This window comes from Mirounga leonina, unplaced genomic scaffold (genome assembly GCF_011800145.1).
Source record: "Mirounga leonina isolate KUSES-001 unplaced genomic scaffold, KU_Mleo_1.0 Mir_82, whole genome shotgun sequence".
In the NCBI taxonomy this organism is placed as follows: Eukaryota; Metazoa; Chordata; class Mammalia; order Carnivora; family Phocidae; genus Mirounga; species Mirounga leonina.
This window is the reverse complement of record NW_023270825.1, coordinates 51092707-51154462: the sequence shown is the minus strand read 5'-3', so window position 1 is coordinate 51154462 and position 61756 is coordinate 51092707. Positions and strand designations below refer to the sequence as shown.

General features: G+C 35.2%; 1 protein-coding gene across 1 annotated transcript; it reads right to left on the bottom strand.

The window, feature by feature from the left end:
* Positions 1-19000: 19000 nt before the first annotated feature.
* Positions 19001-19300, bottom strand: LOC118002370 (10 kDa heat shock protein, mitochondrial-like). The gene has a single exon (XM_034992778.1). The coding sequence runs from the start codon at positions 19295-19297 to the stop codon at positions 19001-19003; it is 297 nt and encodes a 98-aa protein (XP_034848669.1). The 5' UTR covers positions 19298-19300.
* Positions 19301-61756: the final 42456 nt, after the last annotated feature.

Sequence of the window (61756 nt, the reverse complement as noted above, 5' to 3'; positions counted from 1 at the left end):
GATAGATAGATAGATAGATAGATAGATAGATAGATAGATAGATAGATGATAGATAGATAGATGATAGATAGATTAGATTAGGTTTGCTAAGATTTCATTTATAATTTTGATCCGTGTTCATGAGATCCATGTCCATGTTCAATTCACCACTCACACCACCTATCATAAGTTTCTTGGTAGGAAGGATTTAAATGTTTTCAGTTACTTTACTTTATTAGCAACTTTATTATGCCACCCCAAAATATGGACAACTCAATTGTCATAAATCCCCTCCCTGGGAATTTCATAAACCAGGGAAGATTAACTCCTATCACAAGAAGGAGAACAGAAATTGGCACCACCCCCAGACAAAGTAGGTGACAAACCATCGTATCTGCTATCTATTCTGCTAAGGGTCCATTCATCTTTCCCCAAAATTATTTACTCTCCCCTAAGAGGTCTACACCCACCCTTCCCTTTCCTTAAAATATTTAAGCCTGAATTCTAAGCCACCTGGGGGCATTACTCATTTTTCCCAGTTATCTCCTATGTATACATGAAGTATACATGTTAACAAACTGTTTTTCTTTTGCTAATCTGTCTTTTATTACAGGAATCTCAGCTAAGAACTCAGAAGTGTAGAGGGAAAATTATTTTATAATTAAATATTTAAATTTATATAAGGTAGATTTTATATGAAATTTTAAATTTATGAAGTTTTGGAATCATTTGTTTCATCAACTAGGAAATATTTTTTTCCAAAAATTAAAATGTTCTTTCATCTCCCAACATCAATACTCATAATAATGATATTTCCATTTATTACATTTTTACAGTGTACTTAGTATGCTGGTAAGTTTCTTTCATATCTTCTTCAGAAGGATTCTCTTGCCTCTCTCATGGATTTTAAAACTTCCATGTATCATTTTGCTATCCTGCTTTATAGTCAGAGAAAGTCCCAGAATTTTAAATCCTTTTTAATTGTTTATTTATATAAGAAAGCTACATAAATATCTGTCTAAAAATCAGTATATCTGCTGATAATGAATATTGCTTTGTTGCATACACTTAAAAAGTTTTAATTTCCAAAGGACTCTGGCTAGAGAGCTCTTTTGGCAGTTAAAAGACTTGCTTTTTTTTAATGGGAATTTTATCATATTTCATATGCAAGAAGATTGCCAAAGTGTAAATTATTGAATCTATAGTGTCGTGTTGCAGAATAAGCTGCTAAATTAGAAGCATGATTAGCTGAGTCTAATGACTCTGAAAACATAACACCTCCTCCAAACAGGAAGTATTAGGAAAGGATCCTTTTTTTTTCTTTTTTTTTGGCCACTTCTGCCTTACTTGGTAATGAGGGCTGACTGTTTTCCCTAAAACTTATTCTTTATTTGCTTAACAAGCTGATACCTGCTGATAAAATGGCTTGACTTCAAGTGATAAATTATCTTAATTAAATTTAATTGTTTGCAGACAATTTTATGCAAATGGAGACATTTAAGAAATAGAAGCATAAAGATTTAATAGGCAAGAGCCTGAGGAGAAATAAAATTTTCCATTCTTTTTGAAATTTAAAATTGATGATAATGTTGAATGTAACAATTAAAGATGGAGTGAGAAAAAGAAAGAAACTGGTTATTTGCATGACTAGGGATCCAAACTTTGGATATTGAAGAAAATCAAAGAAAACATACATAGCTTGCTGTTTGGTATGTGTCTGCTTTCTGAAATAGTTTTCATTCTGATAAATCAACACTTCTGTCTAGGTATGGTTTTTTGAACATTTTGTTTCCTGGAATTGTGGCTAAACTTAGTTTACACTAGAAATTGAAAGTCCATTAGAAGTGGGGTGCCTGGGGTGGCTCAGTTTTTTGAGCATCCGACTCTTGATTTCAGCTCAGGTCATGATCTCAGGGTTGTGGGTTGGAGCCCCACATCGGGCTGTTCACTGGGTGTGGAGCCTGCTTGGCATTTTCTTTCTCTCTCTCCCTCTGCCCCTCCCCTCCTTTGTCTCCGCCACCCCCCCAAAAAAAAGAAAGAAAGAAAGAAAGAAAGAAAGAAAGAAAGAAAGAAAGAAAGAAAGAAAGAAAGAAAGAAAGAAACCCATTAGAAGTGAGTCCATGACACCCTGCTGCCAGGTTGCATTCTTTAGAGAGTTTAGTTATAGTCATTTCCTTAGGTCAATGTATTTCTTTTCCATAAATTTAAAATTATGATTGACAGTGTCCTTGAAAATACCAACATGTTTAGACAAACTGCTTTTTATTGTATTTTATATGAAAATTATTATCTCTTTAACTTTGAAAACTTATTTATCTCATTCATAACTAGAAGTTTATGGTTGATTTTAAGAGGTTTTAAGACAAAATATAATATTTGGTGTTTTTTAAAAAATCATTGAGAAAAAATAATTTATTGTATAAGGCACTATATATTGTATAAGACATTCTTCAAAATATAAACATGGATAAGAGTATTTATAAAGAATCCTGAAAGATCTACATAAAAGGAATCTCTTTTTGGTCCTTCCTGGATTTATTTCTTGAATTATCAAAATGCATTTTTAAACTTAATGATATTAACCATAATGTGTATTAGACCTTAATTGTTTTGTCTGCCTTTCTTCTTGAGAGGAGCCACTTTTGTCTTTTAGTATGATGTTTTGTTTCAAATGGGAATCACACTCTTCTAAGTCCCTGCCTCCTTTATCAGAGTGATTGGCGTATGGGTGAGCATCTGACCAATGAGGGCCAGAGTTTTTTTCTCATCAGTTCTGGGACAGATCCATTACACTTGTTAAAAAGTTGCGAGAGTAATAGTTTAGAGGCCACTAGTACTTATGCACGTGTGAAGAAAGCCAGTCTGCAATAGGTGATAATGAACCTGTGATAAAGAAGCAGCAATGAGTTGAAAAAAAGAGGAAATATATTGACAATAAACATGTTACTAGTTTTAGCTTTTGAAGGCCAGAACCATACTCCTTCTTTCAGTTCGTTTATTTGAGTCAAAATTCATTTTTTTGTGTCATCTAGTTCAATGTGAGTTTCTGTAACCAAGCGTTTTGAACAATGTAATATCTCCTTATCTGATTCTTTATTACCTTTTCTTCATTTAGCAGCTTTTCCTCTCGGTGTAGATACACCCAAATATTCCTTCTCTTCCCTTATATTAGGGAAACTTTCTTACCTCTCTGTTCATGCTAGGACTCTCTTTTCTTCCCTTAATTGATAGAAATCTTCTTGACTGGGTTATCTGGCTACATATGCTCATTGCTTTCTCACACATTATCCTTCTGCATTTTTGTTTGTATTTACACCATTCTCCTAAAAATTATTTCTCAAAGTTCCTAGAGAACAAGTTCAACATGAGTTGAAAAGTATTTATTTAATGACCTCTATGTACCAGACTCTTTCTGGTACTGAGTGAACAAGACTAGTGGTGAAGGAGACAAAGTCCCTCCCATAACGGAGCTCACATTCAGTGGGGAAATAAGTAATAAATAAACACATTTTTGAAAGAAAAAAAGATAACTTTTGAGCACCAAATGGAATTTTTACTGGTAATAATAAAGCATAATACAATCAGAACAACTTGGTTCCCCCAGATTAAAACAATAAGATGATATTAATAGTTCAATTTTGTACAAAGCAGTCAACAGTTCTAAGTGGATCCTGTTAGATTTGCTGAAAAAATAATTTATTTTCTTTGATAGGAAGTGAAATAATTCCTTTTTCCTGGTTTAGCTCACTATATAAGACTTTCAGTATGGATCTCTCCTCCTATGATTATTACTTAATGTAAGACTTTAAATATCAGGTTTTTAGAAATAAAATTTCCAGGGACGCCTGTGTGGCTCAGTCAGTCAAGCGTCCAACTCTTGATTTCTGCTGAGGTCATGATCTCAGAATAATGAAATTGAGCCCTGCGTCAGGCTTCTCACTCAGCACAGAGTCTGCTTGAGATTCTCTCTCTCCCTCTGCCCCTCCCCCCACTGCTTATACTCTAAATAAATAAATGAGTGAATGAATAAATATTAAAAATAAATAAATAAAATTTCCAGGCCATAGTATGTGACATATTCCATATTGAATTGAGGATTAAGTTTAGCTGAGGGAAAAGATTCACCTTTTTTATGTATAATATAAAATCATTATTTTATTTTATTTTATTTTTTTATTTTATTTTATTTTTTTTAAAGATTTTATTTATTTATTTGAGACAGAGAGAATGAGAGACAGAGAGCATGAGAGGGAGGAGGGTCAGAGGGAGAAGCAGACTCCCTGCCGAGCAGGGAGCCCGATGCGGGACTCTATCCCGGGACTCCAGGATCATGACCTGAGCCGAAGGCAGTCGCTCAACCAACTGAGCCACTTAGGCGCCCCTAAAATCATTATTTTAGATATTTATATTATATAACTATATGACTCAAAGTCAGGAAATAATAACTGTTATGAGGGAAACAGTGGCGAGGAAAAGAGAGTGGCCAGGATGGGTCTATTTTAGTCTGGTGAGGAATGGACTTTCTGAGGGGGTGACGTGTATGAAGTGAAGTTAGTGTGAAGATTAAGGAGGTGGAAGGAACAGCATGTGGGGGTGCCTGGCTGGCTCATTCGGCAGAACATATCACTTGATCTCAGGGTCGTGAGTTCAAGCCCCATGTTGAGCATGGAGCCTACTTAAAAAAAAAAAAGGAAGAGTGTGTGGAAAGGCCATGAGGTAGGAATTCACCTAATATGCTAAAGAAGTAGCCTGAAGGTTAGAACGGGGATCAGCAGGAGAGTGGGAGGAGTGGTAAAGTCAGAGACACCAGGATCAGTCTGAGCCGTGTGTTTAGAAACCTTTGGAGAGCTTTGAGAGACAGATGAAATGATCTAAATTTTGTATGTTAAAGTCCACCATAGCTGCTCCATGGAAAACCGTCAGTAGTCAGACAATTGCTCGCTTGCTAGGGCACCCACATTTAGTGACTGATGAACATTGGAGCATAAAGGGCCATCTGTCTCACCCCATCTTTGTCATCCATCTTCAGAACTCCTTGCAGGGTCAGCCAAGGTTTCCCCCGAGACTGGGTCACAGCCGCAGCAACTTTTTCCCCTGCCCAGTTCCATTTCCTGCTCCTCCCTCCACAGGTTTGGATCCCAAGAGGTCATCCTAAAACACCTGAGTGTAGGCTTGGACATAGGGACACTTCTGCATAATGGTCATCATCTTCCTCAACTTTCCCACCTAATTGGATATTGGTAAAACCTGCCTTCTTGGAATTGTTTTCTCTTTTGGCCACTATGCCACTCTACTCTTGATGTTCCTTGTCTCCTATCATTGAAAAACTTCTTCTGTTAAGCCCCTAAATGTGGTCATTCCATGATGTGTGTCCACTAACATCATACTGCTGTTTTTCACTCATCTTCTCAGTAGCCTCACACATTACCATTATCTTACCATGTGCTTCAGACTGAACCCTATGTGCTGTAGGTTGAATCCCCTGGGAGGAAGACTCTGAGGCAAGGATTAGTATGCAGGAGGATTTGTGGGAGTGAGAATAAACCAGAACTGAGAATAACTAATACGCCATAACTAAGAATAAGCCATGGCAGGATTGAGTTTTCTTTTTGCCAAAAGGCTATTTATTGGTAGAGCAGAGAAATGTGCTACAGATAGTATATTTGTATGTTGCTAAATCTTTTTAAAGGTCATTAATGGCATTCCTGTGAACAAAATGGGAAAATGAACCAGAGGCAAGCATAATTATATAAATTTGTATTTGGATGCCTGTGTTTAAGGATATCAAGTCAACATGCTTGAAGGCTGTTTCTTGTTCACTGACTTTCTTTAAGATTTAGATGAAAATATTAAATGAATCCTTATGACATTTTTAGATGACATGAAACCATGAGGTTTAAAAAATATGCTGGGTGACAGAATTAGGTTCCTTAAAGGTCTTGACAGGCTAAATCCAATAAGATAAATTGTGACACATGTTAGGTCCTGTATTTGTATCCTTAACCGACTATTGAGGTATAATATAAGGAAGATTGGATTTAACAACAGAATATGTAAAAAGGACCAGAGGCAGTAGATCTTGACTCTGACTATACATTGCAATCACCTGCATGGAATTTTAAATATTCCAGTGTGAAGGATCCACCCTCAGAAATTCATGTTAATTGGCCTGGGGTAAGGACCAAACATGAGACGTTTATAAAAGCTTTTGAGGTGATTCCTTTGTGCAGCCAAGTTTTATAACCATGAATTTTCACCTACTATGATTAGCTGGGTGATATCACTGCCTCTCCGGGTGGGGGTGGGGGGGAAGAAAGAAGAGCTGAAGTAATCTAAAGAGAAGGGACACAGGACATCATCCGTAGTAGCACGGGCTTTGGAGTAAAGTGAAAGGGTTCTAGTCCCAGCTCTGCTCCTTTCAAAGATGTGTGACCTTAATGTCTCTTGACCTGAATTTTCTCTTCAAGGTGACAATAATAGTGCCTAATTCTTAGAGGTGTTGTGAGCACTGCATAAGATTTTGCATGTAGAATGCCTGGTATGAGGCTTGGCATATAGTTAACACTCAGAAATGTTAGCAGATGCCATTGTTGAACTGTAGTAATAGAATTATCAAATTTGGAATGTTTAAGCCAGTTTGCTCTCCTCTGGCCTAGGTGGAACATAAGAGGGTTTAATTTCTAAGTATTAATCTTCAAGAAACATAGGCAGTCTGATTTCAGCTCTGGTCGTGGATGAACAAACTAAATATATATAGAACATTCAAAACCACTGATAGTCTGGTGACCAAAAAAAAAAAAAAAAAACCAACACACACACACACACAACTGTTTGTTCTTTTTAAATCAAAGTCCTATTGTGAGGATCAAAGGTTAGATTATTCTGTACAAATCAGAAAAATGGAATTAGGACAAATGGGCAGAAACTAATGTGGAGGGACATTCCAACAGTCAGAGCCTCTTCCTCAAAATGTACTAAAGGCCTCATCACAGACTGGACTGCATGTGCTGGAGGGCTTCCAGTGACCTTTGAGTTCACTGATGATCTCTCATTAAACATCTTTTCTGTCAGTCTTTCCCTTCTCCGTCTATTCCAACTCATCCTTTACTCTGCGGAAAGGTGAATCTTTTTTACTAAGGAAGCATGGATCATAGATCCCTTTAGTACATCAAAATCCTTCTGTGCCTATTACACACTGAATTAATACAAAGTTCTCTGCCTGGTATTTGAAGTCTTCTAGCACATGTTTCCACACTATTATTCTAGTCTCTTCTAGTCTCAGCTATTGCCACTCCCCATTTCATCCACTGGAAAGACATAGTTGTACCTCCTCCAATATATTTGGGCTTCATGACTTTGTGCCATCAGCCACATTCATTCCAAGCCTAAACTGGAATGCTGTATCAATTAACAGCTCTTAGGTGTTGTCACTTGAATAAAAACTGCAAAGTATTTTTTCTTCCCTGATGAACATTTTTTGGTTTTACAAACCTAAAAATATAGGTTTTAGTACCTAGGTTAGATTTCTTACCTGGTAAATTATGTATTTGAATTCTAACCTTGCAATCTTTAGTCAGCAGCCTAGAACCAAAACAGTAGATACAGAATTGCTTATGAACCACTGCAACTTTATTGCTGAGCCCAGGTTCAGCCTCACATCTTCCTCAATACAGTGCTTCAGGTTTGCTCTCTGTCAATGTCTTATGATTGGCACAGATGTTGGAATCATTTTCCTATTCATGCAGGTGATCTTTAACATTTTTAAAGGACACTTAGATCTTCATGAATCCACAAATTTGAAAAGGGCATCAAAACATATTTTCAAAATTTATATATGGACCTGGTATTGCCTATCTCACAACATAATTATTGAGAGGGAGTGAATGCTTCCTCCCTGTTCTTGATTCCTTCAATGTAAATGGGTCCTTATTAATTTAAGAGTCCTAGGTCCTCTGTGCCCTGTACAGAAGCACTGAAATCATTATAAGGTTGGTTAACTCAGGAATATTAAATTGAGATTGTTCTGTTCAGGTTCTTTTGCAATTAGGAATGGGCTGCCCACAGGATACATTGATCTATACCAACCCTCCCTTGTAATGGATGGTGACCTGCTAGACTCAATGCTGCTCTCTCAGTGGCTAAATTGGCCTCATCTGGGATTAGGAAGCCCATTGGCATTTTACCTAAGCTATATACTTGAACTCTCTATTTTATTAGGAAGAAAGATTGTATTTTGAGAATCTTCTACCTTTGTCTTCTCAATTTCTTTAGAACTGAGGTGGGGAGCAATGAGTTTCTTATGTATTGGTTCCTCCTCAGAGACCCCCAACAATTGTGAAGTCAGATCAGATGATGGGTTAAAAAAGAATAATGGAGAAAGCTTTGAGATGTGAAGGTTGGGTTGTCAGCACATCTGTTTTTTGTCCTCTAAAGAAGTCTCTGCTAAAGTCCAGAGACCTTTTCTAGTCTCTGCCTCATAATTGTTAGCATTTTACCAATCTCTTCCACTCCAAATTTTATATATTTACAGAACCTAATCCCAGCTACTTATTAACCAAAATAATAAGATGTTAAAAGAATAATACTTTCATGCATCAAGTGAGTATAGCATCCCAGGTACAGATTCTTTTTTTTTTATTAATACACCTAATTGGGGGGGAGGCACTCTTAGGTTTTATTGAAAAACAGAACATAAAATACGGAGAGTTCCCATATACCCCATCATAAGCCCCCCTCCCCAGTCCCTTCTGTTATTATTATTTTGCATTAGTATGGTATATTTGTTATACTTGATGAACCAATATTAATACATTATTTTAAACTAAAGTCCATGGTTTATATTAGGGTTCATTCTTGTATACTTTATGGGTTTTGACAAATGCATAATGACCTGTATCCACCATTATAGTATTGTACAGAGTAGTTTTACTGCCCTAAAATCCTTCCTTCCCTCCAACCACTGTCTCTATAATTTTACCTCTTCCAGAATGTATTATTCAAAGAATTGAAATAATACAGTATGCAGCCCTTTCCAATAGGCTCCTTTCACTTAGCGATATGTGTGTAAGGTTCTTCCATGTCTTTTCATGACTTGATATCTTAACTTCTTTTTAGTGCTGAAAAATATTCCATTCTATGGATGTACCATAGTTTGTTTATCCATTTACACATTGAAGGACATCTTGGTTGCTTCCGAGTTTGGCAATTATGAATAAAGCTGCTAAAAACATTCATGTGCAGGTTTTTGTTTATATATAAGTTTCCAACTCATTTGGATAAGTGTCAAGGAACATGTGACAACAGTATGTTTAGCTTTATAAGAAATGGCCAAACTGGGGCACCTGGGTGGCTCAGTCAGTTAAGTGGCTGCCTTCAGCTCAGGTCATGATCCTGGAGTCCTAGGATGGAGCCTGCATTGGGCTCCCCACTGAGCAGAGAGTCTGCTTCTCCCTCTCCCTCTGCCCCTCCCCACCGCTTGTGCTCACTTTCTCTTGCTCTCTCTCTCAAATAAATAAATACAATCTTTCTTAAAAAATGGCCAAACTATCTTCTAAAGTGGTTATATGTTTTGCATTCCCACCAGCAGTGAATGAAAGTTCCTATGGCTCCATATCCTTGCTAGCATTGATGTTGTCAGTGTTGTAGATTTTAGCCATTCTAAGAGGTATGTGCTGGTATCTCATTACTGTTTTAATTTGCATTTCCATAATGATATATGATGTTTGGCATCTTTTTTATATCCTGTTAGCCATTTTTATGTCTTCTTTGGTGAGATGTCTGTTCATATCTTTTGACCATTTTTAAATTGTTTTCTAATTGTTGAGTTTTAAGGGTTCTTTATATATTTTGGATACTAGTCCTTTATCAGATATGTGTTTTGTGAATATTTTCCCTAAGGATTGTCTCCTCATTCTCTAACAGTGTCTTTCACAGAAAAGTTTTTAATTTTAGTCAAGTCCAATATAAAGATTTTTAGTTTTATGGATTATCCTTTTGGTATCATATCTAAAACATTACCAAACTCAAGGTTACCTAGATTTCTTCTGTGTTATCTTTTAGAAATTTTGTAGTTTTGCATTTTACATTTAGACCTATGATCTCTCTTGAGTTAATTTTTGTGAAAGGTGTAAGGTCTGTCTCTAGATTCTTTTTTTTTTTTTTTTTTTGGTATGTGGATGTTTCATTGTTCTGACACCATTTGTTGAAAAGACAGGCATAGCTTTTTACACCTATCATTTCTTTCAGAGGAAATTCTCTTTCCTTTCACCGCTGCACACTTGACAGGTTCCACTGTCCAATACCCAGACTGGAACCGAGAAAATGACCAACAGTTGATGCTTTATTAGTGATATGACAGGTCGCTATATGACACCAGTGATTTAAACTAGGTTATTTATTTGGATCAGTTTTATAGGTTATATAAAACTTGATGTCTGACACTCACATTGGCTCTGGCTACTTATTCACTGTTTAGTCAAATCTTGTAATACAATTTCTATGTAGAATTCCTGTCAAAAGATCAAATCAACAGCAAAAGCATTGACTTTCTGCTGCTATTACGACATTGATTGGCATTCAAATTAAGGAATATACCAAGGAATTGAGGTTATAGGTCTCATTTTGAGAACAGAAGGGTCCTAGCGAATGTTTTTCAGTGGGCATTCAGTGGAGTAGCTGTGTGATAATCAGCTAAGATAGCTGTTAAAAAAATGCAGATTCATGGACTACACAAAGACCTAGTGAAATCTAGTCTGTGGGAGGTGCTTCCCTCTCTTAACTTTGCTTAGACATTTTCCAAATATCTTTTGAACTGAGAACCAGGGAAGTAACCCTGGTTGAAGGCCTAATTTTCCCAGGGTGCCAGGTAAAATGGGACTACCTATTGTGGTATTCAAGTGGCAGAATTCCAAGCTTGTTTGTCCCGTCAAAGAAGTATGTTTGAGTATTTGCCTTGTTTGTGTGCTGAAAGGAGGCCATCTTTGTCTAAATGTCTCATATGCATTTCACATTTAACTTTTCTGAAGATGGGCATATTATCTTTGTGCCAAATATATGCCTACTGCAGTTTCTGTCTTAATGATTAACATAAACATTCAGGTGCTCAAACCAAAAAACCGAGAGTGATTTTACAGTTTTCTGCAGTTGCTTGTATCACCCTTAATCATCGCTTAAGTATGACCATTCTCTTCCACTCACATTCCCAGTGCTTTAGGTTAGGCCCTCATCATTTTATGGCCTGTTTTACCACAATCGCTCCCTCATCCCTTCATTCTCAATCCACTTTTCACACTGATTGTTGTTATAATATACTTTATACCATGCACATCTGCTGGTGTCATTAACCTGATTGAAATATTACAATTTAGACTCATTAGCATAGCAGAAATCTCTTCATGATCTTAGCTTTACCTATCCTCTTCAGCTTTACCTTCAATTACTCTTCCAGATGTACACTGTGTTTCAGCCACCATTAATTACTCATATTTCTTTGAATATTTTCATTCATCTTGGTCTGAAGTATCCATCCTCTTTCTTTTCCTGGTTGAAGATTTAACTCCCCCATAAAGCCTTCACTCATAGACATTGCCCTCTCTATATTTAACAGTGCTCCTTTGTTCTATCAGAGCACTCTCCTAGCACTTGCCACATTTAATTGCAGTTGTTTATTTAGCTGTTTCACCCCTTCATCAAATGGAACTCCTAGGGACACCTGGGTGGCTCAGTCGGTTAAGCGTCTGCTTTCGGCTTAGGTCATGATCCCAGGATCTTGAGGTCCTGGGATCAAACCCCAGGTAGGGCTCCCTGCTCAGTGGGGAGCCTGCTTCTCCCTCTCCCTCTGCCTGCTGCTCCCCCCTGCTTGTGCTCTCTCTCTCTGGCAAATAAATAAAGTCTTTTTAAAAAAATGGAACTCCTAGTGAAGCAGGACAGCTAGGTTCTTGTCTCACGGAGTCGAAAAATGAATCTCACAGACAAAGGAGAGTGAGTTAAGCGATAGAAATTTATTAAGTGAAAATATAGAAAAAGCTCTCAAGAGTGAGAGGGGTCCCAACAGGATTGCCACTGAAGGCCTTTAGGGTTTGTCTTTTATAGAAAGCTAACCAGGAAACTTAAATCATTTTAACCTCTCTATATCACCATTGAGCAAGGACTACTGATAACACCTTCAATGACTTAACTTCCTTTTCAGGGTCTGGTTATTCCTTGTTGGTCACAGGTGATTATCATAAAAAAAGATACCCACCCCACATGCCTAGGGCAGGGTGGTCCGGTTTATTCCCTTAACTCTGGTTTCTCCACACCTCCACATTTTTGGGATTTCTGTGAGCCTGATCAATAGCCCCCTATCTATCTCTCCCTACCTAGCCCCACCTGTGCCTTATTCATTAGAAGACTGAATTTTTTTGTACAAGTTTTCATATATATGATTGTATGAAAACTTTATTCCTTGCTGAAACACACATTCAGGACTTCAATTTCCAACAGTGTGGAAATGGTCATGAACTTGGAGGGAAAGCCTATCCAAATACAGAAGAAATAAATAAAATATTGGAAAAATGCAACATTTTAAATAAATAGATGAGCCCACAGGACACACACAGTCCAAAATGGAAATAGGCCTATGAAAGAGATCAGGAATATCAAGCTGATTTTGCACCTCCACTGGAGGGAAAGTGTGTTGGAGTTAGGGTTCTTAATCTAAAACACTGAAGCCTAGATTTCAATGCCTAGAGAGACAAAATGAGGCTGTGGCCTTGGGAGGTGGTGAGAATGAGATCTTAGTCACAATCTATGAGTGGCTATAAACTTAGCAAAAAGTTAGACTACAAATTGTGTTTGCTGGCATAGAAAGACAAAAAGAACACTTGTCTCTTTCCTAAATCACAGGTAAAAAATATTTAGTCATCCCTAATTATTTAAAACCATAGACCTAACTTGTTGCAGTTTGGGGTGAAATCTACATTATATATATTGTTCGGCAACCCCCAAGCTGAGAAATTATACAAAATTGGTCCCAGGACAGTAAAACACTCCAAAATCTAACAGAAGCAAACTTGAGGCATCTGGAAAGGATATGCTCGGAACCAGGCTGAATGGGCTTCCCACAGATTGAAGACAAATCCACAATTCAAATTTAAGGAGCAATCCAAAATTATTCTTGTCAGAATAGAATGTTGTATCTGGTTAAAATATTGTTCCGGAAAAAGTGCAAAAGTAGAGATGGAGAGTGTTTACTTTTAATTGACCCTCACTGCATGCCTTTCTTAAGCAGAACATATCTTAAGGTCAGGGAACATAATGAATGGCTATTCTATGCCAGGCACAGTTATAGGCATTTGGGACATATCAGTAAACAAAGCAAACATCCCTTCCATCCTATAGTTCTCATCCTAGTAGTGGGAGACAGACCAAAAAAAAAAAAAAAAAGCCATAGTTTAATACTAGGTATGTTAGAAGATAGTAAATGCTATGGAGAAAAAGAGAGTGAATAAAGTTGATGGGAGCTGTGAAGATAGTGGGAGGGAGTATATTCCAATATTAATATGGTCAGGATAGGCCCCAGTTAAGCAAAGGTTTGAGGTGAGAAAAAAGTCAACAAAATCGTTATCTGGGAGAAGAGTGCTAACAGTTAGAGGAATAGGCAACACAAAAGCCCTACATCAAGATCATAACCGGCATCTTCCAGGAACAGTGAGAAGGCTACATGGCTGGAGCAAGTCAGTAAGGTGATGAAAGAGAGGACATTTGCAGAGTTTTAAAAAGAAGAATGATATGATCTGACTTTTGTGTTTAAAATATCACTGTGACCAAAAAATAAAAATAAATAAAATAAAATAAAATAAAATATCACTGTGACCGCCATGTTAATGATGGACTGAAAGGGGCAAAGGAGACAGGCAGACTAGGAGGTGATTGCAGTAATCAAGCCAAGAAATGATGGATGTCTTGGACCAGAGTGAACTTCTATTGCTAATCGAAGTGTCTGTGGTCGATAGATGATATGTTGAATAAAAATATGAATAAATTCCTTACAAATATATGTTTCCAAGTGTATAGAAATGCATCCCTGATATACTACCTGTTAGATTCAGAAAACTTTAATTATAAATACCAAATTGATAATGTATATTTAAATGATTCCATCAATAGGATGGCATTAAGCACTTTATTTATGTAGTCTTCAATAGAAAATTAAAAAAAAAAGATAAGGGTGCCTGGGTGGCTCAGTTGGTTGAGTGGCTGCCTTCGGCTCAGGTCGTGGTCCTGGAGTCCCGGGATTGAGTCCCGTGTTGGGCTCCCTGCTCAGTGGGGAGTCTGCTTCTCCCTCTCCCCCTCTCCCCCTCTTGTGCGCTCTCTCTCTCTCTCTCATTCTCTCTCTCAAATAAATAAATAAAATCTTTGAAAAAAAAAAAGATAAAATTGTTCTGAGGAGGTTTGCAATGTTGTTTTGCTGTTAAGATGTTACCACATAAAATGCATATTAAATAAGTCTGAATAAGTCTAGAAATTAGAAAGATTATTTAAATTATGAATGTGTACCTGGAAACCATGTTTCTTCTTTTCCTCACAATATTCATAAACCTTCCAGAGCATCAAAGAGTCAAAGGTACAGTAGAGGCAACCATACATATTTAATGATTAAACAAATAATTGTGTGACATATGGCCATCAACCAAGTACTTTCACATCAATGATCTCATGTGATGCTCATGAAATTTGTATGAAAAAGATTGAGTAGACATCAATTTTATCCCCAATTTACAGAGGAGATACTGAGATTCAGAGAGAAAAGTAATTTTTCATAACTCATACCACTAGGAATACATCATGAAGTGGAACTTAAATCAGACTTCTGGACTTCTGAACTTGATTTTCTGCCTCTATTCCACAGCTCTGATTAGACTTGGCCATCAAGTCCCAGTGTGGTTGAGGGTCAGAGTTGAGTACTGGGAACGACCATGTCCCCAGAATTTTTTGTCACAGCCATTGTCATGGTAGCTGACTCCTCACTCCCCAACACCTCTCCCAGCACATACTTACACACACAACTAAAGCCTTGTAAAATAAGGGAAGCTGTGGCCAAGAGTATGGACATGTGATAAATATGAGATTTTATTTTGTGCAACTTTGCTCTTTCTCTTTTTTTAGAGGAATTTGTATAGATGAACATCCATTATTACTCTCTAGTTGAGAGTAATTATGTTTTGGGTTCTGCATCATTAAATCTTATTGTCTATGCTGGGGCCTCACTTTAAATTCACTAAGTCCCTCCTCAAAACATAAACATTGAATTCAATGAAAATCCATTTAAATTTGTTTGGGTATTATCAATCCTGGCTTCCCTGAGTACATAAGTGTTTGCAAAGGCTAACCTGAGTGTGGCATATGAACTTTAATCACTGAAATTCTACATTACTTGTGAAACTAAATGTGAAAGTTTTTTGTTTTTTTTTTTAAGATTTTATTTATTTATTTGACAGAGACAGAGACAGTGAGAACAGGAACACAAGCAGGGGGAGTGGGAGAGGGAGAAGCAGGCCTCCTGCTGAGCCGGAAGCCCGATGTGGGACTCGATCCCAGGACCCTGGGATCATGACCTGAGCCGGAGGCAGTCGCTTAACCAACTGAGCCACCCAGGCGCCCAATGTGAAAGTTTTGATCTTGGTTATATACCATCAGGTTGATTGGGGATCTGGTTATATACCATCAAGTTGATTGGGGATCTGGTTATATACCATCAAGTTGATTGGCTCTGTAGAATTAGAATGTAAATTTATCTAGGTTTGGTTGAATTAAACATCTTTTTAACTTGGGTTTCTCTCTATTAGTTTTAGGCTGAAAGCCTGGGATAAAGATTTTCTTAAAACTAAGTTACTTTTGTAAATAAGTTTTCCCTAATACCAGTTTGTTTTCCACCATCCAAAGAAAACTAACAGGAGAACTAAAATTGCCTTAGGATGTAAAAATTATTAAACCTGGGCGCCTGGGTGGCTCAGTTGGTTAAATGACTGCGTTCGGCTCAGGTCATGATCCTGGAGTCCCTGGATCGAGTCCTGCATCGGGCTCCCTGCTCGGCGGGGAGCCTACTTCTCCCTCTGACCCTCCCCTCTCTCATGTGCTCTCTCTCTCTCATTCTCTCTGTCTCAAATAAATAAATAAAATATTTTAAAAAAAATTATTAAACCTATATGTGCTTGCTCTGAAAGGCAAAACACTTCTCAGGATTACAGATGCTTATGCAATGTGCATTCAACTGTATTTAAGACATTGCTATATTATGTAGAATTATATTAAAATTAGAAACCTGACTTGAAAATTTGTGTTCATTTAGTAGACCATAACACAGTCACTCCCAGTTTCTCCCCAAATACCTACAGTGGAAAAGCAAAATATGACTTTACCACACTGAAAATGAGCTTTGAAAAAGCTGTGCAAATAAGCACTTAGAACAATGCTTTGCACTGATCGGGCCTTTGCACGTTCAGCTCCCTGTGATTGTATTTCTCTTCTATATGGGATTAATCTAGGTAATCTCTACTCTTCCTTCAAATTTCAGATCAAAGGGAGATTTCCTTAGGAATGTATTTTCTGACCCTACCTACCACCACATTCCCTGCCTTGGTACTTTATGAAACATTTATTCAAAGTACTTATTTTACTAATTTATTTATTTATTTATTTTTTTATTTGCGAGAAAGAGAATGAGAGACAGAGAGCATGAGAGGGAGGAGGGTCAGAGGGAGAAGCAGACTCCCTGCCGAGCAGGGAGCCCGATGTGGGACTCAATCCAGGGACTCCAGGATCATGACCTGAGCCGAAGGCAGTCGCTCAACCAACTGAGCCACCCAGGCACCCCTATTTTACTAATTTAATATTCATTAGTATGATTATTTGATTAATGACTGTCTATACTATAAACTCAGTAAAGAATTGTATTTTTTTAAAGATTTTATAAGTTTTTTTATTTGAGAGGGAGTGAGAGTGAGAGAGCACAATCAGGGGGAGCAGCAGAGAGAGAGGGAGGAAGCAGGCTCCCCGCTGAGCAGGGAGACCAACATGGGGCTCGATCCCAGGATCCCAAGATCATGGCCTGAGCCGAAGGCAGACACTTAACTGACTGAGCCACCCAGGCACCCCAAGAATTGTATTTTTTATCACCATTATTTCCCTAGTACAAAAAATGTCTGGCATAAAATAGTTTCTCAGCAAACTATTGAGAAATGAATGACTGAGTGAATTGTCACATAGTAAGAACTGAAAAAATGGTGGGCAGCATAGTATTTTTTCTTCTCTATCTTAATATGATGCTAACTTATGGTTTCTGAAATTTCAGCTGGGCGTGGTTTTGATGTGATCTCTACATGCTTATACATTGACCATATGATGACTACTCCCTAATGAATCTGGTAGAACAGTGTGAAAACCATGTCTAGCTGAACCCAGAATAGCACAAATGTTTCATAAATCCAGTAAAGGCTTAGGGGAGTAGATACACAAGAGCTATGAAACAACTGAATGAAGAAAATTCCTACAGGAACCCAAGGTTAATTTTTAAAAAGTGCCCATTTCAATAGATACCTGGGGTGACTATTTACCTCAAGCTGTACCAAATACAAATTTGGACAGCCATAATTTTACTGTGCTATTTTCATATTTTTATTGGGCCTAAGTACTGCTGTCTTTCACAAGTTTCCCCTTTCACTGCTTTTTTTATAGGCTTCAGATTCGATAACATCCAGAACACAATAGGGCCTTCGGTAGAGAAGGGCTGTCAGGATTGGGCTTCTTTATGAGAGGTTAAATTCTCCCAAGCAAGACCTGGTAGTGGAATATATTGAACAAGAGGAGCAAAGCATTCTAGACATTGTATGTTTTCACATACTCAGCTCAAAGTATCAAAGGATAAGTTACTTATAAATTCAGCAGAAGAGAACCAGATGAATATCAAAAAGCAAGTATTGAACTAGCAGATCAGCACCCAAATGGACAGCTAAATAGGGTAAAGACTATACACACTGCTTGTCCTTAAAACAGAATATAAATAGATCTAACTCCCTCGAGAATGAGTTAAGAGGGGAAGGAGAGAAAGAAAAGGAGCAAGAGTAGAAGGAGGATATATATGTGTATGTGTGTTTATGTGTGTCTGTAGATACATACACACACAATTTATAGCTATAATATAATACTGCTGAACCAGATAAAGGGAAAATCATGTTTATGAAAAAGGAAGACATAGTTTCAATATTTTTTTAAGAAACTTGAAGAAAATCTCAGAAAATATACTTATTATCCACTGTATACAAGTCATTCCAGCTATGAAATAGGAAAAAGTCATTAAAAGAGTACATTCAGAAATAAAAATATCATAAGATTAAATTGAGAAGTGGACGGCCCAAGAAAGGATTAAAGAATAAAAATGTAGCAGCAAAGTAAAAATCCACAATGATGACCCTGAGGAGAGAATTGTTACTATGAAACATGACAGATGCAAAGATCAAACTTGAGAAACACTCTTAGATGAAGTAGAAAAGGTTGAAGAGAAAAAACAATGACAAAGAATATGATCAATATGGAGGGAAAAGCTTCTTGATTCATTTTTAAAAACAACTGTGTACTTGAGAACAATAAAATTGAACAGAGGAAATGATAATATCCAATATTGAAGAAAGTATTCATAAGCTGAAAAAAGATCTGACCATCAAGATTGAAAAGCTTACCTTGCTCTAGGCAAAAATCAATAAAAAGCCACGAATTAGATATATCTGACAAATATTTGGATTATAAGCGTAGAGAATAAAATCCATTGGTTTTAGAGTGTGAAAAAAAAAGAACATTACTGAGGAAAGAAGTTAGATTGGTCTCACACATCCTCTCTTTATTTTTATTTTTTATTTTTATTTTAGTTTGGATACCATTAGCTTATAAAAAAAGAGACATGAAAATTATTTACATGAAAGATTTCACAACTTCACTGGAATGGGCAGGTTCATTTCGTGTCATTTCAATAATGATTTATTTCAGTCTACATACTTTCTGAGAATGTCACCCTCTCTAAGAAATAATCCATGTCATCTAGAACTACTTTGGTGCCTCCATATTCTGAGAGAACTTTATCTCCAACTTTCACACAAAGTGGTTGAATCTCTCCACCCTTTCCTTTAGGGCCCGATCCACCAGCTTTTACTGTTGCTTGCAATACTTTTCCTTGAGATTTTTCTGGAAGCATAATGCTTCCTTTGGTTACAGTTTCAGCTGCACTCCTTTTAACTAAAACTCGGTCAAAGAGGGGAAGAAACTTTCTAAATGCCTGTCCTGCCATGACTTTGGCTGACGCAATTCCTACACTGCTCTGGAGCTGCCATGGCTGCAAGAAGACCCGTAGTCCAGCCCTTGGGCCAGGTGAACTTGGGAAAAGCTCACACATCCTCTCTTTAAAGCTTATGACCAGAATATAATGGAACACATATATAATTTTGTCCTAAAATTATTTTACCCAGAAAACTTGTCTTTCATGTGAATGCAACAGACATTCTCAGAAATGCAAGAACACATAAAATATACTAGCTGTTTAAAAAATTACTTGAAGATGTATTCAAATTGAATGAGAGCTTGATCTTAAAGTGAAAGAATGGGGACTTTGCTGTTGGTTTCTTCTAATTCCTTAACCACACGGAGGGAACTTGAAAGATGAAATTTTTAATGTTTTGATATTTTGAAAAAATATGATATGTGATATTTTGAAAAAAAAATTGGCTACATAATATTTTGATGAATCTCCTAAACTAGAAACAGGACATCTTCCTTCTACAAAAGTATGTATAAGCAATACAAATGCAAAAATAACATAAAGATGAGCAAGGAGGAAATGAAGATGAAGCTAGAGTAAGTGATAATCTGATCATTCATGGCCTTATATGTAGATGCCACTTTTAGGCAATCAACTTGAACAAAAGAGACCTGAGTAAGGTAGAAGGGCCCACAGTGGCCCCCTGGCTGAATACAAACCAGGCCATTAGGTGACCCATCTCAAAATATCCATAAGCCCTAACTGACCAATGGATTACTTACACCCAGACAGAGGTACCAAAAAAAGGAAAATTCTATAGTTCTCATACCTCCTCACCTTCTCCCTTAACTACAGCTACCCCGGCCCCTACTACCTGCTGGCAGTCTTTCTCTTACTGTCCTGCTCACTGCTCCCTTGTGGTGTGTTCAATAACCTTCTATCTCCTTTTTTCTACCTTGATTGAATTCTTTCACTGCCTGCACTGCTGGCCTCCACCTAATTGGATTGCCCCACATTTAGTGGCCCCCCCATCTGATTGGCAGACCCCCACGTTATAAAATAGGGTAACAAATTTGGCCTACAGAGTAAAAGAAAAAAATTAAAGAAGAAATGTAAAGAAACATAAGACACAAAGATCATAAAATAGAGAAAAGATTGAAGATAAAAATTATCAAAATGTAAATGAATTTTAAACTCTTTTTTAAAAGTTAAATAATATGTAATTTGAAATAACAAGCTTTAATCTCATAGTAACTTTGAGAAATCCATATAAAACAAATGGTACACAAAGATTAAACATTAAAAATTGATAAAAACATATTAAGTAAATACAAAAGCAAAACCAAATATAGGGGCGCCTGGGTGGCTCAGTTGTTAAGCGTCTGCCTTCAGCTCAGGTCATGATCCCAGGGTCCTGGGATCGAGCCCCGCATCAGGCTACCTGCTCTGCGGGAAGCCTGCTTCTCCCTCTTCTACTCCCCCTGCTTGTGTTCCCTCTCTCGCTGTGTCTCTGTGTCAAATAAATAAATAAAATCTTAAAAAATATATATATAAAAGGACTCAGGAATTAAGTAAGACTGACTATAATACAAGAAAACAAAATTAAATATGATAAAAGACTCAATTTACATTGTCACAGATGTCACAAAAAGAATAATCATTAACCCTTTGTCCTGAATAATCAAGCAACAACATATTAAGCAAAATATCATAGTATTAATACACAGAAATAATAATTGTGGGAGACTTTACTATACCGCTTTATTTTTTAAATTTAAAGTAGATAAAAATAAATGAAGATACAGAGTTTATACAATGTAATTACTAAAGTTGAATCAGTAGATTAATATCAAAATTCACAAGCAGCTATCGGAGACTAGACTTTTTTATGTTTACCATTAACAAACTCACTGTATGCCAGGATATTTATGGGACAGGAAGAAATGAGGCAGATGATGTTAGACAGGTAGGCAAGAATCTGGTCATTTATTACCTGTTATACCAGGGTAAATAATTTGAATTTAATTTTAATTACAATGGAAGACATAAAAGGGTTTCAGAGAGTTTTGAAACAATTTTTTTTTTTTTTTTTTTAGTTACTGCATGGTAATGAATTAAAGAGAACAGCAGTAGTCTGAGAGATAGAATGACTTGGTCTTATATATTTAGCAGTGGCACTTATGTGTAGAGGCCACCTTTACACAAACTAAGTTGAGAAGCGGTCTAATTCATAAACTATTTGGAGGTAGCAATAACAGAATTGGATGTGTCATATAAAGAAAAGAGAAAAGCAAAGATGTCTTGCAAGACTTTAGCTATAGTAACTCAATGAGAATGAATTTCTTAGGATGAACAGGTTTTACTAAAGGGGAAATAAAGCATGGGAAATAAAGGATCAGGTTTATATATAATAAATTCAAGGTGTATCTAGACTTCCAAGAGCAGGTTAAGTAGTCAATTAAATATGCAAGTGGAGTTCAGAGGAAAGTTTTCGGTTAGAGAATCCATTCTGGGAATCATCAGCATATGCTTACAATCACAAGAATGGGTGAGCTTAGCAAGAAAGAAAGTCTAGCAAGAGGAGGAAAGTAAATGTAAAGACAAGTCTTGGAGCACTCCAACATTAAGTTTGAGAAGAGGATGAGGCATCTAGCAAAGAATTTAAGAATCATTAGAAAGGCAAGAAAAAATTAGATCATTTTTTTTTGTCACTCAAGCTAAAAATACATGTATTTGAAGAAGAAGGGTCACGTATGTAAATGTTGTTGAGAGGTAAAGTAAGAGGAGGACTAAGAACTGACCATTGGATTTAGCAACGTATATGTCATTGATAATCTTGATGTAAACATGTTTGTTGGATTTATGGGAATGGAATTTTAATTGGGACAGAATAAGAATAATAGAGAGGAGAGACACTAAGTAAAAATAACTCTTTTGAGAATGCTAAGTAATGTGATGGAGGTTTAAGTGGCTGTGGAGTCATGAGCAACATTTTCTTTAATTGAAAGGTATGATAGCATGTTTGCAAGCTTATGGAAATGATCCAGAGAGAAATGATCTGATGAAATAGAGGAAACTGGAGCTATTTTCAAGAAAGAATTCTCAGATAGGTAAGATGAGTGCACAAATAGGAAGATCTTAATGGAATACTGGCTGTCTATCCATTGTCCCAGAAGGGAATGCAGAGTGATATGGGAACACGTGAAGGTAGGTTTGGCAGTGGGAGAATGCGGATGTTTTCTTCTGATAGGTTATTATTTTTTTTCCCCATGAAATAAGTTCTTAGGGCATTGTTGATGATAAGAAATAGAAAGGATTAGTAGAAGCTTTAAAGGATTATTACTGAAGTTGTCACCTTTTAGAGTAGAGAAGTGAATTAGATAGAGATATTATTAGGATTTTGGTTAGTCTCTAGGGCCCACTTGAGGTTTGTAAGCTTATACTGAAAGTGAGACTTAACAGCATGTTGCTTGTTATTTCATAGCCATATTCAATTACTTTAGTGGAGACACAGAATAGATCAAGAACTGGTTTTCTTTAAGGTTGGAGGTGTAAATTTTACAAGTGTGGTAGGCTGAATAACACCGCTGCCCCCAAAGATGTCCATGTCCTAATTCCTGGAACATATGAATGCTACTTTATATGACAAAAGGAATTTTGCACATATGATTAAACTAAAAAGAGGATTTTGCACAAATGAGATGGGGGGATTATCCATATTACCCAAATATGCCTGATATAATCACAGGATTCCTTATAAGAGAGGGTCAGGAGGTCAGAGCGGGGAGAAGGCAATGTGAAGATGCAAGCAGAGGTTGGAGTGATGCAGCTAGGAGCCAAGGAAACACATCTCTAGAAGATAGAACAAGCAAGGAATGGATTTTCCCCTGGAACCTCCAGCAGGAATCAGCTCTGCTGACACCTTGATTTCAGACCTGTGACACCAGTTGTAGATTCCAGATATCCAGAACTGTAAGAGAATAAATTTGTGTTGTTGTTAGCCACTAAGTTTTAGCAATTTGCTATAGGAGCAATAGGAAACTGATAAACCAAATGATTTCAGTGAAGGAAGAGAGGAGCAAGGGAGTTGAGGTATGCTGCAGCAGAATGATCTTAATGATAGTAAGGAGGGAAATAAGAACATGGGGCACTAATGAACATGGGGAGTGGTAAAACACATTATAACACAGAACACAGAAATAACAAAACTAAAAAACTAAAAAAATGGGAAGAGAAAAGAAAGGAAAAGAGAAAAGAAGAATAAGCTCATGTATTGTTATTCGGGTATAGGTGAAAGATAAAGGATACCATTAAAATAGACACAGCAGGGGTGCCTGGGTGGCTCAGTCAGTTAAGTGTCTGACTCTTGGTTTCTGCTCAGGTCATGATCTCAGGGTCCTGAGATTGAGCCCCACATCGGGGTCCATGCTCAGCACAAGCTGCTTGAGCTTCTCTCTCTCCCTCTCCCTCCGCCACCTTCCTCTCTCTCTCTAAAATAAATAAATAAAATCTTAAAAAAAATAAAAAATAAAAAAGACGCAGCAGATAGTAAAAGGATAAATAACAAAATAGAGGGCCACAGTCATAAACAAAGATAGAATACAAATATATAAATGTTTTTTAATTATGAAAAGAGCTAAAAAATTAAAGACAAAGGATACACATCATAATTATAACAAAATGGTGTGACAGAGTTAAACGTCTTAATCATATATTGTATTCAAAATACACTAAAATAGTGATATAGAAAGGCTAAAACTAAGCATGGACAAAGACAATATTTTGTTTTATAAACCACAAGAAAAGGATTACAATCCTAATGTCAAAGTAGAATCCAAACTAAAAAGTATTAAAGATCACATAAAGGGCACGTCCTAATGCTAAAATTTATAATGAAGATATAATAGTCACAAACGTAAACACATCAATTCCCTTTAAAAAAAAAGAAACTGCAGGAGTTGCAAAGATAAATGGGTAAATGCACTACTAATAAGAGGATTTCATTCACTACTCTCAATATAAGACATTTCGATATATATGTATGAATCCTATGTGATTTCACAAATTTGGAATCATGCAAGATCTTAACAGTATATCAACTGTGAATTTTTATGATTACATTTTCTGTTTGACATGTGAAATTAAGTTCACTGTTTAGAGCTATATTTGTGGTGGTATGTGTGTAACTTTAGACAGATACCTGATTCGCCTGGCCCTTTTAACAGTGTAGGAAATGTCTATCAGTCATCAAAATAAGGTAATTGATCTACATGTTGACCTTTGCCCCAAATAATTAAATTAAATTATTAATCCTGATTAATCTTAGTTTTCAGATAGCATAAAATCTCTCATGGGAAAAGTTGAGATAAACACATCAATTAGCTTAAAAGAAAGGAGTGGCCAGTTTAGATTCACATTGTACTTCAAGATACTGACACACACATTTTTTAATAGCTCCTCAGACTCCTCTTTCTATGCAGCCTTGAATCATGCTGTGCACTGATCCAAAATGACATTTCAAAGTCTTCTGCTCCATCAGTACCCTTCTCTCTATCATGTCTGATGCTTACAAGAAATACTGTCAGACATTCTGAGAACTATCTATCACCAGGCAGTCACATGAATGCAGAATCAGATAATTTAAATCGTGTCCATGCTGAACAAAAGATAATCCATTTGGGGAATGGGAGGTTAAAAAAAAAAAAAAGTCACTCCAGTTCTGATAATGTCCATAGCAGCAAATCCTACATTTTCCTATTAGATAAAATAATATATTAGATATTTACAAAGCCTCTTTCCTACTCACACAGAAAAATTCATAGTTATTCTGAGTGATAATTTTAAGGCAACAGTACTCTGATAGAATCCTCTTAAACATAAAAATTGGGCAAGAGACCTTTTTATTCATCTTTAAGGGATTTCTCATGAACATTTTCAGAATAATTTCAGGTTATATGAAAAGGTTATATAGAAACAAAACTGGAATTGTATATTGACATGTGTATTGTTATTCTCTATATAATCCCATTCATGACCTTTTTCAGCAATGAAAAAGATCACTGAACCACCTTTCTTTTTTCCTTTATTTCTCTCTAGGTTTGGCCATTTTTTCATTAATCTTCTCTCTCTTTCCTCTTGTAGTGGACTGTCTCTAATCAGGCCCTATTTCTCTAACTGTATTTCTCCCTTATCCCACTTATTGGTCTCTGATCATATGCTGTGTATTTGTCCTTCTGTGCTTCAGCTTCCTAGTTCCCTTTACCTGGGTGCCTTTATCCACTACTATTTTTGATATTATAAATTCTCACAATCTCTCAGATCCCATCTTCTTCCTAAAGCAACTGTAGCTAATGATTATCCCTCCTCCTTTTGCCCTCCTAAGGTACTCATTTCCTACTTTTTGTATGGATGCTTTCTTTTGTTTTTTTATTGTTTTATATCTGTACATTTTCTGTCCCCAAATAGAGAAATGGGGCAATTTTGTACTTATTCTCAAAAGTTGGATTAAATGTGTTCAGTAGAAATTTTTTTTTATGTCATGATGCCCAATAATTCTGCCATAGTGCCATAAGTGAAATATATCTATGGTAATTAATCTTGTGGCATAATTTTAATAGAATCTAAGATATCATTAATCTCTGACTTGAGGATAAAGACTGGTTAAGTAGCATTTCTCTCTCTCTCTCTTTTTAAAGATTTTATTTATTTATTTGTCAGAGAGAGAGAGAGAGCACAAACAGGGGGAGCAACAAGCAGAGGGAGAATCAGGCTCTCCGTTGAGGAAGGAGCCCAATGCGGGGCTCGATCCTAGGACCCTGGGATCATGACTTGAGCTGAAGGCAGACATTTAACCGACTGAACCACCCAGGCATCCCTGGTTAAGTAGTATTAAAAACAAAATGTATGGCAAAGAAATCTGTCCCAATGTGCTTCTGATATTTGAGAACTATTGTGTCTCTAGGGGAAAAAATAACCAATTTACACAAAAGTAAAAAAAAATTTTTCTTTATTTTTTCCTTGATGGGACAATTTCTCAATATTCCAATACGCCTTCCAGGGGCACTGAAATTAAATCTTCAATATGCTAGTCAACCTTTAAGCCCTACCTAACACATAAACATAGAGCAACACATGATGCAATTGATAAAGTCATAAAGCCATAGCTGGGATACTCTAGAATGATATAGATTAGTAAAAATTTTGAGTTTATAAATAAAAAATAATTTTATCTGCCTATAGGTCATTCATACGTACTGTTAAGATTATTGAGTTGGAGAGGAGGCTGAAAGAAAGAAATAGTGATTGTGTGGGTAAATTTTGGTTTTGTTTTGCTTAGTTTTTGTTATTCTTAGTTTGTCATTCTTCTTTGGATTGTGTTATGAAAGACTGGCCACACCCTTGCTGCTCAGGCAGCTGCCCTGTGCTCACAATGTAGCTGCCATGGGTTCACATCTAGAGAAGAAGCAGTAGCATTATTTGACTATTCATCCTACTGCCCATTGTGTTACTCTAGTGAAGGATACTTGAGTTCCTTCTGATGGGAAGAAGAAAAGCAGAAGCTGCTTATTACTGCCCCAGGTTGAGATTCCTTTTCCTGCTGACATATTTAGATACTAGATTCTGTAATATTTAGGATGTTACTTTGTAACTATTATTATAATTGTCCCAAATGTTTAAGATTTAAAAAACCACTATTATGCAAAAACCAATAAATATACATGAACATTAGTTACAATCTATTTATCTAATAAATACATTTTTAAAGTTCTGTGCTAGAAGTTATGACAAAATTAATAATCTAGTAAGGGTGGTAGGGAAAAGTGTGAATACATAACACTTATACATGGTAAAATACTTGTCCCACAAAAGAGATACAGCAATTATGGTACTTAAACTACAGTTGTAGTAGTGAGAACTGAAGGAAACTGGTGGAGTTTTTCTGAAGGGCAGACTGAGAAAGAAGAGAGTCAAACTGCAGAGAGTAGATCTTAAATGTCCTCACCACACACATACACACACACACACACACAAATACTGATTATGGGAGAAGGTAATGGAAGTGTTAACTAACTATATTGTATCATCACATTGTATACCTTCAACTTATACAGTGTTACCTGTCAATTATATCTCAATAAAACTGGAACAAATTTTGGAAGAAAAAGCAAATGGCCTGATACTAATAAAAAGTTCAGTTTGAATGGACACTTCCCCCAAAAAGATATATAGATAACCAAATCAGCACTTGAAATGCTTAGTGTCCTTAGTCATTATAGAAATGCAAGCTAAAACCACAATGAGATAGGAATACACATGTATTAGAATGGCAAGAACAAAAAGAACAAAATGACTAAACAATCTACCTATAAAGATGCAGAGCAACTGGAAAATTTGCACACAATGCTGGTGGGAATGCAAAATTATACAGCCACTGTAGAAAACAGTTTGCAGTTTGGTCATTTCTTGTAAGGTTAAACATACATTTACATTTATTACAACCCAGCAATTTTAAGTATTTGCGTAAGTGAAATGTTAACCTATATTCCCCCCAAAACCTGTATGTGACTATTTGTGAAAGTTTTATTTGTAATAACTGTAAACTGAAACAACTCAAATCCCTTAACTTGGTAAATGGATAAACAAACTAGTACATCCATACAATGAAATACCACTCAGCAATAAAAATAAATGAAGTATTGATGACATGCAACATGAGTGAATTTCAAATGCACTATGCCAAGTAAAGGAAACCAGACTAAAAAGATTACATAGTATATTACTCCACTTACTTGACATTCTGGAAAAAGCAAATGTATAGAATGAGGAGTAGATCAGTGGTTACCTGAAGTTAAGGAATGGACTTCAAGTTTCTCTCCAAAGGATAGCAGGAGGGAATTTGGGAGGAGTCATGGAATTGTTCTAGATCTTCCCCATGATGGTGGCTGACTATGCATGTGCCAAACTCATAGGACCATACAACAAAAGGAATGAATTTTCCTGTATGGAAATTAAAAATAAACAAGAAAATAAAAAACCAGAGGCTTAGAGTGTAAGACTGCTCAGGGTCCTTCAATACTACATTATTATAGCTAGGGTTTCAACTCAAAAATCCTGTTGGTTTTTTGTAGACTTCAGGAATCCTGCAGGAACCCAGTTGAATGACCATGTACTCAGAATCCTCCCTGTCAGGTAAAAAATGCCATTAACTGTTTGGGCCATCTTACTTAAAATTTCTAAGGAATGGCATGATAGGAGAGGTAACAGCCTTTAAACTGGTACTAACAAGTGAGTCTGTAAAAATTCAGTGAAGCTGTTCACAGTACACGTATGAATTGTACCGTTTTGTTTGTTACATTTCAATAAAAAATATCAAAACATTTAAAAAATTCAGGAGAGCCTGTTCTGGGTAGCAGATAATAAGACTGGTTTTGGATGTATGGAGCATGAGGACCTGATCATACATCTTAGTATATATCCAGCAGGCGATGGGGAATGTGGGAGTTTGAGATCAATAATAGAATCAGTGATGTTAATTTTGGAGTTTCATTTATCTAATGGGACAAAAATATGGAGGATTGCTGAGACAGAGCATGCAGAATAGGATTCTTAAAGCAGAATACAGTTTCTTAACCTGGGGTTCATAGAATGTTTTTGATTTAAAGTCTGTATTTTAGGTGTTCTTGAACCCCTTTAAAGTAAGCAAAATTTTGTGTGTATTTGAGTGTATGCATGTTTCTGGGTTTCTACTCAGAAAGCTCCTTTTACAGAGGAAGAGCAGAGGGTTGAACATAGGGCCAGGAGAATCTACACTTAAAGGATTAAGTTAAGGAAAGGGAACTATAAAACAGAGGGAAAGAGAGAAGCAGAAAAGAAGGTAGAAGGGAGAACAACAGATCAAGGCTCCATAAAGAAAAACTCAAAATTGAGGGGGGAGAAGTCAGTAATTTTAATCAGTAGTTGCCATGTTCAAGAAAGTTAAAGACTAAGAAAATATTTTCAAATTTGGCAATCAGGCCTTCATTTTGGACCACTCAGAGAACAGATGCAGGCAAGTTATTTTGAAAAAAGCCATAGTATATGTAGTTAAAGGCAGGTAATAGGTAGGGAGAAAATAGAGGTAGTCTGAATAGTCTATGAAAAATTCATCAGTGAAAGTCAAGTATGCAAGAACAAGCCATTCATTGAGAAATCTTGGAATTTAGGAAAAATGTTTAATCAAGGAGGTATATATTATGTAATTGTTTACAGGCAGAAGGGAAAAACCGAAGTGATAAAGACGTTAGAATATTTACTGAGGAAAAGAGTTAATGGAATCATAGGTAAGAGTCAAAGGATAATATTTGATAAAGTCAAGGAACACTTCTTTAGAGGTGTTCAAATTCTTAAATTATTGCAGTATTTTAAACTCTGAGTATTTTTGAGCAATAAGTTCTTAGTATTTTTTATGTACTTATTACAAGGCTGGAGGAATTAAGAGGAGTGGTGGTACAAGGCAGAAGGAATTATAAGGAGAAATAGGTGTGATGGCATGTGTCATGGGCTAATCTTGGATTTTGGCATCAGACAGACCTGGGTCTGAATTCTGATTCTGCTAGTCACTGAGTCTGTTATGTGACTATGGCAATTTATTTAATCATCATAAACTTTAATCAGAACCTTAATAAAATCCACCTTTCAGAGTAGTGATGAATATAATGCATATGAATGTCTGGCACACAGTTGAAATAAAGGGATCTTAAGAATGATGGAAATATTCTAACGTATTGTAAAGATGGATACACAATTCTGTAAAGTCACTAAAAATCATTTAACCATTCACTTAGAAGCAGTGAATTTTATGGTAGATAAGTCATATTTCAATAAACCGTTTTTAAAAACTCCTAGATAGTAGAGAATCTATATGGTATATACCATACTCAACACTAAAATGAAAGAGTGGAAGCCTTAGGCATTGACTGAATGGGATTGTATTTGGTCAGAGGAATAGACATGCAGAGCACCAACATAGAACTTCCATTTGCCACTTTTCTAGTAGTTAAACCAGCACTCTCTAGTAGTTAAACCAGCTAGAATGGCTATAATTCTTGCTATCAGCAGTTAGTATATAGATTATATTTTTATTTAGGAATAGAATTGGATGAATTATCCTTTAATTGGGTAGGAATTCATTACAAATTCTGCTTTATTCATCACTGAGGTGACTTTGCTGGTTATATAAGCTTTTTACAGGAGTGAAAGTACCCAAGAATGAAGATGAGCCAATAATGAATGAGCTTGCTAAACTGACTTGTTGTTTAAAGAGAGCTGTAATTTTTCTAGAGCCATTACCATTTTTAAAAATCAGTAGAAAAAAAGAGATAAATGTGAAATGAAGAATACAGTGATGTCTAAATATTTATGGGGTTTTTTTGGTTAATGCTAGGTAATGTTAATATTCACATTGTGTTATCGCAGTAGACTGACTTACATTCCAAAGTTTATAAATGACGATTGTATTATTTTGCCCAAAATATATTTGAAAGAAAACAGAAAATATGTTTCTATTTGGGGTGAAATTGTGGTGTCTAATAACTGATGCTGAAAGTCAAAGGTGGTGTTGATTCATCCCATACACTTTCCCCAGGCATCTTTTGGAGTGTTGCAATTGCTCCCATGGCATGAAATTCCCTCCACTGGAATCATTCTTTTGAGTTCATCAACACAATATGGTCATTATCACCAAAAGGCCCTTGGAAAAAATGCATATATTATGTTAGTGGTAAAGTCTTCTAGCCTTTGTCACCTAGTGTGTGTTCATGTACTCCTTTATAGAAATAGCTAGTTGTCATCTTGAAAGGTAAAGAGATTGTAGTCTTGGGAGGAAGACGGATATTTTATTGGATAAGAAGAAGTTTCTAGGTTGGGGAAAAGGGCTGAACAAGACTGGTGGGATTCCGCAGTGCAGACTGGTAGTAAAGAAAGTTCTAGAGAGAGAGATGGTATTCCAGACTGTTCTAGATTACTATATATATTATTGAAAAATACATAAGTGATATTGAAGTACATATGCTAATCGTGCAAAACTATGTTAAGTCAAAAACCAGCAAAATCCATACCAATCACAAAAGAAATGAAGATGTGAGTAGTTTTTTTTTCTAATTTAAATTTTAACAATTCATTAATTTTTGGAGGAATTAGAATTGTGCGCATTAAAGAAATATCATTCATGTAGATAATTTAAATTATCTCAAACAAGGAATATTGACCTATAAAACAACTGAATCTGTACAAGAAATAGCTTTTTATCTGTATTTATTTAAATATGTTACTTAAGAACCCCATTAAAATGGTCAGCTCATGATAATACTTAGGACATATTTTACATGTAACTAATGCTTGGTAAAAAGTTGTGACTGTTAAAAACCAGATGTTCTCCAAGTGTTTGACCAAGATTCTTTTATAGTTGAGGCTGCTGATTAATAATAATGTCCTAAATTTTTTTCAGTGAAAAATCATATACTTTTTTGTTTTATATAATAGAATTCTGTGGTCTTAAGTGTTTGTTCTAATAATCAAGCCAATTTTCTTTTGCAGGAATATATTGATTCTATTCAGGGTTATTTCTGCATCTAAAATATGCTTACCCTTTGTATAATGAGACTATAAATCAGGCTTCCAAACTTTCACAACAGAAGTTTTCTTCTACATATCAGTTCACGGTTTCTTCTTTAATTGATAACATTAAAATACAACACTTCAATTACTTGTCAAATATTTCAATCATGAATTAATTACAATCTTAAATTGTCAAGGGCTGTTTTAAAATACTTAATATTTAGCAAAAGTTACTAACTCCTGATAGCTCTTTCAAATTATGCTAACTTTTTATATTTTACCCAACAGTTACATAGTACTTATAATGCATCAGGTATTATTCTAAGCATAATCATTAGCCCCATTTTATAAATGGAAAATGGAAGTGCAGAGAGGTTAAGTAATCTTTTCAAAACCACTAGTAAATGCTAAAACAATAAATGATAAAACTGGTCTGGTTCAAGGATGTCTGTGATTAACCTCAATCTTAAGATACAACAAGTATGATTATCAGTAAATTTTATATATTTACTATATTTTGTAACTTTATCCTTATGTAGACCTCTCTATAGATCTCTAGAACTGTAGTTTTAGATCCCCAGAAGTTTGCCTTCACTGAAATATGCTCTATGTTTTTATTCATTTTCATTCATAGTTGATGTATAGAATGTACGTTTGAGCTATGTTTCCATGTCTTTGGTAAAACCATAGCTAGAAAAATATTCAACTTTATCAACTGACATTTATAAAGCAGCCTGCTCAATAAATATCTTATTATATTTATTATTCTAAAAATCTTTAGTCCTATCTTTTATAAGGCCCTGAATACTAAATAACCTAGGATCTTTTCAATTTTCCTCTAGATGTTTAGCTTCTATAACTGGCTGTCCTGATTTCATATATTTCCCAATTTAAAAAAATGGGATTTCTGGGGTTATTGTAAGTGTCTTATATTGTGTTTCATTTTATAAATGGCTTTTAAAATTTTTGGAACTTGTTTGGAACTAGTCAAACATTACATTCTAAAGATTTGCTATTTTTAGTTTGATTAGAATAATTTTCATGTACCCCTGGTTATTTTAAAAAGTCACATGGTATTTCATAAAATGTTTGAGTACTTTTTCTCCATCATTTCTGTAAAGGATTATTATCTGGTTATCATTTAGGGTAAGTACAGAGCTAAGTAGGGTTAGACACTTCTCAGAAGTACCTAGTAACTAGGAGCATCAGACAATAAACCCAGTCACAAATGGAATTTTGGAAGAATAATTTGTATTTCTTACTCTATTTGTTCCATGCAGTTTGAACTTTGTAAAATTTTGGCAGAAATCTGTTAAATAGTTGCTCAAGAAATATTAGTGGCAGTTTACCTTGCTAGGTATTGGAGATATAATACTGAATATAACAAATACAGAGTACACAGCTTATGCCCACCCTCCCAACACCCCTTATTTGTGAGCCCTCTCAAAATATTTGTCATGCTTAAGCCGGTCTTTCCATAATTGGTTTTAAGGAAACACTGGTTTATAGATGTTAACAAATGTAAAGGGAAAAAAAATCTCTGGGGGGGGCGGGAAATGGGAAATGCTGGATTAAGTAAAATTTAGAGGTTTGCTTTTTTTTTTTAATTTTCTCTTTTTCATTGTTTTTTTTATTTAAAGGAACTCTCGTAGCCTCATATGTATAGCAATGTGGATTTCCAAAGGACTAACATATCATGCATTATTTTCCAAACTACTCTTTGACCAAGGCACACTTTTTATCTGTGCATGTGTGTGTGCATGCATGTGTCTGTGTGTTTTCTAGGAGAGATAATTGATGTTTCAATAATTAATAAAGCTCACTAGCTACTTATAATGTTAAACTCTAGAAGGAAGTAAATTAAGTAGTTCTTAAAAAGTTTCTTTTATGGACACTAGGGTAATAACTGAAACATATTTTCTGTTGCAGTTTTTCAGGTAGTTTAGGACTTCAAGTTAATCTGAAGAGCTAAGACTCAAACACATAGAAAAGTATTGTGGTGGTTCACAGGATATGCCAAAGACTCACTCCCTGACCAAACTTTATTCAGGCTCCTGAGAGCCCCCTTCTCAATTAGTTCTCAACCTTGGCCCCAACTGCCCAGCCCAGTTTTAGGAAGATCCTGCTAAATCAGTTTAGCCAGAATTCTCACTCTCGTTATCTGATCAACCTTTGATATGTGATCTGAAGTTCCTCATGGCCCACCCTGGATGTTTAAGTCCTTCCCCTGTCTTCAGTAAGAATCCTGTTAGGCCAGTTTGGCAGGAATCCTCCTACCCCTGATGTCTCCTCTTAGTAATTTTCCACCTACTAAGCCCCCCATTTTGCTCCTTTGCTGTAAATCTCCAGCTGTCTTGGCTGGATTCAGAGTTGAGTGCCATCTCTCTTCCTTATTGCAATACCTTTATTGAAGTAGTCTTTGATAAAGTCTTCCTTACCATTTTTACTAGTGTCTGAACAGGCTTTTTTCTTTAACAGATAAGTCATATGTTTTTTTGTTCTCCATGTGGATCTCTGCCAAATGTGAAAGCTTGTTCTTTCTTTTGGAGATACATGTGAAAAGACTTCAATAATACTTCTCCATATTGCACTTGTTTGATGGGATGAAGCACTCTACCCAAGAAAGAAGTAGGTGGGGATGAAGAAGGGACAATTTTCTAGACTCAACTATGTAAAAATATACAATGGAAAACATATCACAGTGCTAATGCATAACATATTTTCTTTGAGTTGATTATATGTTAGAATTAACAGCTGAATGGACATTAGAAATAATAGCTCAATATATTTAATAATTATAACTTCTGGGCTCTCACCATTTCCTAGGCTCTATATTTAGCCCTGTATGTATATATTGTCATGCAACCCTCACAACAGTATTATGTGATAATAATCACTGTTATTATTTCCATTTTTTTTTACACAGACAGGGTAAGCAGTTTTCTAATGTCTTTATCCTAAACTAGGAGGAGAATCATTCTAGAGAATTTGAAGGAACAAGTCATCTCAACTGAAACAATAAGTAATGAGTTCACAAGGTCTGGAAGTTGAGAGGAAACAACACAGTAAAGAATGAGAGCTTGGCAGTATGTGTTTGGTGAAATTTCCTCTTAAGGGGAATATGGCAGCCTGCCAATGCCAAGTGAAAAACAGGCTGTTTGAATTGAAATGTGTGTATTCAAATGATGAGGTACTTCCTAGTCATTACAAAAGCACAAGTTTCTTGTGATTCATGTGGGGAAAAATTATAAAGCCCAAAACAATTGGGAATGAAACGCTAGTTAATTTTTAAGAAGGAAGCAAGGGAATTTGAGGGAACAGGTGATGTTTTCCCATTGCTTTTTAATTGTTTGAAAGAGGATGGATGAAATAGTGGGTGAACTATATAGATATAATTAAAGCAAATGATTCCATTTTCTAAATGATTACTAATGAAATAAAAATGAAAAGCTGCTAATATGGAATGAAAAAATAATGATTTTGAAAAAAAGATTTGGCAGGCTGATCAAGATGGCTTTAAGTTAAATTTTAAGAAGGGAAAGAAAAAGAAATTCTAGCTAAAATGAAAAACCATACATTGGAAACATAGATGTGTTTTAACTCCCTTCTCCCAAACCCTTCAAATTGATCTGGATCTGCTTAGTGACTTGTGTAAGCTCAGTTTACCATAGGTTCTAGGACCAAGCCTTTCTCTTAGATGGAATGGAACAAGTTCTGGACCAGTAGTTCCAAATTGACTTGGCTAATATCATCTCTCTTTCTATCCCAGTTCCAAAATGGACCCTTTCTTTGTTCCTTATCAAACCTTATACACCAATTCCAGTAATTAGATAACTTTCCTGTTTTCTTATACCATAACCTCGTTCCTAAACTCTAGTTTCTTCTTCTACTGGTGAACTTTTCTGTGTATATCTTTGCCTACTGTAGAAACAAATGCAAAATAAAAATAAGAGGCTTAATTCTCCCTGTTGAAAACAAGGGAAGAAATTTTCTTTCATGATCTTTACTAAGAACATTTACATTAGAAAATTTGTAATTGTAAATTCTTTCTTTGTGTCTTTGAAATGTATATAAATCTTTTTAAAAATCTAATTAAGCTGGTCCAGAAATCTTTCTGAAGGACATATCTCTGAAATATAAAGATCAAGGGGGATAGCACCCCTGTCTTCCAGTTTTTGTGGGAGGATAAGAGCCTACCTTCCACAGGAGACTGGCTTGAAACTGCAAAACTACCCCCTGCCATAATAAGCACAAGAAGCAGTTTATTTTTCCTTTTAATTGACTGACACAGTCACCCCAATTACCAGTTGAATTTAGGATGAACTCTGTGTAATAAATGGATACTGTCAATACCTCTTACTTGAAGACCAATTATTGTTTATCTTGAGAACATGTATATAATTGGTTGTACCTGCTTGGCTGTATGAAGGGTGAGATTTCTTCTGTCTTTGCAGTCTCTTAGCAGATTGCCTGTGATGCACATCACATTTTGGCTTCATGCTGATTACATAACAAAATTGTTTTCTTTCTCTTCTACCTTTGTGGAGAGGTTTTTTAGTTTGGGAGAAAATTTTTGTTTTTAATTATATTTTTCCAACACTATTCCCTGCCTTCATATTCTGCTGTTCCCTCAATTGTTTACCTAGACTTCTGGCTCTCAGCTACGCCAGTCTAAATTAGTGTTCCACTCCCAGTTTGATCACTCAGTCCTGGTTGTGAATAATGGAAATATGTTTAACAGTAAAAAACACTTATAGGAAGACAAATTTTGCCAGTTTCTAAGTGAAAGTAACAAGAAAACTGATAAGTTATATTTATGGCCTCAGACATCTGAATCCCAATGAACAAAAAATTTAACAAAAAGAAAGCAAATGTAATTTCATGTATACCATTGCAGTGTGGTAGAATCATGTCAATGGGACATAAATTAGCTTTTGATAAAAACCAAAGTAGCTGTTCATAAAAGGAATTTATTTTGGTAAATTTTCAACATGAGTATGGGCTCCCAGTGGAACAGAATTAGTGTTACAAAGGTAGAGCAAGGAGTGATAGGATTATAGGCAAATATTACAGACTGCTCAGTGAGATCCATGATACTGAAACCAGTGAGAAAGGTGTGTGTTCATCTGTGTGTTAGTGTGTAATGGAATGATGGCTGGGATTGGTGGGGAGTACAGCCAGGGATATGCAGAATGTCTATGGAAACAAGTAGGACTGTACAGGAAATTCTTTGATGATCCAATAATTAAAAAGAAATTGAAAGAGAAATTTCTAAATAACATTTAGAAAAAAAAGGATAGGGTAGGAAGTACCTAGTGAAAACTTCTAAATGGTAGTAAAAACCTGGTAGGATCATCTTAGGAAACAAAAATCTTAAAACTAGTTGAGGCTTGAATTGAAAAATATAATATAGCAATGAAATGTTTATATTCACTTCTATAGAGAACAAGAAGATGGCAGGGGAGAACAGATCTACAGTGAAAATGATAGCAGATATCACTGAGAAGGACAATTACCAAAATTGTATTTCTTCCGTTTTCTCCAATAAGGAGAAGGGTATTAAAAGTATACAGGAAATAATAAACAACTGTTGAAAAAGTTTTCCCCCAGATTAGCTGAGGAGCTAATAATAGATCTGTATATTTTACAGCCAAATAAATAAATAATGCAGGACGCTGAAGAAATTCAGATAAATGACCTTGGAATTTTAGTTAGTAATTCATGGAGATGGGGACAGGAGCCAGAAAATTGGGTTATTGGCAAATATTACTCTGATTTACTAAAAGGGCAGCTGCTTAAGTTAATGCTTTAATATATTCTCTGAATACTTATCTGGTAGAAGTTTTATGAGGACTAGAAAGAATGTGACATGGAGTGACAGAATGTAGAAAGAAGCCAGTAACAACTCTGAAGAAAATGTCATGCCAAATTAACCTCATTTTTATTTTTTTGTAGTGAAGCTGTTATGTAATTGAGCAGAATACCATAAACATGGTAATTTTTGAAGCATTTGACAAAGAATTCATTTGAGTAAGAGGAAGAAATGTTGGCCATGTGCAGTGAGTTAAACAGAAGAATAGGGAATGTTAGTCTCTTTGGGAGAAAGTGGAAAGTAATTTCTAGAAGAATCTGATATTACTCTTTCCTTGGAAGAGTAAAATTTCAAAATTAAAAGAAAATACAATTGTTGTAGAATGTGGATGTTAAATGGGAAAAGATTAATACAAAAGGTAACAGTTTATATTTGAAATGATTGGAAAACTCATTTGAGTTTTTATTTATTTATTTATTTATTTATTTATTTATTTATTTATTTATTTATTTAAAGATTTTATTTATTTATTTGAGAGAGAGAATGAGAGAGAGAGAGCATGAGAGTGGGGAGGGTCAGAGGGAGAAGCAGACTCCCTGCCGAGCAGGGAGCCCGATGCGGGACTCAATCCAGGGACTCCAGGATCATGACCTGAGCCGAAGGCAGACACTTAATGACTGAGCCACCCAGGCGCCCTTGAGTTGAGGTTTTAAATGATGAAAGAAAAAATAAGACTCAATATTAAATCTTGTATATATCCTTAAAGTACATTTTACACCTTTAGAATAAAAAGGTATTAATTCTGTGGAAATTTATTATTTTTTTTATACGAATAGTTAAAGTATGGTCCATACTGTCAGATAAATTTGATTTCAAAATTTGGGCTTTCCATTTTCTAGTGATTTTTGGCAGCTTAAGCTAAGAGGTAATTATTGATCATAATTTTAAATCATCCTTATACTCCACTGTGCTCTTATGCTCTCCTGTAGAACCCTATGCATCTCTCTACCTTAATCATTATCATGTTGGAAATGGTATGTTGTTAGTTGGACTACTTTTTCTGTTACATGTAAGCTTTCCGAAGGCAGAGATGATGTTTTTGCTTCTATTTTATGTATCTAGTGTAAGAACCGTGCTTTGCTTATGTTAAGTGCTTGACAAATGTTTTTGAAACTGAACTGAGCCATTAATATATGGGTTTCCTCTAACTTCTTTGGTTGAATTACTAGAAAGGGAATGTCCATATCATTTAAATTAAGTACCTTTATGTACCCTTTATTGTTGAATTGTATCAGCAGTTGTGGTTTTAGTTCTGGAAGTCAAATTTGAATAGGGATCTTGAGAAATAAGAAAGCTTCAAAAGGAACCAGGATGATGAAAGAGTTTATGAGAAGAATGATGGAAGTATCCACCCCATGAAGACATGAATCTAATACTAAATTCATGCGGGAAAGGGCATATACCATGTGTCTGTGTTCCTCCAAAGGCAGCTATGAGAAAGACAGCTCAATAATAGAAAGAAATCTATAAACAAAACATATTGGGGTAGATTGATTGCAAAATATTTCGGCTATTTCCTTCTTTGATCCATAATCTTTTCAATGTGACTTTTCAACTTATTTCATCAAGAGGTACAGTCTTTTTCTCCATCCCTTGAATCTGTACTGACCTTATGACTTGCTTTGTCTAATAGAATATGATAGAAGTGATGTGTCAGTTATCAGTTTAGTCCACAAGGGGCCTTCAACACATTCTCAGTCTCAACCCTGTGCGGGCCATGTGGATAAGCCCAAACTAGACTGCCGGGGATGAGAGGTCATGTGGAGCAGAGCTGAGTTAGCTGAGCAGAGCTAATTCAGCACAACAGAGGCTCTAGACATTTGAAAGTATCCATCTCAAATTGTTAAATTGACTCAAAGCTCCAGTAATTGAAAGATCCATGAGCAGGGCCTTCTAGCCCTCATGTATCCCCAAAGACTTGTGAGCTAATTAAATGCTGATTGTTGTAAGCACCCAAATTTTGGGGTGGTTGATATTTAACAACGACTTATAAACCTATGCAATCATGAAATAAACTACTGCCTATGATAGTGATTGTGTCTATTTGAATACCACTAGAAGAAAATAAATGCTGTAGGAGGACAAATTATATTCAGTGGAATACATGGAAGATGATGTTTATTTTTCTTACAACATGAAGTTATTTAATTCCTTGAATCCTTGTAAATTATTTGGTTAGGATAATATAGGAGCAAACTCATCTTATTTTCTAATCTTTAAACAGTAAAGCATAAAAGTAAAGTAATTGAGTGTTATAGCCAGGGTTTTATGTTAAACAATATTGCTTATTAAAATAAAAAGTTCCAAAACTTTTTCACATAAAAATAATCTCTAAGCATACATAAGTATATTTTAAGAAAGTCTTTCAATAAGGCTTATGAAATAAAATTATAAAATATAGTTATGGTAAACTTCTACAAAATACTATAGAAATGATAATGTAGTGTTTCAGTATTGTTGATAACACTTCTTTCCATGTTCTTTTCCTTTAGGGCTCCTCTAGGCAATACTTCACTACCCACTGTAGCAAAACAATTTGTTGAAGAATGAAAATTTTGTTAGACTAATTTACTCAGTTTTCAAAATACTAATCATTAAGATGTTCTGGTGTTCTAAATTAACTAGGTATTATAAACATTGATCTACAGTTTATATTATCAGTGTTATTAAATGAAAAATACTGTACTCATTATACATGATTTACTTTGTGGATTTACTTGATTAATATTAATTGTGTCAACTTTCAGAAACTTTGAATAAGCCATAAACTAGGCAAAAAGAGATCTATTGGACAATTTCTCATTCCTGAGAAATGATGACATACTGGGAGATTTTCTCAGTCAATGGATAATTCATGATATTTTTATTTAATTAGTTGAATGAGATATTCAGGCAACATAGTCTAAAAGTTCTTTGTTTTTATAGAACAGCAGATGTTCTGGAGTAAAATAAAACCATACCCCTGGATAGCTAAGAAATGGATAATGACTGAATAACAGCCTAGACTTGTGTCTCTTTCCAAGAAATTGAGATCTGGATCCATCAGTTCTAAGGGAATATCTTGACTACTAAAAGACAATATGGCAGCCTCAGTAAATCTGGAATTGGATAAAGGATTATATGGAAATTTCCTGTAATATTTCTGTATTCAGAGTACTAGAAAAAATGAAATCTCCTTTCATATTAGAGACATGTATAATTCCAGATTTTTCATGAATATATTCTTTTCCTAGAAAGTAGTCTAGGAAAAATATTACTTAGGATACTCTTTTAGGTATTATATTATATATATAAAATATGATGTTGCCATTTTTTTATCTAAGGACATATCGTCTTAGCCGAGAATCAGTTCCCCAAGGAGAAGGTAAATATTGTGGAATTCCCAGTAATGATCATTAAATTGATGTGATATATCATGATACAGAAATTAAAGGCTATGCCTCTTTGAGAAGGTTGTTTCTAGAATAAGTAACTCCACATAGTCATGATCTTGCAAAATATGACACAGTGTCACACATCCATTGATTGTGACATATAGTCATAAAAGAGAAGTAGCTCAAATGACTTCATCAAGGAAAAAGATAAAAAGACAGAATTTCAAGGATTTTTCATTTTTAAGTACTAGGTAGGTAAGCTATATTATGGGTGAAAATTGGACTGTTCAGCAACTTTTTTGTGATTTTCCAATTATGCACATGACCAAATAATGCGACAGCTTCCCCTTGATATCTCCATTGCTTAAACTATATTTAAACTTGAAAATTAAGCAAAAATCTGCTCCCTACACTAGCTCTAACACATGTTAAAGTAACGACCCTATCAAAGAGAAAAAAATCTATACCCATATCATTTCTTATCTGCTGGACTTGCAGGCAGCCACCTCGACATTGGTTACTTACAAACAAGGTCAAGGACTAGGTGAAGTTGAGTACTAGCATGATCTGTTATTAATGTCTTGGGTTTAATTTAAATCACATGAAGTATTTGCAAAAATAATCACTTAATAAATTGCCTCAGTTTAAAAATATGTTGTTATTTCCTAAGAAAGATTACCTTGTGTTAGAAAGGACTAATTCTTCTAAAACTAATGATGATATTAAACAGTTTATATTAATATGTAAAATACACTCATTACAAATGAGGATGCCATTTTTTATATTTAATTTATTTTTTATACATTTATATATTCCTTTTAGAATTAAAAAATAGTCTCATGTAAATGATATTTTACATAGCTTGGTGTAAATATCTTTGATTTAAAAAATTTGTTTTGTTCTGAAATAGTTTTAATATGATTGAGATTGTTAGAAATGTAGGCAGTTCTCTTTATCAGGTTATCTTTCTAGGATTTGATTCAATATCACATGATATATTTTATAAATCAAAAATCAATCTTTATTAAAATAGTAAACTCACTTTTTAATAGCTTTGTTTTCTAAAATTTCTACTTCATAAGTGTTTGAGTGTAGTTTAATGTATATCCTCCATAATTGTTCTGTATTTACTGCAACTGAAAGGTTAAGATAAACTAACGTTTATAATGTGGTTTACAAACTGTTTTCAGGCTTATTATTTTATTTATTTTTTTACAACACATTTGTGACATAGGTGTTACGGCATTTTAAAGAGATATAGGCAAAAGCTTAACAAGGTTGAGCTATCCTTTATAGCAGAATGATTGCTTTTATAATAAATAACAAGCCCTTCTTATTAAAGCATATTTCTTATCTAGAAGAAAAAACCTTCTACGTGTCACTTACCACATCAGGGAATGATAAATGATTTTCACCAAACTTAGAGATTAAGCTTGGCATTGTCTGACTTAAAGTGTGGCTATAGTGTTGCATACGATATTCCTGTTGGGAGTCCTGAGGATAGGTCCTTGGGGAGATGAGGGAGCAGTCTGCAGAGCAGAGGTTGATTTGTGATGGAGTGAGTTGCTTTCCACTTGGGCTCTGGTGAGCCTGTGTAGCTGTGCTTCAGGGTATTTAGTAGCAGGCATTTATTTATTTAAAGACAAGTAATGTTTCCCATTAGTAACACTGGGGAGGCCAAATAGCAATATAAAGGGATTTTTCCTCCTCCTAATGACAAGATCTTCAAATATCTATTTCTATATGTAAAAACCATTTTTCTTTACAGTGCAAGATATCTATATGTTTAATAAGTCCCTCATGGTTCTAGCATATGCTATGAAATTAATAGCTTAGAAGTGTTGTGGGCTTTAAGGCATCCCTGAAAAACACCAAATGCAGGCAGTTTCTCCTGGATCACTGAATATTTTGGAAAATATAAAAGACGACAACAATTTTATCTTGTTCTCTAAGTCTGACTGCCACTCAAAACATAAAAACAAAAATTATGAAATTATACTCATTATACTTCATGACAGCCCCCTTACAAGGGAGCAAAAGTTAGTTGATTACTCATTCAGCCAAGACTTCACTGGGGCCTACTTTCACTCTTGTGATATCAAATATTAATATGTGAGAGTTGACTCTTTAAATAAAGTAGTTTTCATTTTACATTCAAATCAAATACCTCTGACAAACACTGACTGTTCTCATGTACTTTAAAAGGAAAAAGACATAAAATATATGTACACAGTATACTATGTGACCACAATGGAACTTATTGAGAAATGATTAACAATAAATTACTCAGGATAACATTAAATACAACACATCAAAATAAATCATGGGTCGAGAAATAAATCACAAGAAAATTAGAAAATACTTTAAACTGGATGACAAGAATATACAACATATCAAAATACTGTCAGTTGCTACTAAAGCAGTACTTAGGGGGGATTTTATAGCTTTAAACAATTAAAAAGGGGGCCCCTGGGTGGCTCAGTCATTAAGCATCTGCCTTCAGCTCAGGTCATGATCCCAGGGTCCTGGGATCAAGCCCCACATTGGGCTCTCTGCTCAGCGGGAAGCCTGCTTCTCCCTCTCCCACTCCTCCTGCTTGTGTTCCCCCTCTCACTGTGTCTCTCTCTGTCAAATAAATAAATAAATAAAATCTTTAAAATAAATAAATAAATAAACAAACAATTATAAAGAAGAAAGGACCAAAATTAATGGCCTAAGTTTTCTTCCTCATGAAGCTAGAAGAGCAAAGTGAAATCAAAGTAAGTAGAAGGAAGAAAACTAAAAATATAAGGGGATCAGCAAAGAAAATAGATAAACATGGAGAAAATTAACATTCGTTCTTTTTAAGATCAACAATATTGACAAACCTCTAGTTAGACTGATCAAGAAACTTAGATGAAATGGACAAATTCCTTAAAAAAATGCAAGATTCAAAATTGACACAAGAAGAAATAGAACTATAAGGCCATTGTCTATTAAATAAATGGGATTCATTATCAAAATCATCTCTAGAAAGAAAACTTCAGTCCCAGATGGTTTTGCTGATGAATTCCATCAAACAGTGAAGGAGAAAATAATGCTAATCTTAAACAAATTGTCCAAAAAAATTTTTCCAAAAAAAAAAAAAAATGAGAAGGAACTATTGTTCACGCTAATTTATGAGGCCTAACTCTAATAACATACCTCTAATAACATAACTATTAACTCTAATAACAAAACCTGATAAAGACATTAGAGAAAAAGAAATCACAAATTGGTATCCCTCATGAAGATAGATATAAAAATTCCTAACAAATTCTAGCAAATCAAATTCAAAAAGAGACAAAAATAATATACTATAACCAGATAGGATTTATCTCAGAAATGCAAGATTGGCTTAGCATTTGAAAATCTATCCATGTTACTCACTATGGTAAGAGAATAAAGGAGAAAATCCAAATAATAATTTCAGGATGCAGAAAAAGTATTTGACAAAACTCAACCTCCATTCATGGTAAAGCACACTTAGCAAACTAGAAATAAAACAGAATTTCCTTAAGCTAATAAAGGGTATCAATGAAAAAAAAGTGCAGTTACATTTAATGCTGAAACTGAATGCTTTCCTTCTAAAATTGGGAAAAAATCAAGAATGGCTTTTTTCACCACTTTTATCATTTTAATTTAATTTTGCACTAGAAATCAAATGGCAAAAAAAAAATAAAAAATAAATAAAACATAGAGATTTAAAGAAATAAGTAAAACTGTCCCTGTTTTATAATTATATAGTTGTTAACTACATCCCAAGGAATCTACAGGAACTACTAGTGAATTTTGCAAGGTTTAGGACACAGTGGAAACAACAAAACATTATCAAAGGAAATAAAAGACCTAAATAAACTGAGAGATAAGTCCTATTCATGGATTGTAAAATTCAGTTTTATAAAAATGCCAGTTGTTTTCAAATTGATTAATGTAATCACAATGAAAATCCTAGCAGGCATTTTTTAAACATATTGACAAGCTGATTCCTAGATTTATATGGAAATGCAAAGGACCTGGAATAACAAAGAAAATTTTAAAAAGAACAAAGTTGGAGGGCATATTCTAATTTTATGACTTACTATAAGGCTAGAATAATCAAGATAGTGTTTTGATAGTGTATGAAATGAGAGTTATAGATCAATCAGTTGAACAGAATAGGTATACACATATATGTTCAATTGATTTTCAACAAAGAGACCAATGCAATTTAATGGGAAAATGTAAAGTTTTTTTTATAAATGATTATTGAATGATCAGATAGTCATTATTTTAAAAATGAATATTAACCCTGAACTCACTGAAGTTATATAATAACTAAAAATAAACAATTTCTAGAAGAAAACAAGAAAGGAGCACCTGGGTGGCTCAGTTGGTGAAGCATATGCCTTCTGCTCAGATCATGATCCCAGGATTCTGGGATCAAGCCCAACATTGACATCGGGCTCCCTGCTCAGCAAGGAGCCTGCTTCTCTCTCTCCCCTGCTTCTCCCCCAGCTTGTGCGTGCTCTCTCTCTCACTCTCTCTCTCAAATAAATAAAATCTTTATTTAAAAACGGAAGAAAACAAGAAAGGAAACCATTGTGACCTTGGGGGTAGGCAAAGATTTCTTAGAACCCCAAAAGCACGAATAATAAAAGATTGATAAACTGGACCTCATCAAAATTAAAAATTGTGCATTTATTTTACCTATATTATATCTTAAAGTTGTGAAGAAAATTATAAACTTCAAATAGGTGATTTTGATGCCACAATTCATAAATATCCCAATAGTAGATTGCTTCTTGTGTTGATTTCAAATATTAGAATTTTCTTTCATGGGGATACTCAATTGCCAAAGCAGTTACTCATGCAATAGAAAAGGAGAAAGATGGCAAATTTTGGTTTCAGAGGTGCCAGGCAAGGGTATTTTCTGGTAGACAGGATCCATCCATCTCATTAGCATCATAGATCCAGCAGAAAACCCCAGAAAAAATTAATTTGAGATAAATTGTGGTATCTTCTCTGTCATAATTCATTTTTAACATTAGATTGATTCTACTCTGTTGACATTATCTCCACAGTGGTTTTTGTTAAAATAAATCTATAAGCAGATTAGCCCAAGGGACAATATAGATGCTTCTCCTATATTCTATTTCAGAGGGAGTAAAAATAACAAGGGTATAAAATATTAGTGGAATTTGAACAACTAGTGAGCAAAAAGCTAGAAACAGCATTATTAGTAACTTTGAGACAATATAAAGGACAAAGTTATTTTTCAGCTTGTGACTCAAAGAAGCAGAATGGAGTTCATGGAGCCTAGAAACCATCCTGCCTCTATTTGAAACCCACTTTATTGTTTCATAGCTGTATGACTTTAAGCAATTTATATAACCTCTCTGTGCCTTGGTTTACTTATATGTAAAATGGAGATAATATTGTTATGAAGAATGAGTAGTATTGTAAAGTTCTTTGAAATGTATCTGGCACAAAATAAACCTCTGTAGGTTTTTATTAATTTTTTGAAATATAAGTGAGACCACAGACTTTAGTTTCAGTCTCTAATTAATATATGATTCTATAGAACATGTGGTTTAAAATCCATAAAAAACACTATATGTTAATATAAATTAACAAATTATCCTTGGAAGTAAGTTATATCTTAGGTACTTCCTCTTGAGCAAGTTCTATCCCATGAGTTGGTCATTATTTAAGCTTCATAGGTTTTTGTAAATTGGGGCAGGCAAATATCAAATATAGCAGAGTTCCTGTATTTAATGTAGAATGAAGATTCATCAGTAAAACCAACAAACAGCATGGCAAACATGAAGGTTGGCACCTAGTTTTCTGCAAATGTCATGAACTGATTAATTATATTATTTCCCAGATAAAAAGGGACCACCCTTCAGTTTTCATCAAAATTCCATAGGTTTCAGGATTTATAGGATCACAGAAGATTTTTATTGCTGTTGGATAGGACTTACTTATTGAACACTTGAAGTTTTAAAAAAACATGTTAAAAATATGGGTTATCCATCTTGCAATGAAAAGGCCTTGTATGATGATTTTTATTATCACTTAATATACTTTATAGTTTCATATTGAGATATTAGGAAGTAAAGACACCTGAGCATCCACAGGACAGTTTCTGAAATACAAATATTTTCCCGAGGGGCATGCTTTGGTGCATTGATTAAAGGTGGCCTGCCAAATTAATTTTAATACTTCCAATTTTCTAGTCTTTGATATTTCTAATCCAAATTCAGTCTTTATGAATGTTGGAAGCACAAACTTCTAACGACTGCTGCAAGTCTGAATGCATGTAACCTTTGTTAAAGTTTGAAAATCAAGGTAAAAATTAATTCTAGCTAGAAATTGTAGTCATTTGAGGATGAATTCAAGAAGTCCCTGGTGCATTTTAATAACTGACAAAGGAAAGAGGATAAATACAATATTAATTTTATGAGTTTTTTTATGCTTGAGTAAACATAAAAATTTGTAATTATATTTACAGGGCTTGGCTGTGTTGAAAGATAAGGGATAATTACATTCATGCCTGATGGAAAAAAGACTGCACAAATTATACAGGTTTTGTATGTTAACAGAACTGTAATATTAGGAAATTCAATCAAATGTTAATTAATTACAAGAAAAAGTGCTATCTATGAATGTACTACAGCAAGAAAATCTATATATTTTAAGAATTGAAAGTATTTCATTTTTCTTTCTATTATAATTTCTTATGTTATACTTAAAATATGGCACAATTAAGCTTTTACATCAGGCAGATAATTATAATTTAAATAATATTTATGCAGCTTTACTGGATAGATAAAATATAAAACTGTGAGACTTAATTTTAGTCTTTACACAAGCTGTTTTATCATTATTTATATTATAAATTATGGGTTAGGTTTTTTTGTCTTGTAGTTTCTATATTATTAGTTCCAGGAAAATCAGACTTTTCTAAATATGTTTATAAATGTATTTATTGATCATTGTAATATCTTTTTCTGTGGTTACACTTATATATGTAAAATAGTCAACATTTAAGATGGTCAACTTAATAAAAAAATAAATGTTCTGAATGTTAATCCTTTTTAAAGACTTTAGCCAATAAACGACAAATTTAAATATATATATATATAACAAAAAATGATGAAAATACAATATTAGGAGAGTCTCATTCAGTTTAGCAAATTTAAACCATGGACTTCTGCTCTCTAGTCTTTTATTAGTGCATGTGTGTTATGTAATGGGGACACATTGGAGACTTGCAATATCACTGCCTGCTGTGATTTATCTTGAGGGTAAACAGGGAAAAGTCTTCTAAATAGGTATGGTATTGTGTTTACCAATAATAGGTATTTGTACAAACAGCATTAATTCATTCAACAAATATCCTGAGTGCCCCAACCTATATGCAAAGAACTTTTATAGATGTAGAGAGGCAAAAGGAACAGTCGCCTTGAACAGCTTTGCCTTGCAATTCTGAATATAAAACAAAATCAGGATGAGGTCATTTTAAAGAACAGTGAAAATCTTGTGCAATTTGAATGCTTGGCTGATTTTATTTGTTTAACTGGATCCATATCTTTTGCATTTGCTTTAAAAACTCAAATATTCATTTGTTTCTATTCTGATTGTGTTGAATAGAGGCACTTTATGGGTAGGTATTTTAAATTTGTCATTTTTAAAAATATCTTCCTATAAATGAGCAAAGCAGTAGGTTTAATAGAGACGTGGCATTTGGATTTTCTATTTCCTGGTCCATAAAGTATGTTCTATATCATTTTAATATTGCTGTGTATAACTTAGGAATTTACATATAGTCAAATGTAATCAAGATTACAATAATGCTGAATTTGGGAATAAGTTCCTAACATATATATTTGGTTCCATTGACTAATAGTAGTTTTATCTACAGATATCTGTGTGTTTTGTCTTACTTATTGATTATGTCTAACAAAAACTGGTAGCTGAGGATCATACTCTGATTAAAGCAGCAGTTTAGGGTGTGACATAGCTGGTGTATTCTTCCTCAACCAATCTTCCCAAGTAACTGAAAAGTTCCCAAGTACAAGCAGGCTATGTAAATTCTTATTACTTATACTACAACACACTCCATTGCTTATGTATATTTGCTATATTCCTTAAAACATATGCATAACTTCTGAACTGTGACAAAGAGATAAGCTATTTTACCATTTTATACTTACCTCTTGATATTTTAAAATATCACTTTATCAAGTGACTAGAAAGTTCAAAACTGCAGCTGAGAGAGTCTCAGAAAAAGTAAAGAGTAATTTACAGATTTTCCTGTAATTCAATTACCCCTCACTTCACTTTAAATTAATCACAAGTTTCTGATTAACTGATTGGCAGACTTTTAGGAATGCCTGAAGCACGAGGTGCGAACGTTTGGCATCTTTGTTGGACTCTTGCCTTCCAGTTTGTTTATAGTGGATCATGACTCATCTTCACTACAAGGCAACCTGTAAAATCAATATTTCTATATTGATTTAATTTGTACAGATGACAATTTTAGAAGGTGAAGATAAATCAGGCTGATTTCCTTTATGCAATAGTAATTCAGTGAATTGGTTGTTAATTGTAATTGTAACACAATGTATTTATACAAAATTCTGAGGACACTCAGCACCCGTCAAGGGTTCATATCACGTTCAAAGCAGCAAATCCAGGGGCTTAGAGAACCTTTAGTTCAGATACATGGCATGTAGTATTTCACAGAGATTTTAGATTAGGCACTAGGGTTGATTGTACTTAAGTCAAGAGTGTTTTGTATGATTCTGAAAGTTGATGAATATTCACTCAACTAAAAGTTGTTTAAAACTGACCATTTTTATCCTATTATGCTAGTTAAAAAAAAACTTCATATTTTTGGTGTGTGGAAGGATGGATGAAATAAGTGAAGGGGACTAAGAGTACACTTATCTTGATGAGCACTGAGTAATATATGGAGTTGTTGAATCACTATATTGTATACCTGAAATGAATATAACACTGTGTTAACTACAGTGGAGTTTAAAAAAAAATAAAAATATAACCATAAATTCCCTCAAAAAATAGCACAAATAAAGTTTATACAGTATAAAATTTTAATTGTTTTCTAGAAATGTTAATATCTATTGAGACTAGCAATAAAAATTGTAACTATTGTGCATGTATCTGTAATTTAGTGCAACATAGATCTTTTTAGCTTTTATATTTTTGTAAGGCATTTGACTTTTTGTTATAAGAAGATTCAAAAATGAATAAAACATGATTCTTCCTCTCCAAAAAAACCCTCCAAAATTTTGTATTTTATGATTATATAAAATGCAGGCAACAAGAAAATTTTAAGGAAATGTATCATGCCAAAGCTCCATCACCTTGAAATAAATATTAACATTTGGGGGGGGAAGATGGTGGAGGAGTAGGGGACCCTTTTTCAACTGGTCCCCGGAATTGAGCTGGATATCTACCAGAGCACTCTGAGCACCCATGAAACCAGCCTGAGATGTAAGAAGATCTGGATCTCTACAAACAGAATATCAAAGGCGGTTGGTTTTGAGGTACGAAGCGGGGAGCCGTGATTCCACGGGCAGATATCAGAGGATAAATGGCAGCGGGAGGGAGCCTGGCCATGGGGATCCTACACTGCCGGTGAGTGACAGCCTCGCGTGCTGGGGACAGGCACAGGCTCGCAGACCGGTAGCTGCGGGGAAAGGACTTTAGGTCAGCCCCTGGGGCGGAAACCCGGAGAGGCAGGATCGCGCTTGCGAACTGCAGCCCCGGGACGGAAACCCGGAGGGGCAGGGTCCTGCGGGGGAACTGGGAGTGGCTGGCGGTTTTAGAAGCACAAAGGGCAGAGACGTGCCCGACCTGGAGGCAGGACTGGGGGCGCTGCGGAGGGGCGCACAACCCAGGACACTGCAGTTTATAGCAGCACAGACAGAAACGGAGACCGTGTGGCTTGGAGAGCTCACTGAAGAACAGACTGCGGTCTCTCTGCTCTGAGGCAGAGAGGGTTGGAAACGGTCTCTTCTGCTCTGACTTGCGGAAGAGACGTGGAAAGCTGCCAGGGAAAGGCGCCAGAGAACAAAAGCCCCAAAGACTGATTCCCACTGAGCCCATCCGCCGCCACAGGGATGCAGGGCAACTCCGCCCAAACAGGGTTGCCTGAGTAACAGCATGGCAGGCCCCTCCCCTAGAAGACAGGCTGGGAAAACAAGAGGCCAGTAACCCTAAGTTCCCAAGAAAATGGTGCATCTTGCTTGGGTTCTGGTCAATAATTTGGACTCTATACATTCCCTCAAACACCCATCAACAGAATGACTAGGAGGAGGAGCCCCCAAAACAGAAAAGACTCAGATTATGATTTATACTGAAGATTTACAAATGGATGCAGACATAACCAAGGTGTCAGAGATGGCATTCAGGCTAGCAATTGTGAAGACAATGGCTAGAATGGAGAAATCAATTAATGGCAACATAGAGTCTCTAAGGGCAGAAATAAAAGGTGAATTGGCAGAACTTAAAAATGCTATCAATGAGATCCAATCCAATCTAGATAATCTAACAGCTAGGGTAACTGAAGCAGAAGGGCGAATAAGCAACCTGGAAGACAATATAATAGATAAAAAGGGAAAAGAGGAGATCAGGGAAAAACAACTCAGAATCCATGAAAATAGAATCAGAGAAATAAGTGACACCATGACGCGTTCCAATGTCAGAATAATTGGAATCCCAGAGGGAGTAGAGAGAAAGAGAGTACCAGAAGATGTATTTGAGCAAATTGTAGCTGAGAACTTCCCTAATCTGGGGAATGAAACAAACATTCCTGTCCTAGAGGCAGAGAGGACCCCTCCTAAGATCAAGGAAAACAGGCCAACACCCCAGCATGTAATAGTAAAACTTGCAAATCTTAGAACCAAGGAAGTTCTTAGGGGGAAGAGATTCCTTACGTACAGAGGGAGGAACATCAGAATAACATCAGACCTATCCACAGAGACCTGGCAAGCCAGAAAGGCCTGGCAAGACATATTCAGGGTACCAAATGAGAAGAATATGCAGCCAAGAATACTTTATCTGGCAAGGCTTTCATTTAGAATGGATGGAGAGATGCAGAGCTTCCACAACCAGCAGAAACTGAAAGAATATGGGACCACTAAGCCGGCTCTGCAAGAAATATTAAGGGGGGGGTCTATAAAAGGAGAAAGACCCCAAGAGTGATCTACAACAGAAATTTACAGGGACAATCTATAAAAACAACGTCTTCACAGGCAACATGATGACAATTAATTCATATCTTTCAATAATCACTCTCAACGTGAATGGCCTAAACGCTCCCATAAAATGGCACAGGGTTGCAGATTGGATAAAAAGACAGGACCCATCCATATGCTGTCTACAGGAGACTCATTTTGAACCTAAAGATACATACAGACTGAAAGTAAAGGGATGGAGATCCATCTTCCATGCCAGCAGACCTCAAAAGAAAGCTGGGGTAGCAATTCTTATATCAAACAAATTAGATTTTAAACTAAAGTCTGTAATAAGAGACACAGAAGGACATCATTCTTAAAGGGTCTATCCGACAAGAAGATCTAACAATTGTAAATATCTATGCCCCCAACATGGGAGCAGCCATCTACATAAGCCAACTGTGAACCAAAATAAAGAGTCATATTGATAACAGTACATTAATTGTAGGAGACCTCAATAGTCCACTCTCAACAATGGACAGATCATCTAAGCAGAAAATCAACAAGAAAACAAGAGCCTTGAAGGGTACATTGGACCAGATGGACCTCATAGATACTTACAGAACATTCCACGCTAAAACAACAGAATACTCATTCTTCTTGAGTGCACATGGAACTTTCTCCAGAACAGACCATATACTGGGTCACAAATCAGGTCTCAACTGATACCAAAAGATTGAGATTATTCCCTGCATATTCTCCAATCAGAAGGGGATGAATTAGGAATTTTCATGTTATGATGACTTTTGTTTCCCTATGGAACCTTATAACTATGGGATTATAATAATAAATATTTGAGAAAAGAAATATCCTATATTTCTTTTCTCATATAAGCATTATAGATATATAATATAATGCATATATTTTTTTCTTAATATTATGTTGGTGATTCAATTTAATTTCATTTAATACCCATTGATACATTTATTTTAAATTATCCTCTTATGGAAAAGGAATAATTTATTTAACAATATTCCATATTCAGGATCATCAAGACAACCCATGTCTTAGATGATGAATTTCCCAAAGACCTGTCTTCTAACTATTTATTTATTACTATATATAATTTCAGATGTGGGTATAAATCAACATGAATAAAGAATATTAGCAGGGTGCCTGGGTGGCTCAGTTGGTTAAGCGACTGCCTTCGGCTCAGGTCATGATCCTGGAGTCCCGGGATCGGGTCCCGCGTCGGGCTCCCTGCTCAGCAGGGGGTCTGCTTCTCCCTCTGATCCTCTTCCCTCTCGTGCTATCTCTCATTCTCTCTCTCAAATAAATAAATGGAATCTTTAAAAAAAAAAAAAGAATATTAGCAAAACCAATATTTAATCATTATAGAAAATTTGGAAAATATAGGAGAACATAAGAAATTGAAAATTTTATATAATCCTATCACTCAGTGAGAACCAATGTTAATACAGGAAAATTTTCTTCCATTCTTTCCCAACAGATAGATGGATAGATAGATAAACACACTACATTATATATTTATATAAAATATTAAATTTCTAATGCCCATTGAATAGAATTTATCCTGTATATACTACATAAATATTACATATTTCTTACACAAATTTGTTTATAGGCTCATTTGTATGCTTATTTTTTACCTTAATGTTATAGAATTGAATTTGATGTTTTGAAAAAAGGTTGTGTCACTTAGAGAAATTGACTACATGGCTTTGTCTTTTTTTTCTATTCAATACAAAATTCCATGTTTGGACAAACTTTGAGACAGTCAACCCTCTTTCTTCAGGCAGACAGGACATTACTATGCCGATCTTACAGATAAGACCTTGAAATCCAGATACATAAATGAATGATTCAAATAAATGATAATGGAGTGTGGAGGTGGGGATGAAGGGTCTAGCTACCTGCATTCTGCTGATATGTTTTCCCTTAACATAAATCTGTCCAATCTCTTCTCACCAGTCTTTTATATTTCTCTCTGAATTTCATAACCTATTATAATTTGGAGAGACAGAATATGAGAGAACTTCCTCTTTGTACTTTTAGCTTGAAATATGAAACACCTATCCAGTAAGCAGAAAATGACTGTAAATTTAGGGCTGACAATATAGAAGTCCTAAATAATGGCATTAATTACTTTTATATGCAGCTGAATACTTGATTGTTTAACAACACTTTCCCATTCAGTCCTTTATTATGACACTGTATGTAACCAGAGCAGTCCTTTGTTCTAAAATTACTCTTGTTGATGCTTTGTCAGTTTTCAATATATGGACCAGAGGAGTTCTGAGGTTTAACTATAAACAGATATTTATATCCCATTTTAAAACCTAAAAGACATAAGTTGCAATCTGTAAGTATACACCTTTTAGAAAAAGCACATTTATAATTTGAGAAAAGTAGTACTATGCTAAATAAGTAAAAATAGAAAGAAGAGCCAGTTGCCCTGTGGATGTCAGAAAGTCAGTAATAAAGTAGAAGAAGCAGAGGTATACATCTGAAGCCTCCCACTCCTTGTGATCTTTGGAAGAAGTAGTGATGTCCCATCAACCATTTCAGAAAGTGCTAAGCAATTTTATTTCCCCTACATAATCCATGTTTAAGAAAGTCATATTAAGCAGATCCACAAAAATGTCATAAAGAGCTGTACTAAAAAAAAAACAAAAAAAACCCCAAATTATAAACATATAAACATATAATTCTCAATATACTGATTGAACAACTTAGTTTGCTGGGAAGTAGCTCATCTGTTTGCTATGTGATGATAGCAGTAATTTATTTACATGGTGTTTGTTGTAATCATTTATGTTTGATGGAAACATCTAACTATAGAGAGAACATCTGGAATTGTAGATACATAATTCCGACTGGCTCTAATTTAAAGACCACTGGGTAAAGACAAGTAAAAGCCAGAGCATTCCACAGGAAAAATATAAAAGAGCATTGATACTAAGAGAGCACAACTTTAATACAGTTGGGGAGACAATAACAGAATGATAGAGGTGGATAGTGTGAGCAGAAATGCATAAGGTATGACATTGCTATGGAAAAAAAATAACAGTCCCTCCTGGAAAGAATCAAGAAAACACTTCATCTGATGTGGGGAAAGGCCAGTCCCTTAAGTTTCTGAAAGAGACTGAAAAAATGAGGTAGTCCCAATAATGCCCTTCTAACCCCAAAGATGTCCATGCCTAATACCTGGAATATGCTACATTACATGGCAAAATGGACTTTGAAGACTTGAATAAAGTTACTGACCTTAAAATAAGAGAGATTATTCTGAATTATCCAGGTAGGCTCAATCTAATCACCTGAGCCCTTAAATGCAGGGAACTTTCTCAGGCCGTAAAATGAAGGAAGTGAGATGCAATGAGACAAAAGGGAAAGGCAGAGAGATCCCAAACTGGGGTATTAAATGTAACTTCGTGCCGCCCCACAGATGTAGGAGCTCACACACAAGGGTCAGAGTGAGGCCTTTAGGAGTCATTGCTGGTCAGCAGCTGACTGCCAGAAAGGAGACAGGGAGCTCAGTTCTGTAATCACAGGGACTGGATTCTGCCAATAGCCCCAGTGGGCCTCCTGATCACAGCCCAGCCACCAACACCTTGGTCTTGGCTTTATGGGAACCAGAGAAGGAAAACCAGCAGAGCAAACTCAGACTTCTGATTTACAGAACTGTGAGATCATAAATTTATGTTGTCCTCAGCCAGTGAATTTGTGGTAATTTGTTGTGACAGTAGTAAAGGACTAAGACAGAAAGTAAGCCAGTATTAACAATGACAGTGAAAATAAATGGGTATTTAGACAGTTTACTGTTAACTCTTAGTTTTTAGATTGTAAAATGCACACAAGAATTTTCCATGGAGAGAGTCCTAAATTTTAGGACTATTATTCTTGGCATCCATCTGTCCCTCAAATCCATGCCATTTCACAGTGGCAAGAAAATTTAGGTGAAATTGAGGGAAACCAGATCATATATGAAATTCTTCTTTTCACTTAGCATCTAACCTAGATATTCACAATTATTACTATCATATGATAAGATATATATAAAAGATAAAACTGTCGGGGGCGCCTGGGTGGCTCAGTCGTTGGGCGTCTGCCTTCGGCTCGGGTCATGATCCCGGAGTCCCGGGATCGAGTCCCGCATCGGGCTCCTTGCTCGGCGGGAGGCCTGCTTCTCCCTCTCCCACTCCCCCTGCTTGTGTTCCTGCTCTCGCTCTCTCTCTCTCTGTCAAAAAAAAAAAAAAAGATAAAACTGTCATTATTTACAGATGACATTATTGTGCATATAAAAATCAGAAAAAGTTTTATATGTATATAGATGAAAATTTTAAAGGTGTATAAATATAAAAAGTATAAAATATGAGCACTGATACAAAATTGATATGAAATTTAGCAAGCTTTCTAGATTATGGTAAAAAATATCTGCTGATATAACTTCCTTAACCAGCAAGAAGTGCAAAATGTCATTTAAAAAAATGGTGGCATTTACAATAGGCTCAAAAAACAGAAAATATCTAGGAATGCAGCTAACAAAAGTATGCAAGATTTCTAAACAGAAAGACTACAAAGCAATACTCAAAGCAGTTAAAGAAGATCTAAATAGCTATGGATTAGAAGACTGTATTATAAAAATTACAATTCTACCCAAATTGATCTATAGATTTCATGTAATACCAATCAAAATATGTGTGTGTGTGCATGTGCGTGTGTGTGTGTGTGTGTGTTTGTGAATTGACAAGCTGATCTTAAAATGTATATGGAAATAGAAAAACACAAGAGTGGCCAAGAGAAATCTGGAAGAAAAAATAATTGAGGACACACACTATCATATATCCTGGCTTGTTATAAAGCATCAATAATTCAGACAGGGTGCTATTAGCACAAAAATGAAGAAATAGGCCAAAAACAATCGACTTTTCTGTTCTTATTTATATGTGATAAAAATTGACAAGTATTCATTTACAATTCAATTTAGTTTTGAAAAACGTGAACTCCCATGTAACCGCCATCTCAATGAAGATACATAGCAGTAGCCTAACCCCAGAATGTCCCCTAGTTCTCCATCTAGTCAGTCCCTTCTTTCTGAGCCAAAATCTGTTCTCATTTCAATCACCAATCAAATCTGTTCTCATTTCAAAACTTAGTTTTACCTGCTTTAGAACTTCATAAAATGCATTCATTTAGTTTTTACTCTTCAGTGTCTCACTTCTTACACTCCATTTTTTTTAATTTGATGTAAATACAATTTGGTGAGTTTTGACAAAAAGTATTCACCCCCTACCAGGATAGAGAATTTTGCCATCACTCAAAAAGTTACATGTATCCATTTCTCAACACTTCTGACATTCATCTATAGTGTTGTATTAGTAGTTTCTTTGGCTTTTTGTTGCTGAGCATATCTTTATTGTATGAATATACCATTCACCTAGTGATGGATATTTAGGTTGTTTCTACCTTTTGCTATTTTGTATAAAACTGTTAAGGATTTCTTGCATGAGTCACTTTGTGGATATGTGTTTTTCTTTCTCTCAAGTAACTACTCCAGGATGGAGTTATTGGGTGATAAAGTGGGTGTATCTCTAACTTTATGAGGAACTGGAAAACAATTTTCCAAAGTGATTATTTTCCACTCCTATCAGCAAGGCATGAGAGTTCACTACTTCTATCTTCTCAACTTGGCTATTTCCAACTCTTTTAAAATCTCTTCTATTAGGGTGACATCTAATTTTGGTTTTAGTTTGCATTTCCTGATGACTAATGATGTTGAACACACGTTTATGTGATTATTGGCCATTTATAGAACTTCTGCAAACTGTTTCGACTCTCATCCATTTTTTATTGGGTTGTTTTTTCCTTTTATTATTGATCTATGACAATTCTTTCTGATTATAAATCCTTTGACGGAAAAATATGTATTACAAATATTTGCAAGCCATTCAGGCTTACCTTTTTATTTGTACCTTCTTATAAGGGCACTAGTACCATCATGATGGCCCCACCCTCATGACCTCATCTAACCCTACTTACTTCCCAAAGGCTCCATTTTTAAACACCATCACCTTGGGGATTAGGGCTTTAACATATGAATTTTATGGGGACAACCATTGAGTTCATAATAATAAGTAAGTTAAAAGGACATAAAAAGTCAAGACTTTACCTGGAACATGGCCCTACAATTTTAAAACATGACTAAGGTTATATGTTAGGAGTCATGCTATCTTGCAGGTGAAAGTCTTTGTACTATGTGCTCCAGTGAGGCATTGGAATGGTGGGCTCTTGAGGACTAGAGTGAAAAGTTTCTCAGAAGCTTCTTAAAGAGGACCAAAAAATCACCTTATGAGGGTTGCACATATCAGCATGCACACCTATCTGAGAAGTGTGCATAGCCTAAAAGATACAAAGACTCATATCAAATAAAACAAAATTCCAACTAGATAAAATATAATATCATGTCTAAAGAAACAATATCAATTAAAGAGAAGATTTTTCATTCATGGCTTAAAAAACAAATCATCAAAATGTTGGCAATGCCTATCCAGTCGTTATCTAGGGGAAGGGAATCCTACTCAAGGGATTTTCAGTAGCCCAGTCCCATTGGCAAGATCATTCCAGTCTCAGCTGGATGTCATAATTACCTGCATTAATCTCTCTTCCCTTATTCTGATCTCATGCCTGACAAGCATCCATCTGAGTAGAAATTTGTTCTTGTCTACATCTGACTGTGTGGTTATGCCACCCCCCCCCCCCAGGAGAGGCACATTTCTCATTGTAAATCAATTAAACAGCAGCATGACTTTATGTATTAGTCATTTCAGCTTTTGGGAACCTTCTTGAAAGATGAAACTCTTCTCAGTTTGCTAATAAAATCAAGCATCTAACTTTTTTGGGGGGGGAGGGCAAGAAACCATGGTAAATGTTAAGAGTACTAATCTGTGAAATGTGATAGAAGTCACCAGCCCTTCCTGGTAACATTCAGAGATTGCTCCTGATTATGTGTATCTTTTATTTCCCATTTTAAACGGTGCATAGTACAACCTGATTTGTTTATGATCACTGATAATAACAGCCCTTAGATTACTTGAGTTATTGGTAGAATGACAATAAAATCTCATTTTTCTATTTAATAATGACTGAAAACTAAGAATAGAAGCTATAAAGAATAAATTATACTAATTGTTTCAAAACTTGACCAGATCCATCAGAAGTTAGATTACTTTGTAGTGTGTGTGTGTGTGTGTGTAAAACATCATTTCTCTACATTTTTATTTCTTTATAATACTTTAATTTTAACAATTTCTAAGTCATTCATAGTCTTTCTATGTTTCATAACCATTTTTTGAAGATTATTCCCACTCAAAAGATACTATAAGTCAGCTTGCAGAGTTTTAAGTGTAATTTGTGGGGGATTTAAGGAGGAGTAGAGCCTGAACATAGATTCCTGACCTGCCTCTCTATTTGAAGAGGTTCAAGTCCAAAGTGCCTTTCCAGAGTCTTTGAGGCAATCGGTTTGGCCAGGAGGTCTATGGAGAGTTGGCAGAGAGGTGTCTCGCCTGCCTCACCTAAGTGCTTCTTATCACTCAGCTGAGTCCATGCAAGCAGGTACCTCTTTGCTTATAGGTCAAAGGCTAACCAGGTTGACCCATGCTGCTGCAATGAAATCTCTTATCTCATTGTTTTGTTTGATATAATACATATCAACCAGCTCCTATATTTCAGATGGCCCCATATAGGGAAAAACCATTTCAATTTGCAGTTTTTGAAAGGCTCAGATGTGTACTTTGCATTTAATAAAAAGTAAAGTTGTTTTTTTCAAAATGTAAGCTCAAACAATCTAAACAGTGCCTTGAACTTTTATTATATACTTTGCCCTTTCCATTTTTTTTTTTTTTTTTTTAGTGCAAAGGGCCTGGTAATAGTCATTATTGTGACCATCAGTATTTAACACAGGGACAGATGGTAGTTGGATTAGACTCACAGTAGTTTGAATTCAATAATCAAAATCAGTTCCTTCATGTAAATAACAATTGTAAAGATGGTGAGGATTTTCCTCCCATTATTGCAATGTTTACCATCAGAAAATAAGAACTGGGTTTCTGATATTCTGTAATCATTTTTTTTTAGGTGTTCTCTCCTATAACTCTAGTGATTCATTACATATTTACTGACCAAGTACTAGATGCAAGAATTAAAGTGACATGTGAGTCAACTGGGAATCAAACATACATCATAAGTTTGTTTTTGATTTAGACATGTGTTGGTAACATTCTGTCCATTTCTCCCTCTTAGTACTTGTAGATATGTGTATGGTATCTCCTATATACCTATAGGTATATTGTAAGATAATGAAATTATAATAATCATTTTAACTACTTGGCACAATTTAGTATTTCTGAGCTAGAGTGTCATTTGGGGGAAAATAAAAATTGTTTGCAATGCATTTAAATTTACATTTCTCCTTGACATTAAAAAAGGTTAAGGTGTATCTGTCCTATCTTTGAAGTACTTTAATTCTTTCTGTTCTCAGAAATGAAGTAGAGAATTGTTGATATTTTCCTTGAAAAAAAATTCAACTCAATTAACAAACATGAATTCAAAAGTAAATATTAAGTCCTTATTAATCTCTCTATTCTTTGCTCTGAAATATGAAAAATCTCTCCAAATTCTATACCCTTTCCCAAATGCCTTTAAAAATTCTATTTATACTTAAAAATTCTATTTATACTTCAAAACAGTTCAAAACTACTCCACTTCTGAAATAGCTTTCTAACTCTCCTTATTTAAAGTTAATTTATCTGTCTACCTATTTACTTACTTATTTATCTACCACACTAAAAAGAAATGTTCTCTTAGGCAGAAGTACAAAACAGAAGAAATGTGTATCCACAGAAGCCAAGACAAGAAAGTGTTTCAAGGAAAGAATGGTCAATTGAGTCTACTACTGCTGTGGGATTTGGAGTAGAAGGTCATTCTTTAATGACCATGATTTGGCAAGATGGAAGTTATTAGTAACCTTGAAAAGAGCAATTTTAGAGTGAATTGAGAAAATAGTGATTAGAAGATAGATCAGTGAGAATAGACAATTCTTTGGGTCTGTTGAAGTAAATTGAGTCAGGGGAGGTTTTGTTTTTTTCTGTTTCCTTGTTTGCATGTTTTAATAAAGGAGGGGCTGAAATGAGCTCCTGTTTTGGATTATATGTAGGACCCTTGTATGCATCATTCTGTGCAAAGAGCACATTGGACTGGACCTCAAAGGAATTGGTTGGATTTCTACTCTGCTACTACTTAACTCTGTAATCTTAATCAGATACACTCCTTTAATCTCAGGGGCCCACATAAAATGATGGCGTCAACCTTCTATATTCAACATTCAGTGACTTCCACATTGACATCATTTGTAGTTTTGAATATTACA

Bases quoted from the DNA above. Each gene is read 5' to 3' on its own strand.
- LOC118002370 (XM_034992778.1), bottom strand. From the start codon at position 19,297: ATGGCAGGACAGGCATTTAGAAAGTTTCTTCCCCTCTTTGACCGAGTT.